A 72089-nucleotide genomic window follows, 5' to 3' on the forward strand; every position below is an offset into this window, starting at 1 on the left:
CGTTGTATGCCCAACACCCAAAGTCAAATGTTCTTCTATCACCATATATTTGACCCCCTTTACCAACTCCACCCCCTTTTTCTAATAACCACTATACTGTTGTCTGTGTCTATGAGTTTTTGTTTATTTTTCATGTTTCTTTATTTGTTGCTTCAGTTTTATGCCCCACATATGAGTGAAGTCATATGGTCGTTGACCTTTTTCTGTCTGACTTATTTTGCTTAACCTGATGTTCTCAAGAGCCATTCATGTTGTCACAAGTATTTGTATTTTATTAATGGCTGTGTAGATTATAGATGCCTACCAACTCGTCTTTATCCCAACATCTACTGAAGGGCACTTGGTTTGTTTCCATGTCTTACCCACTGTGAATAATGCTGCAATGAACATAGGGTAGCATATATCTTTGAAATTTGTCAGGTAGATACCCAGAAGAGGGGTTGCTGGGTCGTATGGAAACTCTATTCTGAATTTTTTGGGGACCCTCCATACTGTTTTCCATAGTGGCTGTATCAGTTTATATTCCCACCAGCACTGAATGCGAGTTCCTTTTTCTCCACAACATCTTTAACACTTATTACTTGTTAATAATAGCCATTCTAACAGGTGTGAGGTGGTATCTCATTGTGGTTTTTATTTGCATTTCCCTAATAGCTAGTGAAGTGAGCATCTTTTCATATATCAACAGGTGAGCACACAGGTACTTAAATATTCCCTTTGGCATATTTCTGTTCACTGCCCTTCTGCTCTCCTCCACAGCCTGCAGCCTCTCTCGCTGCTAGTCAGTGTGCTTCCTGCCTGGCACACACCATCTCTGTAGAACTGTACCAAGCAATTTAGGTTTATAGTGGCCTCTAACCCAATGTCCAATCTCACTGTGTTTTCTGACAGATTTTCTTTTATTTTCCTTTGCATAATCCTTTAGGATGTCCATTCTAGCCATGGTTACTATAGCAGCCAATAACGTCCCTGCTCCTCTAATTAATTCTGAAGCCTAGCAATGGGATTTGCCTAAGGTGGCTGATCTGGCCAATTGTGCTAAATATTCCCTCTTCTTCTGTTAAACTCTACAGCACAGTAATGAACTCACCTCAACCTAACCTACATTCACCCTCGTTGGTGGACCAGCGCTCTGGGTAAATTTAAAGGATTAGGTCAGATAACTTCTAAACTTGCTTTTTTCTCAGTAGTAAGCACTCTGATCCCCTGAGAGGCTGAAGGTAACATTACATTTAGCTGTCACAACGGAGGAAGAGCAACCTGACTGTATCCATATCTCCCTCTTTATTCCCTTCCTCTAATTCACCAGCGTGGGTATACTTTTCTTACTGAAATTTCAAAACTGATTTTGCACTGCTTTGGTAATAGGCAGATTTTTCCCAGTTCTTCATATTGCCACAGTTTGTTAGGTCATTTTCCTGTGGGTGGCTCTGTTTCTCTAGCTCAGTCCAGCACCAATGACAGCCTCTCCACTTTTGACATCCACCCACATTCCCACAGGACTTGAAAGTCTGTGTGTCTGAAGGAAGATTTTAATTTATCTGAGCACTATGTGGCAGTGACTTTGACTCTGGAAGCTCTCTTTGAAATAATGCTGGAGCTTGACATGAGCAGGGACATTTCAGTTCTCTTGTTTTCCCATCTAGTGTAAACAGTTGGTTGCCTGGCACCGTTCTAATGAATAAGTGCTGCCTTCCTCGGGCATGTCCCAAGACCAGGCCGTCTCAGAAATAGGAGATCATAAAACTTCCTCCTCATAGAGCAGTGGTTTTCAACTGGGGTTGTACCACCTCCAACTGGACATTTTTGGAATTTGGAGAAGTGGAGGGGGGCACTAGGGGTGTTTTTATCACAAGAGTTGGAGGGCACAGTTGGCAGTAAATATGGGGCGAGGAATAAGTATGCTCTTTGACCTGCAATGTTAAGAACACTCTTGCTCAATGAAAAATTGTTCTAAGTCCTGCATTATTCTTGATTGTTCCACAGAACAATTAATAGAAGTGAAAATCTGCTTATAAGTTTGAGTCTAGAGTCTAAGCCATTTTACATTTAAAGTTAAAGGTTTTTGTACAGTTTTAATATGTTGAATTTAATATGCTGAATTGTGCAGGGATATAACCACAAAGTAAAATATGGGAGAGTTACTTTCACTTGTTGGAAAGTCTAGTAAGAGTTGTTCATTATTTCATAAAATTGTGTCATCAATAACTATACTACTTCTGACATTTAGATTAACTCTATCAATCTTGCCTTGGAAGTGTCCACTCACAATGATTCCATGCATGGAGAACATCATCTGACCACTTCCCTACACTTTCTAGAGTTGTGGTGCCTATGAATTTGCATGTTAAGATGCACACTTTTCTGTAAATGTCTTTCCTGGGATTTTCCCTTTACATAACATTAGACCATATATATATTTTTATTTTTTTTTTAAGTATATGTGGGTGAGCTATAGCAACTATAGTTTTATTTCAGGAGAGTAAAGGGTAGTGTTATAAAACACTATGAAAAGAAGGCCTCGTCTGATAAGATTGGAAACCTCTTCCTAGGTGAAAGAATCTCTTCACATAGACTTTATTTTATAACAACATGCCTGAGGATAAGCCCAATCTGCTACCTACCACACACTACTTGCAGAAAAGTGCATTTGTGAGATAACTTTCTATACCGTATATAACACTAACAACAACTCTCATTAATTGAACTGTGCTATATACTGTTCATATATTACATCTAATCCTCAACTCTCCAAGAGTACTTATTATTAATTCTATTTTATAGGCAAGGAAAATGATGCAGGTCAAAGGTTAAATAATTTGACCAAGATCATACCATTTGTAAGTGATTTGATCCAAATCAATCAAATTCCAACGCCCCTGACTGCCAAAGGCAGAGATGCACAGAATTAAAAATTGGAAAGGCAAAGAAGTTGGTAAGTAGCTACATACAGCCATGCTCAGTTTGGTTAAATGAATTGTGGGAAAGTGCAAGCAGAGAAAAAACAGAGCATTCATTACTATCTATCACCATCTCCCAGTCCTTAATACTAATATTAGGACCTTCACTTGAGCCCTGCAAGTTCCCATGCTCCCTCTGAGCACAGCCCTTGAAAAATGGCTAGTCTGGATTTAGATATGCTGTATGTGTAAAGTACACATTAAATTTTAAGGACTCAATCTAAAAAAATGTAAAATATCTCAATAATTTCATGGGTATTATATTTTCCCATGATAATATTTTGAGATATGTTGAATAAAAATATATTATTTAAAATTAATTATATCTATATTTTAATATTTTCTAATGAAGCTATTAACTTTTAAAATTCTACATATGTGGCCCACATTATTTCTATTGGACAGAGCTAAGATAGATGGTTTTCTTATAATTTAGTATCCTTGTCTTACACAATAGAAATCTGCAGAACCTTGGAGGCTTGTGCAACTACTTCCTGGAATGACCATTCAGACCACTAGAAGCGAGAGGAAAAAACAATGTGGGTTCTTGTGGAGGGGAGGGTCAGTAGAAGTTCCTGCACATTTAAAAAAAAAAATACTTTCATTGATTTCAGAGGGAGGGAGAGGGAGAGAGAGATGGAAACATCAATGATGAGAGAGAACCATTGATCGGCTACCTCCTGCACACCCCACACTGGGGATCAAGCCTGCAACCCAGGCATGTGCCCTGACCGGGAATCGAACCGTGACCTCCTAGTTCATAGGTTGATGCTCAACCACTGAGCCATGCTGGCCGGGCCCTGCACATTTTTATTGTGCCATTTCAGCCACTCAGATAATGGGAGTCACATGTTCATTCACTCTTTATTACTATTATTTCTATCCCATATGCTTCACACAACTCCCAACACAAGGGAGCAGTAGGCAAACTCTGGAATAGAAACTATGTTTGTATATACAGGTTAAAAAAAAAAGTCAAAATAATGTGTTACTAAAATATGATATTGTTTATATTTTTCAAACAGGGAAGAAGAAAATAAAGGGCTCATAGTTCTACCAAAACTCAGACAAGTAGATTTAACTCATCATATTTGACAACACTAGAAATAGTTTATATATATACTAATTAAAGGAAGGGGAACAATGTCTGTGATGTGACTTCTCAAGGTCAGTCCCCCCATTATCAGACCCTCAACTTCTGTACTGAGATTCCACTAATGATAATTAAAAGCAACAATAGAAAGAAAACTGAGTTCAATAAGAATGACTACAGAAACTGATGCCAATGAACTGAATAAAATGTCAAGTTAAAAAGGGGCTTATAAACAGAGCATGTGTACCACTTCCATGTTTATTGATACACACTGTCAATTCATTATTTCTTATGCATCCTTAGTGTGAAAAAGAAGGGAGATAAGGATACTTTAATTCTAGATGTCCAAAATAATTATTGTCTGTGGTGATTTCCTCCCATCTTATTCCATAGCCCTTAGAGAAATTCAGCAAACTTGTTTAATACACAAGACCTGGCCATACCAGAAAACAAAGAAGAGCTTCTAATTATTACATGGATGACGGTGTGAAGCAACTGTTAGAACAATGTGGCTCAGGTCTCTAAGCTCATTACTGGGCATGTGCCCATGAGGACCATTTGAGAGTCTTTTCAGCTGAGCCAGCCAAGTTGCAGAGGAACTACAAAGTCCTTGCCACATCATTTCTCTGGAAGAAACTAAGCAAAATGCAGCCATAACTTGGAGATGTTTAGCTTTCAACTCAAATGTGATCTATTCTCAAAAATTGTATCTGAGCCCCAACAGAAGAGTCCATTTCTCCATTTTCTCTGCTCCTTAATAGCACTTAACTCTTTCTGCCTATCATATAATTAGGTGCCTATATGTCTGGCTTCCCCTACAAACTTAGCAGTGGCAAGGAAGAGGTCTTATTCCTCTTTGTATTTCACCTAACACCTGACACATAGTGGGCATTCAGTAAGGTTTCATAGTTGGGTTTATCTCTCTTGACTGTTCTGAAGAGACGCAGGAAAGAGGAGGCACTGACAGAAGGACATTGGACTGAACAAATGGCGGAGCTGAGCTATAATTCAGGCTCCACCACTTATTGATTTCTCCTGGGCTCAGCTCAATTCTCTGTAAAGCAGGAGAGTTTAGCTAACCTATGTTTAAGGTTCACTTCACTTTCAGCCCTTTGTGGTTCTGCTAATCTGTGATTTGAAAGTCAGAAAATGTTTACATTTTGTCTTCAAAAAAGGAGCAGATTCTTTTTTTTAAATCTCCCCCAAGGGGGGAGGGAGGGAGAGAGAGAGAAAGAGAGAAAGAGAGAGAAAGAAAGAGTGATATGAGAGAAATATCAATTGTTTGCCTCCTGTGTGCACCCTGACCTGGGATCGAACCCACAACCTAGATGTGTGCTCTAATGGGAAACCCAACCCACAATTTTTGGTGTACACAATGCTCCAACCAACTGAGCCACACAGCCAGGGCAGGAGCAGATTCTTCTAATAAGGATCTAAAATATAAAAACTGTGCAAAAAATGAAATTAAACCACTTTCTTAAATCATACACACCAAAAAACTCAAAATAGATTAAAGACTTAAATGTAAAACTCAAAACCATAAAAACCCTAGAAGAAAGCATAGGCAATAGAATCTCAGACATTTCTCATAGCAATATTTTCTGTGATATATCTCAGGCAATGGAAACAAAAGAAAAAATAAACAAGTGGGACTACATCAAACTAAAAAGTTTTTGCACAGCAAAAAAAAACCATAAACAAAAACGAAAAGACAACCTTGAATGTAAGAACATATTCACCAAAGAGGTGTTAATATTCAAAGGAGTTAATATTCAAAGTTTATAAAGAACTTATACAACTCAACACTGAAAAAAAACAAGCAATCCAATTAAAAATGGGCCCGTCAGGTGTGGTTCAGTTGTTGGAGCATCCTCCCATGCACCAAGAGGTCACCAGTTAGGCTTGCTGGTTCTATCCCCAGTAGGAGGCATTCAGGAGGCAGCCCACTGATGTTTTGTTTTGTTTTTTCTCATCCATGTTTCTCTCTCTCTCTCCCTCTCCCTTCTTCTCTAAAGAGCCATAAAAACATATTTTTTAAATGGGCAAAGAACCTGCTAGACACTTCTCCAAAGAGGACATACAGATGGGCAGTAAATATGAAAAGATGGTCAATGTCACTAAACATCAGAGAAATGCAAATTAAAACCACAATGAGATATCACCTTCCACCTGTCAAGAAAGGACATCATCAAAGAATCAATAAACAAGTGTTGGTGAGGTTGTGGAGAAGAGGGAACCCTGGTGGGAATGCAGATTGGTGCAGCCACTGTGGGAAAAACCATATATACCATAATTTGTTTATTCTAAGATAGACTGGCTTTTTTATTGTCTCCATTTGGGGGCTCTTATGAATACAGCTGCTATGAACATTCTTGTATATGTCTTTAGGTACACTTAACAAACTCGGTTATGTTAGATATATACCTAGGAGTAGAATTCTGAATTATTGGCTATGCATATGTTCAGTTGTAATACATACTGCCAAATAATTTTTCACTGTGACAGTGAATTTACACTATTAATATACAAGAGTTGCATTTGCTCTGCATTACATGCAGGATTCACGAATGCTTATCTTCATTGTAGTAGTCAGTACTTAATCTCATGCAAATTCCTTTCTTATTTCCAAAGACTGTTTATCTTTCTCAGGCATAAGTCAGGCACCTTCAATGTCCTAATGTGTAGGGACAGGAGAGGGGGTGGCATAAATATCAAACTCAATGTTCCTTTGAATATCTTCTCACCTGTGCTTGAGATGAGGGAAAAACACCCCCACTTCTTCCGTTTACTAGGATGAAACTCACAGCATAAAAATGTCTTTCTCTTTTTTTAATTATGGTAAAATATATACAACAGAAAGCCATTTTAACTATTTGTAAGTGTACAATTCAGTAGCATTAATTACATTCACTATGTTATGCAACCATCATCACAATCTATTTCCAGAACCTTTTCACCATCTCAAACCAAATCTCTGCATTCATTAAACAATAACTCCCATTATCTCCTCCTGGACCCTGGCAACCACCATTCTACTTTTGTGTCTATCAATCAACATCTGAGTTCTGTTAAACCTCCATCACTAAATCTCCCACCTATATATTAAACAAAATTCGTGCACAGGTAGGATCCCTAGTCCTGGCCAGCGATCAGGGCCTATCGGGGCCTTCCAGCTGCTGGCTGGGGCCTTCATTCATTCCGCACCACCCCCTGGTGGTCAGCACATGTCATAGCAAGCGATTGAACTCCCGGTCTCCCAGTCAAACTCTGGAGGGGACACTTTGCATATTAGCCTTTTTATATATAGATTAGCCTACCTTTTCATGTTTCATGCCCTTACTACAAGTATTATATCAAAGAGTCATGAAACACATTCTTGAATACATCTTCTGAGAAATTGCATGGTGGTGTGATCCCCCTCACTTTGGAATTTCATCCTTTGTATAAGCTGATGACTCAATCAAAATTTCTAAACCACTACAAGAGCATGAAACCTTAGGGAATTACATTTTTTCCCTTTAATCTACCAGTCCCTCTGACTGTATTTTTATACTGTCAGAATTTTTTCACAGAAGAGTTCCCATGAGTACTCCTTGCCATAATGTGGCTGATACTTGAACTTTCTGTTTGGCTTTGACAATTTAGGAAGCAGGATATTTCCTAATGTGGGAGGTGTGGATTTAATCTCTCTACTGTGGACCAAGTGAATGGGCTGAATTTAGCTGGTATTGTGGGAGCTACTCAATAACTCAGCATTTCTATACATGCATCATCCTGCCAGAGGACGTTCTTACATGATTGCATGGCACCTTTGGCCTCTCTAGTAAACTGAAGGTAATGAGAACTGGTGGCAATATTAGGAACTGTCTCTCTGTGGTGCTACATGCAGGAATTGCCCATAACTTGTGATCTATTATCTATCACAAGGCATGTTTTTTTGAAACCTTTTTATGAGCAAAACAGATTCTTCCACTCTCCAATGACACTCCAACCTGGATAAAGAGTGATTTTCCCCTCCCCATAGAATGCAGCATCTGCCTTATGTGAAGAAGTATGTGTAGATTTGTAACTAATCTTTTTTAACTGTGCTGTAATTTCACATTGCAAGAACCATTTTCCCAAATGCAGGGTTTAAATGGGAAAGGACCTCAAGAGATCTTTACCCTATTATCATTTCAGGGGAAACTGCCCAAACTCTAGCAGAGAACTTTCTACCAAGTATATAACAGATAAGACCAGTTTTCGAAGAATTCAAATGATCCCACAGAACAGCAAGTAACTTGACAAAAGAGCAAGTCATCATCACCTACAGTAGACAATTCAGCAGAGGGCTTCCCTGTCTAAAAATCTCCCGATATAAGCCCAGCAAACTTGTCCTATTAAGGGCCAGATAATAAATGGTTTAGAAATAAATGGTTTAGATTTTGTGGACTATGTAGTCTGTCAGAACTACTTAACTTTGCCACTATAGTGCAAGAGCAGTCAGAGACAATATGGAAATAAATGGGCATGGCTGTGTCACAATAAATTGTATTTACAAAAACAGACAGGGGTCTACACCTGTTAGAGTGGCCATTATCAATAAGACAAGAAATAAGTGTTGGAGAGGTAGTGGAAAAAAGGGAACCCTCATTTACTGCTGGTGGGAATGTAGTCTGGTACAACCAATATGGAAAGCAGTATGGTGATTCCTAAAAAAATTAATAGAGCTACTGTACAACCCAGCAATCCCTCTCCTGGGTATATACCAGAAAAACTTGAGCCCGGTGGCGTGACTCAGTGGTTGAGTGTCAACGTATGAACCAGGAGGTCACAGTTTGATTCCCAGTCAGGGCACATGCATGGGTTATTGGCTTGATCCCCCATGTGGGGCACGCAGGAGGCAGCCAATCAATGATTCTCTCTCATCATTGTTGTTTCTAACTCTCTTTTCCTCTCCCTTCCTCTTTGAAATCAATAAAAATATATTTCTTAAAAACTTGAAATCATGCATTCACATAGATATATGCACTCCTACGTTCATTGCAGCATTATTCACAATGGCCAAGACATGGAAACAACCAAAGTGTCCCGAGATAGAGGACTAGATAAAGAAGATGTGGTACATATACACAATGGAATACTTCGCAAGCTAAGAGATAGACCATATGCTGAGTTACAAAAATGTATTTTGCACAATCAATACAGTGGTTCCTACCACCAATAATCCTTCGATGTTATTCAATTGTCCACAATTATGTCTCTTCCTCCTTTGCACCAGAGATTACAGTTATAATTTTTTTCCTTTAGAAAATTATGATGTCTATCTCCTACCATAGCAAGATGCATCTTGTTGCTTCCTCCCTGAGCCCTGCCGTTATCCCTCAAGAGTCCATTATCAATGTAAGTAATCCAAAGGAATGTATGCACACTCTCCTGTTGGTGGGTACGTCTCCAGGACCTCTCCCCACTAATCTCATCTGCTAGGAAACCTATTCTATCTAATTTACCAGAATCATAAAAAAAAAAAAAAATCTTAATGGTTGCATGAAGAATTAGTTGTTCCATTCCATAAAATATGTTTTAAATTTTTAGAATAACTTAAGCAAAATTTTGATAGAGGCCAGGTTCCAAAACTAAAAGTCAGCATATTGGTTGTGTGTGTGTGTGTGTGTGTGTGTGTGTGTGTGTGTGTGTAATCTGATAAAGATTCACTTCTAAGACATGGACTCACTTCTAAGAGCTTAGATTTAGACAGGAAATAAATGGGCCATAAGGGGAAAACTATATTCTAGTTGGCAAATAACCATTATTGAGTTTTATGAAACTCTTGGAACTTCATAAAATAGTACAGCAAGTTGCTTAAAAGCTGAGGCCCTGTTCTGTCTCACTAGCTACATGACGGGAGGACATGACTTCATTTCTCTAAGTCCTGGTTACCCTGACAACAAAATAGAAATTGTCATAACATCATTTACCTCATACAGTTACCATGAGGATTGAATGACTAATGCATATATCACTGCTTAAGTGACAAGGACAAAATGTGTTCTCGCATGAGTTCTCTCATGCTTCCTCCTCCCAGTCCTTTAAAAGAGAAGGGGGTTGTCTTTTTTCCTTTGCTTCCCTTTGCTTTCTTTTTCTTTTCTTTTCTTCACTCACTTACCCTGGAAAGAATTCTGTCTTTGTGACCCCATTCCCAGGCTTTTGAGATACAGATTGAAAAAAACAGTGGGGGCGGGGTGGGGAGCAATAGAGGTTGAGGGAAACTGGAGAGAAATAAACAGATAGACCCTGCCCAGGCTTCAGGAGAGCAAGAGGCAGTTGTGTGAACACCAGTGCAGGTGTGGTATTAAATATTTTGGGAGAGGAAACGGGATTTTGAGATGTGTGGAGATTTGTGTTGATGTGGGTAATGGATTGAATGCCCTTTAATGATATTGACATTTCCTTTTAATTACTCTGGGTTGCTGTTCAGTGCTTTTTGACTGTGACTCTGTACAGAGACTAGACCACATAGGACTCCAAATTATATATAAATTACTACCATGGTGGCAATGACATTAATGGATATTGTATCGTCCTCTCTATATATGCAAATGTGTGTAGGAGCTGTAGTAACTAATTTTCTGTGGGGACAGGATACTGTTTTGAGGTAAGAGTACACTCGGAGAAGATAGCATGAAAAATATATTCTGGGGTCTAAATGGGAAATTGATACTATCTCTCTGAGACAGTACTAGTATAAGCAAAATTTTAAGGAGCTTTCTAAGAAATATTTGTCACAGTAACTTCTCTAAGGTCCCGAAATCAGACAACAAAAGCTAGCCAGAAGCTCCTAAAACATTTGATATGGTTACACCAGTCTGCATTCCCTCCAGCAGTGTACTTTGTAGGGTTCCCTTTTCTCCACATCCTCAACCAACACTTGACATTTGTTGATTTGTTGGTGGTAGCCATTCTAACAGGTGATACTCCATTGTTGTTTTAATTTGCATCTCTCTGATGATCAGTGACTTTGAGCATTTTTTCATATCTCTTGGCCATCTGTGTCTCCTCTTTGGAGAAGTTTCTATTTAGGTCCTTTGCCCATTTTTTAATTGGATTATCTTCCTTTTTTGAGTTGTATGAGTTCCTTATATATTTTGGATATTAATCTTTTATCAGATGTATCATTGCCAAATATGTTCTCACATACAGTGGGCCTCCTTTTCATTTTGTTGATAATTTCTTTTGCTGTGCAGGAGCTTTTTATTTTTATGTAGTCCCATTTGTTTATTTTCTCTCTAGTTTCCTTTGCCCTGCCTAGGAGATGTATCTGTAAACATATTGTTATGAGAAATGTCTGAGATTTTGCTGCCTGTGGTTTCTTCTAGGATTTTTATGGTTTCACGACTAACATTTAAGTCTTTTACCATTTTGATTTTATTCTTATATATTGTGTAAAGAAAGATCTCTTACCCTTTGAGACAGCATGGATGGACCTAGAGCAGGAGTCCTCAAACTACGGCCCGCGGGCCACATGCGGATGTTTTTGCCGTTTTGTTTTTTTTACTTCAAAATAAGATATGTGCAGTGTGCATAGGAATTTGTTCATAGTTTTTTTTAAACTATAGTCCAGCCCTCCAACAGTCTGAGGGACAGTGAACTGGCCCTCTGTTTAAAAAGTTTGAGGACCCCTGACCTAGAGAGTATTATGCTAAGCAAAATAAGCCAATCAGAGGAAGACAACTATCAAATGATCTCACTCATATGTAGAATCTAATGAACAAAATAAACTGATGAACAAAATAGATCCAGAGACATAGAAGCCTGGAACAGACTGTGGAATCTCAGAGGGAAGCAGGGGTGGGTTGTGGGAAAAGGTCAACCAATGAACTTGTATCCATATATGCATAACCCATGGACACAGAAAATAGGGTGGTGAAGGCCTAGGTTGGGGGATGGGGGTGGGCTAGAAGGAGTCAATGGGGGACAAAGGGGGACATATGTAATACTTTCAACAATAAAGATTTTTTTTTAAACCACAGCACTAAATTGCCAGAGTCCTTTACTCCAGCTTCAAAGAGACATCCTCTCATAACTTTAATCAACTGAAGATAAAATAACATTTGAAATTTTTAGAAAATAATTCTTTGGTTTAAAACCAAAGAATTTTAAATTAGCAGGTCTATTCTTTGCTACTCCTAGACTTAGACATGTTTTAAACATTGCTCTAAACTGTATTTTCTATTTAAAGTCTATACAACTGTATTTTATCCATGATTCACTCCTAATGTTTACAAAATGCAATTTTATTGAAGAATCACATTTTATGGGAAATGTTATTTTAAAGAAATTCGGTATTCAGTTCTATAATTTTTTAAAAAGAAAAAGTTTAAATATGTAGAATTAAAAAAAGAAATAAATTAATGTGCTGAAGGTAAAATCATTAGCACAATGCCTGGCATGGAGTCAATAATCATACCCATTGCATAAAGAAAGATAAAAGGTTAATCAATGAATTAGAATGGAGAAGAATCTATATAATAAAAGCCTAAGCTACCATTACGGCAGAATGACCAGAATGACCAGAATGACCAGTCGCTATGATGTGCACTGACCACCAGGGGGCAGATGCTCAATGCAGGAGCTGCCCCCTGGTGGTCAGTGTGTTCGCACAGGGGGAGCACCACTCAGCCAGAAGCCAGGCTCATTGCTGGCCAGCACAGTGGTGGTGGCGGGAGCCTCTCCCGCCTCCGCAGCAGTGCTAAGGAGCAGCGAGCCAAGCAGTAAGGAGTGAGCAGGCAGGTGGTAAGGAGCGAGGGATCCCGGATTGCGAGAGGGATGTCCATCTGAGGGGTCATAGACTGCAAGAGGGTGCAGGCCAGGCTGAGGAACCACCCTCCCCCTAGTGCACAAATTCCGTGCACCAGGCCTCGAATATAGTAATAAATAAACCAAGAGCAGAATTTCGTGCACCAGGCCTCAAGTATAGAAATAAATAAACCAAGAGCAGGATCACTGGAGTGGGTGAATAGGGTAGAGGAAAGTGAGGTAGAAGATAGTAAAATAGCCCAAACATTAGCAAATCTGATCAAGAGAAAATAAAATCACACCCAGATAAATAGCATTAGAAATAAGACACAAGAGATTCAAAATATATTTAGAATTAGTATATATTAATCTCCTTGTAAGTATTAGAACTTTGTAAAACAAAACAAAAAAGGAAAATATCACATTTAACTTAAGAAGAAAATTACATTAAGTGTAGATTTTTTGTTCAAAACAGCAAATTTTTACCAATTTGTGGAACAAATTATTTCCATCCACTGGATTTATGATGGTGTTTATTTTTCATACATCAAATTTTTTTAGTGTGGGGATAGTTTTCAAGTAATTTCTTCTGTTTAGTATATATGAAAAGCTGTGCAAACTTTTTTCTAAAAAAGATTCTAGTCCCACATTGGTTTACTTGTAAGTTCATCCAAGTTTTCAGGAAAATATCATTCTTATACTACATAAATGATTCAAAGAATATTTAAAATAATGTCATGCCAACACAAGCAACAGTAGGAAGTATCTCAGTCAAGAAAGAGTATCTAGACAAATCACTTCAGTCCATTCCTAGATCTCCTTGGACTTGCAATTTAAAAAATCATATGCATTCAACAGTGTTCTCTTAGTTCTGGCATTAAGTAAATCATTCACCTCAACCAAATAGAGTTTAATGTTCACTCAGACACTTGTGCCTGTCAGACACCACTGACACCACTTCTATCCAGCAGGGAAGGGAAGCCTGCCTGCTCTTAAGACTTGGTGGCTCTGACAGAACTCAGTTCATGATGGAAAGCTCTGTATCTATGGTCACTTACCCCAAGGCCAACCTTCCATATCTCTCCTTAAGATGGCCCAATAGCACTTATCAAGTTTACCAAATGTTGTGAAATTCCGATGCAAATATACATGGATTGCTCAAGAACTGTAGGGTTCTATCAATAATCTCCTATTTGTCACTTTCTATAAACTTCAGACAATCTCTTCTTCCCACCACAGACGCCTCGAATGCCAGGTCATATGGCCCAAGAGGCAGCACTGTTGGCATTGCAGCCGGGACCTTGTGCAGGCCCTTATTTTGCTCCAGACGCTACTTCAAGCTGGAAGCCTTCCTTGTGGCTTGGTAAATGAGTCAAAGCCACATTTCCAAGTGTGAGGTATGCTGCCTCCAAAATGGAAAAAATAAATCCTACCAGTTTTCTTAGGGGTGGGCACACAAACTACAATAATTTCTCTTTTAGTCTGGAAAGAGATTTCCTGCTACACCCCAGACCACTGAACCCCTAAAAATTTAAGTGATGCGTTAAACCCCTAAATCTTTGTTTGGTTTTCCCTCACTCTATGAAAAACAAGCCCTCCAAAGTACTTAACACATATTGTTAATCTGGTGTGATTAACATGATGTCATCAATAAGTGTGATATTTTGTAAAATGTCCAGACTGTCGGGTCTAAATCTCCACAGACGGAAGAATAGCATAGCCCTGGGGCAAAATCACCAATGTGTACTGCTATCCCTCCCATGTAAATGCGAACTGATTCTCATCCCACTTTTTTACAGAGATGGAAAAGAATGCATTTGTAGATCAATGGCCACATGGCATACACCCCAGGCAGTGTTAATCTGCTCCAGAAAAAAATATCACTTTTGAAACCCACTATCCATTCAAAATATTTGTTTTGTTGTATCGATAAATACTCTTGGCTTTCTACTTATCTTGTCTCTGAGAACATTTTATTCTATTAACTATCTTCATAGCTCTCTATATGTCAAAGCCCTTAGCTATCATTCCAAACGTTTGGATCCTTATAATTGTGCTTCTCGTCACAAAGCACTGACACTTAGCCTCTATTACTTTGGGATCTATCAAACACATTCCTATCAGAGATGTCAGGTTTTTAATATCTCCTATGTCAGCCTGGGTCTGCAGAGGAAAACCACCAACAAACTCAATAATAACATTGGTGTAATCTTACCAGCACATTTCTTATTGCTTTAGTGAATGGAATATCTTCAGATCATTCTCATGCAAAACAACTAACTCATGGATTTTTCTGGCATTATATAGTATATCCACTCTAGTGTGACTATTTCTTTGGGACTTTTTGATTCCTTCTTCTGTATTTGCCATAGCATATCTGGCTTTTCTATTTTATGTGATGTGGGCAATCGCTTGTCCCATGTCTCTAAGAGCCAACCTAGCAGGGGTCTTTGCCAGGACTGTAAATCCAGTGTTACTAGATCATGTACAACATATTAATAAAATCTCTCTTTTACAACTTATGTTCTGTTTCCCCTTAATCAAAATTCCTAAGGACCCACCCCCAAATATACTGTTCCAGCCCTTGCCAGTACGTGTTGATTACTGCAATTCTTTTGGTAGATAGTCCATTTCTGCTCCTAGCAGACCCAGCACTTCCCCAGCTGGATTATGTTGTAACTTGATCCCATCTATTGGTCTGTTGACTAAGAAGAACAGTTGGGATAGATCTTAAAAGAACATGATTTGTCTTGCAAGGCTGTGCATCATCTTTAAACAAAGTGGGAGCACTAAACTTTAATTAGGAAAAGTTCACAGAAACTTGAAGATTCCGTGTTTCTGAGTGTTCCTTGTCATTGTGACTGGAAGGGAAAGTGCAAATAAATTACAAAGGGACAATTTGTCTTTAAGCAAGTTTAATTTGTCTTGAAACTAGCCTTCAAATGGAAAAAGTGTTAGCTCTTACTTCTGCAGTCCACACGATCCAGGAAATTCTAGATACGTGGGTACATCAATCAAATGTCTAGATCCCAACTACACTGTTAATGTTCTATTCCTGCCAAATTGGGGCCATAATCTTACAAAGCTTAAAAATTCCAATTATCCTGCACCTCTACAACACTTACAATTGAAACACTCACATATACGCATACATATATATACACATATACACAAATGTATATAATTAATATATAATTAATTAAGAAAAGAAAGAAATCTAAAATTAAATTACAAGCTAATCGGATAAATTATATGATCACTTTTCTTCTACATGCATAGGATGAATAAAATTAATACATGAATAAATGATTGAGTGAATGATTATTTTTTTTATCTGTACCTGAAGAAAATTTAGCTGGTCGATCAGATATTCTGCACTGTCTCAACAAAAGGAATTTAAAAAAAAATTATCAGGGTTAATCTAGCAAATCTAAATGTAAAAGTGCTAGAATATTTTTCTTAATTTGCTTTAATTTTTCAATATCATCCATTATTCTAAACCACAATATGTAATTAGAAAACCAATTACTAGTTCATTTGGATATTTTTAAATCAATGCAAGGAGAGAAACTGCCACATAATTATACTAAAATATAGATGAAAATATACTAATCCATTCTTCTCCTCATGTGTCCTTTTACATTCTTTAGAACAGTCCCTGCCAGCGGTTCTTGCCTTTCACCCTCCTTTTTTTAACTTTCAGATAAAAAGTATGTTCTTTTTGTGAGGACCATTTGATGTTCAGAGGGCTCAGACAGCCTTGTGAAGTCACTTTGAAAACTCTTGAGATCTTTTATGCCACTTTAGGCAGTTGTTCCTATCAATAGGAATTTGAAATCTCTCCCCTGCAAATAATCATTTTCCTTAGTTCACAAGTCCAACCTACAAGTTTAAAATAGGTCAGGGATTTGAAAAATTCAAAGTCGAATTTCCTAATAGAAAGCAGCATGATCAAATAGCGAGACTCGAGATTCTAATCATTTTTGATGCCTAGATGGACCATGACCTTGAACAACTTAGTTAACTCTTTGACTACTTCATTTTATAAAGCCAAGAGAAAGAAATACTTTGATCTGTCAATTTTACAGGAGAAATGAGATTGTCAAAAGCAATGTTTGTCAGAAGTGAATGCACACCTCAAAAGACGGTCTAGAAACCCATCATTTCTAGAGTTTACTTTGCCAATCTAAGCACAGTTCCTTAGTCTTATGTGCTCTCCAGGGAACAGAGCAACATTTGTGGAGGTAACTGCTAAGATTTGAGTGGCATGCAGCTCCACGCTAATTACCAATAATTTTCATGAACGTATTTCCCCTCAGAAACCTAGCTTGGGCATGATGGAGAAGGGGGAGACATTTAGGTTGATCAAAAAACATCATTAGATCCCCATCTCAGAACTATCTGCCTACTCCTTTCCTTACCAAATTCCATCAATTAAAGTTAATTTGGGTAAAAAGCTCCTATTAGGGGCTACAAATGGTTATGAAATATAATAGGTATTTACTCTTTAATGTTAAGAAACACACTAAGTTATTTCAGGCTCAATAATTGGGAGTTTTTCATTAAAGTGAAAAGAAAGAGGAAAGCAATCATGGGAAATGAATGGCTTAGGGAGGAGGAGCCAGGCAGACTATATTAGGGTTAAGAAGCTTGCAGCACGGTAAACACTGAGTGCCTGGAGGGTGGGGTGGGGTCTGGAAATAAAAAGAGAAGAGGAGTGAAGTGCCCCTCGATTGCCAGGTACTAGTAAGTGCCCCAACATTTTCTTGTGGGTAATCTTACTGGAGGTTTATCTAATTAATGTCTTGATTACAATCATTTGAACTCGTTTGGAAAACTGCAGTGTTTTGTTTGCCATAATTCATTCCAGCCTCCCCCCTTTCAAATCTATATTATCAGCCAGTTGCCTGCTGACAAAAAAAAAAAAAAGTAGAACCAGATTCCTGCTTTCAAGACCCACACTCTTTCTCATTCTATTCCATTAAGACTTCTACTCAAGTGAGCAACTAGAAATCATTCTCCGTGAGTTAGATCTCCAAGATTCACGTAATTCAGAATAAAGCTGCTTTACCTTAGGTCTTTTTCAAATGGACAGAACTATTTAGACACAAGAAGGAGTCATTACAAAGTAGAATCTATTTTACATAGAAAGCCAGAATAGCCACTGATAGGGGATGAGAGAACATGAATGAGGTTGTAAGGTCATTGCCTGTATCAATTAGGGTCTAGTCAGGAGACATAGTAATGTGAGTGAGAAAAATTCAACATAAAGGATTATCAGCATGGAATTGGAATAATGAAGAGTTGGTTAGTGAGAGTTAAAGAGAATTCTTAAGAACAGAGGAATAGCAGATAAAAGAGGCAACCAGTATTTTTAAGGCTGAAATAGGATACCCACAGAAGGACCCTCTTCTCTAGGACTGAAATCCAATCCTCATTAGAAAGGGCAAAGCCAGGCTCTCTGGATGGTGAGGAAGTTGCTGAGGTGCCCCGTCAGTGGGACTTGCTGAAAATCTGTCCTCTTGGCACCAATGAATCTGTTGGCCTCTGGACACTACCGGAATTGAGAGCACGAGGCAGTCTTCCCTGTAGAAGCCCAGTGCAAGAAAAAGCCATGACTCTGCAGGATCCCAGAGCTAGAGAAAGCTGTTCCACTGCAAGAGCTGAGCTCTGAAGAAAGTGTATCCTGAAGGAGCCCAGCGTTAGAGCAAACCATGCTGCTGCAGGTGAGCCTGGAGAAGTACATTCTGCAGGGTCCAGCACTGGAGAAACTGCAGACTGGAGATACTGGCCGAGGCTGGCAGGTGAGTGCACAAAGGGTGCCAGGGTAAAATCCCACTCACCTGCACAGCACTTTGGGTGCGTGATGTCCATAATGTCATCAGGCCAGAGTTAGGGCTGGGACCTTCCAAAATGACTGTGTTCTCTGGGCACATAGCTAGGGTAGGGCCTAGATGCTCCCCACTCAACTCCTGTCCACACACAAACATACTGCTGCTAAATCCATGAAAAAGGCAGGAGCTGCCTCTAAACTTGGAACCCCCTTCATCCTACAATGTCCCTTCAGCTCCCTCTGCGGGCAAAGCTTATTATACTTGCCTCTAAGGAAAAATGCTCCATTATGGCAGAGAAGGTAATGAAGGGTGAATGTGCAACTCAGAGGTATAAATTGAAAATTGGCATAACACATATTAAAGGATCATAAAACTAAAATAAACATATCTACAAATAATACCACCAATACCAATAACATTGTCTTGAGCCAATGTGGAAAGTCCTAATTAATGTATAATCTAGAATAGGAAATAACTAACATTTTTTTCAGTTTTATTAATTATAAAATCTGCATTACTCACCCAATTCATCAATTTAATTTAACAAATGAAAATGGCAAAATTAACACCAATTATTGGTCACAACCTCAAAAGCTCCCTTCCTCATTTATTGTCCTCATCCTCCAAAGACCTAAGCTTTAGAATGCACATGATTCTTTTCATTCCATAGTCCTTCTGCTCCCGGCATTCAGTGAATCACCACCATAGTTGTTTATCTTAATTTCTACTACCAACTGTCCAGGAAATTATCACAGAACACCATTAGTTGTGTAATAACTTTCTGGTTATGTTTCTGTCTATTTTTATTACTCTAATTCCATATAATAAAAGCCTAATATGCTAAATGTCCAGTCATCCATTCAACCAATCAAAGCATAATATGCTAATGATATGCTAAGGCTGATCAACCACTCTCTATGACATGCACTGACCACCAGGGGGAAGACACTCCGACCAGTAGGATAGCTTGCTGCCAGGGTCTGGCAGATCAGAACTGATCAGATAGGCCGGACTTGTCCTGGAGCCCTCCTGTGGTCCCTCCCTGGCTGGCCAACCTCCCACATCTCTCCCCAGCCCCGATTGTGCACCGGTGGGGTCCCTCGGCCTGGCCTGTGCCCTCTCGCAATCTAGGACCCCTCAGGGGATGTTGGAGAGCCGGTTTTGGCCCGATCCTGCAGGCCAGGCCGAGGGAACCCTCGGGTGCATGAATTTGTGCACCGGGCCTCTAGTGTATTATATAATAATTATCCCATGCTAACTATCTAAATACTTTTGGTTATATCACATTTATTTCAAAAAGCAAATAACTAGCCCAGCAGCATGGCTCAGTGGTTGAGTGTCGACCTATGAACTAGGAAGTCACAGTTCATGTCCCCAGGGCACATGCCCAGGTTGCAGGCTTGATCCTCAATAGGGGGTGTGCAGGAGGCAGCCAATCAATGATTTTCTTTGATCATTGATGTTTCTATCTCTCTCTCCCTCTCCCTTCCTCTCTGAAATCAATAAAAATATTTTTTAAAGTAAATAACTATGTTCCATTGGATCAAATTAAACTTTCCTAGATTTAGATAAAATGTTCAACATCCATTAACCCCAATGATTTCTTCAGGCTATTTATTAAGCAGCCTTTCTGCTTGTATGAGAAAGTTGCATCTACAGGGGAGTGCTTTTCATCCTTGTACAGCGTTCCCACCCTGTTTCATAAAGCAAGAAACTGATGGCTTACTCCCCTAGAAGGGAACTGTCTCTATGAACTCTTTCATTTATCTTTTCAGTATAATTGAGAAAAGGACACTTGGTTCAATACCTTCTGGATAATATTTTTGGAAAAGTGTGCCCTTGAGATGCATAGATATTCTGCTTTTCCTGGCAGTTAGTTTATAGAAGCATAAATTTGCTGTTCCTGTGCATGCATCAATGCCCTGAGAAGGAAAGCAGTATAATGAGGTGTAAGGAAGTACACTTGGCTGTGAATCTAAACTATTTCTCCAATCCAGTTTTTATAAAATTGACATTTTAAAATTGAAATTTGGTGTTCATCTGTTTTACTCGCATATTTTACATTCATGACTGCAAATTCTGGAGGGGAAGAATAATATTGCTTATTCTTCACTCCCTAAGTCCCACCCTGGGCATTGCATGCTCCACAGGCAGTTAGAGCTCTCTCCATGGCATAGTGAAAACATTGATGCCCAGAGAGGTGAAAGCGACTTGTTCAGTTGTTGCCTAGTTAGTGAAAAAATGGTTTATGAAGTCCAAATTTATAATGCCATTGGGAATAAGCCATGGTTCCTTTCCTTTGGTAGTTATTGGAGTTCCTTTGAGAATCTAGCAAAAGCTAAGAACTCTTCTAAAAAATGCACATTATCATATAAACACAAATATTTTCAGCAATTTCAGGAGGTTCACAGACTCCCTAAAATTGACAATCAGGTGATCCATGGAATCCAGGGTAAAAGCGTCTAATTCTTATTATGTTTATTCCTTTTTAATTTATACTTATACTCTTCCTCCTATTGTAATTTCATTCTCCTTCATGAAAATCTTGCTCTACAATGTCCCCTGATTTGATTATTTTACAGTTATTAGCTAGCATGCTTCCCACATCCCTGTTTTTAGTTCTAAATGGTATTTATCTTTCAAAATAACTAATATTCCCTCTTAGACAGCATGACACATCTATTATAATATGTATTAATTTACCCATAAACATAGGCTCCTGAAACTAGATTTTGAATTAAGTTTTAAAAGTTGAAGTGATACTTTTAAATAGCACAAAAATGCACTCACATTTAATGAGTAGGTTTGAATTCACATTTGAAACTAATTGATAATGAGCCATCCAGCCAATTTTTTGTACATAATTAAACATGCAAATTAAAAATTATTCATATTATGCAATAAGAACATGATAGCATCTGTCATCCTCTTCATGTAACAGGATATTAAATGCCAGTGTCACCCAAAGACCTAAGGGGGACAACAGATACTGGCTTCCAGAGAAAGTGCTAGACCATATGTGAAATTCATAAGCAATGTCTGGAAACAGTTGATAAACCTCATCCCCCCACTCACATTACTTGTATAAAAAAATTAAATGTTGGATAGTGAATAATTTTTTTATGGGAGAGAGTTCACCCCCAAGAGTGAAGGGAATGAATGTATTTCCTTTTCACCTTAAATCATGAGAAAGGGGCTTTACGTGTCACCTAAGTTAGAAGACATGGTCACCTGGTGTCTTGTTCCTTCCTGAAAGATCTAAGGTATAAGAGATAAGCTTTGATGGCGGGTCAAAGAAAAATTGCTGGATCTTGAATGCTCTGCATTAAATGAGTTTTTCAGAGCAAAGAGTGTATGAGTGTTTGGGGTGCTCAGGGGAGACCCAGTGTCCGGTCTTGTCCATGAGGACTGACTGGCTCTGCTTTAAAATTCTGCCAAGGGCACAGAGTGATTATGCCAGGTCATGCGATAACCATCAAATGAGAACTTCCTTGACTCCCTTTCCTCAACTCTCTCCTTGCACGCAACCCTAATGGAGTAAGAACAGAAGGAGGGGGGAGAGAAAAGATAAGATGCTGACCAAGCCCCCCTACCCAACTAGAGACCTTACACATGCAATGGGTCCAGGCTGGCAGGGAGGGAGAAGACTCGCCTTTAAGTGGTGGGTGCAGTTGTGTGCTATATGTGAGATTGGACATTGAGTGAAACCATTTATATTTTCTGGGGGAAAATGAGAATAGCCAGCAAACACCATTATATTTAATCTTGAAAGAAGTAAGGGACAATGGAAGCCAAAAATAAAGCTGTATGATTAAATCCCTCAGGAAGTGTTTGTTCAACATTTATTAAATATTGTGAAACCAAAAGAGATGAAATTTAGTTTTGAAAGGGTATGGAGATTAAATTAAGATATAAAATTGGGCTCACAGTGCTCTAGAAACAAGAAAACAGAAGTAAAGATAAGTCTCTGCCAGAGAAAAGAGGAGGAAAAAAACACATGAATAGTGGAAAACAGGCTGGTCAGTTTGTACCTACATCAATGAGTTATAATTATCTCATCCTTACATGGTTTTAAAAACATCAGCATAATATGGCATGCATAAACTCAGAAGAAAATTAAATATCATTCTGATTATCACCAAGAAAAGCCTGCTAAGGCACCAGACAAAGTAGGCTGAGACACCAAACCAAACCCCATGCTTAATGTCACGATAATAAAAGGAAAAAGCAATACGCACCTAATATCTGTGGGTAGATGCTATTGCAAGATAATCATGAGGGAGGGATGAGGCAGAGTAAAGAGAAGAAACACAACAGTACAGGTTGGTTGGGTTGGGTGGGATTTGTATGTAAAAATGTCAGAGCCCAGGTTTTGGCTTGGAAATGTCTCTAATAGTGTGCCCAGTGATGTGACAGGAACTGTTTACAACTGGTTCTCCGGGAAGAAATAAAGGCCTCATTCGTTTTGTTGTTTTTTGTTTGTTTGTTTGTTTGTTTTTTCAAATTGATTTTGTATTCATTTCAGGTGTACAGTTTAAGTGGTTAGACAATCATATACTTTATATAGTATCTGCCTCAATATTCCCATACCCCAACTGGCACCATAGTTATTGCAATAGTATTGATTATATTTCCCATGCTTTACTTACTTTCCCTTCACTATTCTGTAACTACCAAATTATCCTTCCTAGTCCCTTCATCTCTTTCACCCTGTGCCCAAATGTCCTCCCCTCTGGCAACCACCAGATCACTCTCTGTATCTGAGCCTGTTTCAATCTTGTTTGTTCATTTATTTTGTTCTTCACATTCCACATATAAGTGAAATCATATGGTATCTGTCTTTCTCTGACTGACTTATTTCACTGAGCAAAAAATCATCTGGGTCCATCCATGCTGTGGCAAATGGTAAGATTTCATTCTTTTTTATGGCCTAGTAATAATCCATTGCATATATGTACCACCACTTGTTTATCCACTCATCTACTGATGGACACTTAGGCTGCTTCCAAATTTTGGCTATCCTATCTAATAAAAGAGTAATATGCAGATTGATCATCACTGCAACACACAATATAGCTTCCTCCATGTGGTCAAAGATCCTGCCCCCATGTGGACACAAGATGGCCACCACAGATGGCCAGCAGGAGAGGGCAGTTGGGAGGCACCCGGCCTTCAAGGGAGGGCAGTTGAGAAGGACCAGGCCTGTAAGGGAGGGCAGTTGAGAGAAACCAGGCCTGCAAGGGAGGGCAGTTGAGAGGGACCAGGCCTGCAAGGGAGGGCAGTTGGAGGTGATCAACCCTGCAGGAGAGGGCAGTTAGGAGTGACCAGGCCGGCAGAGGAGGGAAGTTGGGGGCAAACAGGCTGGCTGGCAGCAGAGTGGTTAGGGGGTGATCAGGCTGGCAGGCAGAAGCGGTTAGGGGCAATCAGGAAGGCAGGAAGGCAAGCAGTTGGGAGCCAGCAGTCCTGGATTGTGAGAGGGATGTTCACAATGTTTAGGCCCCAGTGGGATCGGGCCTAAATGGGCAGTCGGATATCCCTCGAGGGGTCCCAGATTGGAGAGGGTACAGGCTGGGCTGAGGGACAACCCCCCTCTGTGCACGAATTTCGTGCACCGGGCCTCTAGTTGTAAATAACACTGCAGTGAACATAGGGGTGCATAGATTCTTTCAAATCAGTAATTAGGGTTTCTTTGGATTTATTCCCAAAAGAGGAATTGTTGGGTCATAAGGCAGTTCCATTTTTTTATTTTTTGAGGAACCTCCATACTGTCCTCCATAGTGGCTGCACCAAACTGCATTCCCACCAACAATGTGCCAGGGTTCCCTTTTCTCCACATGCTCGCCCACACTTAACGTTTGAGTATTTCTTGATGATAGCCATTCTGACAGGTGTGAGGTGAAAGCTCGTTGTGCTTTTAATTTGCATTTCTCTGATGATTAGTGACATTGGACATCTTTTTATATGAAAAGACTGGTTTGTAACCTTGGTGATGTCCATGATATGACCCAGTCCAAGCTAGCTCTGGCATACCCCTGAGCTCAGATGTCCTGTTTCTCCTGATGACTCTGGGCAAAGCTAGTGAAAGTTTAAAAAATAAAATCCAAAACATTTTGGCAAAAATCCCAAGGCTTGACAACACACTGTGCAGGTTAGGCTACGGGAAAACTGATACTCTTACACATTGTCAGTGAGAGTGCAAAATGGTGTGACTTCTAGGAAGGGGGGGTTGGCAATACATAACATAATAAAATATGTATTTGCCCTTTGTCCCAGCATTATACATCGAGGCATCTTCCCTGAAAATACCCTCCACAAGAATGAAACATATGTCCAAAGTTATTCATTGAGACATTAGTTATCATAGCAATATGTTGGAAACCACCCAAATGTCCATCAGTAGGAACTGTGGTTAAATAATCTATGGGACATCCACACAGTGAAATACTATGCAGTCAGAAAAAGAAAAAAGATCACTTTGTGCTGATTAAATTGATCTCCAAGCCAGATTATTAATTTAAAAAGAGAAGATGCACAATAGTGAACAATATCACACTTTATATAAAGAGGGAAATGAGAATCCTATATAATAAAGAGATGATATGCAAATTGACCATCATGCCCTTGCACAAGATGGCCAACCCCATGTGGTCACAATATGGCTGCCACAAGATGGCCAGCAGGGGAGGCCAGTTGCGGGCGACCAGGCTGGTAGGAGAAGGTAGTTGGGGGGGACCAGGCCTACAGGGGAGGGAAGTTGAGGGTGACCAGTCCTGCAGGGGGGGTAGTTGTGGGGGACCAGGCCTGCAGGGGAGGGCAGTTGGGGGGGACCAGGCCTGCAGGGGAGGGCAGTTGGGTGCAATCAGGCTGGCAGGGGAGCAGTTAGGCATCAATCAGGCTGGCAGGGGAGTGGTTAGGGTGTGATCAGGCTGGCTGGCAGAAGCAGTTAGGGGCAATCAGGCAGGCAGGCAGGTGAACAGTTGGGAGCCAGCAGTCCCGGATTGTGAGAGGGATGTCTGAATGCCAGTTTAGGCCCAATCCCTGAGGCAGTCAGACATCCCCTGAGGGGTCCCAGATTGGAGAGGGTGCAGGCTGGGCTGAGGAACACCCCTCCAGTACATGAATTTTGTGCACCGGGCCTCTAGTATGAATATATATATATATATATATATATATATATATATATATATATATATATATATATACTTGTTTTCCAAAAAGAAACACTGAAAGGATAAATTAATTTTTTTAGGGCCCCTGCCTGTTTGGCTTAGTGGATAGAGCATCAGCCCACAGACTGAAGGGTCCTGGATTTGATTCTAGTCAAGGGCATGTGCCTTGGTTTCAGGCTTAATCCCTGATCAGGGCCATGCATGAGAGGCAACCAATCGATGTGTTGCTCTCACATCAATGTTTTTCTCTCTGTTTCTCCCCTCCCTTCCACTCTGTCTGAAAATCAATGGAAAAAATATCCTCGAGTGAAAATTAACAACAAAAAGTTATTTTTAGGGGCCTGAGGTGAAGGGGGGATAGGATGAGAAAAAAAAATGGAAATGGAACCTGTCTGAGTAAACTTTTTAAAAACATTTTCATTTTGAAACATGTAAATGTTTTGAATCATGTATATATTGAAAGTATCAATTTAAAGGTTTTTCAAAAGTAAATCCTGACATTCAAAACAAACTGAAACACATGGACCTAAGAGAGAATATTTACAGGTGATTTTGAATCCTATACTCTGACCTACATGGACTATATTCTAAAAACAAACCAAACTGCAAAAAAATCCTAACCTTTACTCAGTAATTGTGCTGTTAAAAGTCATATTAGAATTGCAGTTTCCCAATGTTTAAATGTATGTTGCAAAGTAAAGCAATTAAGAAAACCAATGAGTGCACTGAATATTAAATTTGAATTGGAAATGTCAATACCAATATAAACTTGTGGCTTTTAAAAATATATTTCCTAACTCAACATAAGAACCTAAGAGAGTAATGTCTCTGAACTATATATTTTCAAATGATTAAAATGGCAAGTTTTGTGTCATGTAGAGTTTATTACAATTTTATTTTTTTATATTTCTTTTTACTAAAGAGCTTAAGGGTGTAGAAAGGCAGGATTGATTTTTGTTCAGTATGTGGTTGAGATTAGAAGTCCCTTTGGACTCAGCAACCGTGGCCTGAAGGTCATATTGGAACAATGTCGGGGTAAATGAGCTCTAGAACTGGAGGCCACCCAGGGTACCCCACCAACCCATGCAGGGCTCTTCCCAGAAAAGGTCACCAAGTGCCACCAGCCTGTGCTCCCCTCCCCACCTCCCCGTGCTCAGACACCTGAACAATTGCTCATCTGCGGTTTCTTTCTCCAATGGTGTTTGCAAGGACTGACCTACAGAAGCCCTCTGTGTTTAAACAACCAGCATGGGTGGAGGGGAGGCTCGAAAAACACCACACTTATTCCTAACTAGAGGCGCAGTGCACGAAATTCGTGCACAGAGGGGGGATTCCCTCAACTCAGCCTGCACCCTCTCCAATTGGGGACCCCTTGCGGGATGTCTGACTGCCATTTTAGGCCTAATCCCAGGGATCAGGCCTAAACCGGCAGTCAGACATCCCTCTCACAATCTGGGACCACTGGCTCCTAACTGCTCACCTGCCTGCCAGTCTGATTGCCCCTAACTGCTTCTGCCTGCCAGCCTGATACCCCTAACTGCCCTCTCCTGCAGGCCTGATGTCGCCCCCAATTGCCCTCTTCTGATGGCCAATTTGGTTCTGATTGGTCAGTTCCTATGCCAGCGTCAAAAGCTTCACCTCCAAAGCAGCCATTGGCTCCCCACAGCACCCAGATTTGGTTCTCATTGGCCGGTTCCTATGCCAGTCAGCATCAGAAGCTCCACCTCCTAGGCAGCCATTGGTTCCCCACAGCACCCACCTTTGGTTCTGATTGGTTGGTTCCTATGCCAGTCAGCATCTCCAGGCCTATCTCTGGGCCTGATCAAAGAGGCGGGGCTTAACAGCAGCCCCCGCGGAGGCCGGGAGAGAAAGAAAAGCCTGGCTGCTGGCGAAGATCAGAAAGAAAGAGGGAGAGAAAGAGAGAGGTAAGTACACTGATCAACAGCTTCCACTGAGGCTGCAGATCAGACCCTGACTAATTTTCTGGGTCTCAGCCACCTGAGCAGTCAGTGTTGGGTCACCAGGCTGCAATTGGGCAACCCAGCGCTGAGTTCTGAATGGTCTGCATTTGGTCGCAGGCTTGGCCCCTTCCCAAGCCCCAAGCTTTAGGCTTGGGAAGCATCCCCCTGCCCCCACGCCCCACCCCTCCGATCGCAGGCTCAGCCCCTCCGATGGCCAGATGGGAGTGACCTGGGTGCCAAGGAGGTTCCCAGGACCAAGGTATGTATGCAAATTAACCACCATGTTTATTGGGTTAATTTGCATACTCACTCTGATTGGCTGTGGGCGTAGCGGAGGTACGGTCCATTTACATGTTTCTCTATTATTAGGTAATACTAGTGGCCCGGTGCACGAAATTCGTGCATGGGTGGGGCGTGTCCTTCAGCCCAGTCTGCACCCTCTCCAATCTGGGACCTCTCACAATCCAGGACTGCTGGCTCCCAACTGCTCGCCTGCCTGCCCTCCTGATTGCCCCTAACCGCTTCTGCCTGCCAGCTTGATCACCCCCTAACCACTCTGCTGCCAGCCTGTTTGCCCCCAACTTCCCTCCTCTGCCGGCCTGGTCGCCCCTAACTGCCCTCCCCTGCAGGCCTGCTCAGCCCTTACTGCCCTTCCCTGAAGGCCTGGTCTCCCCCAACTGCTCTCCCCTGCAGGCCTGGGTCCCCCCCCCCCCCAACTGCCCTTCCCTGCAGGCCCGGTCACCCCCAACTTCCCTCCTCTGCTGGCCTGGTCACCCCTAACTGCCCTCCCCTGCAGGCTTGATCGCCCCCAACTGCCCTCCCTTGCAGGCCTGGTCCCTCCCAACTGCCCTCCCCTGCTGGCCTGATCACCCACAACTGCCCTCCCTTGCAGGCCTTGTCCCTCCCAACTGCCCTCCCCTGCTGGCCATCTTGTGGTGGCCATCTTGTGTCCACATGGGGGCAGGATCTTTAACCACATGGGGGCAGCCATCTTGTGTGTTGGAGTGATGATCAATCTGCATATTACTCTTTTATTAGATAGGATAGAGGCCTGGTGAATGGGTGGGGGACAGCTGGTTTGCCCTGAAGGGTGTCCCAGATCAAGGTGAGGGGTCCCTTGGGTGTGGGGCGGCCTGGGCGAGGGACCTGTGGTGGTTTGCAGGCTGGCCACGCCCCCCAGTGACCCAAGTAGAGGCCCTAGTATCTGGGATTTATTTATCTTCTACAATTGAAACTTTGTAGCCTGGAGCGGAGCCAAGCCTTCTGCTCACTCCATGGCAGCAGCCATTTCTCTTGGGATTTATTTATCTTCCATAATTGAAACTTGGTAGCCTGGAGTGGAGGCCTAGGCCAGCCAGGGCTTCAGAAGCTTGGCTTCCTCCATTGCCGGGGGCAACCCTAGCCTCCTGCTCTCTCCAGCTCTGTGACTGCCACCATTTTTGTTGGGATTTATTTATCTTCTATCATTGAAACTTTGTAGCATTGAGTGCAGGCCTAGGCTGGCAAGGGCAGGCGGAAAGCTTGGCTTCCTCCATTGCCGGGGAAACCCAAGCCTCCCTCCTGCTCTCCGTGGCCACAGCCATCTTGGTTGGGTTTATTTGCATATTCGCTCCTGATTGGCTGTGGGCGTGGCTTGTGGGTATAGCAGAGACATGGTCAATTTGCATATTACTCTTTTATTAGATAGGATAACATTTAGAGGCTTAGGCAATCCTCTCAACAATAAGAAAGAAGTGTATGCTTTGCCTACATAACATCACTTCTGATGTTTGATTTGTCAACTGCAGCACATACAGTTAGCATCAAATCTGAATGTTTCCTTTAATCGAGTGCTTCAAGGAAGCCTACAAGAATGTGTTCTAGCAGGGCTTTAAGTAGCAGAAATGCAGGAAACATAGCAACCTGCTTGCACCATGGCCTCTTCCCAAACTCTCTCTGAGTGCCCTACAGAAACCAACAATGACTGAACATTTCCTTCTCCCCCGTCCACAGGAATTCCTAACCCTCCTCTCTGGAGTGAATATTTCTCCTAAGTTAACAGGCAAAGACCACTCCTAAATTCAGGTTTTGAATGAATAAGACTTGAATACAACTGAATACAAATTAATATTTAGGCCTTTCTTGATTTTTACTTTAAGAAGGAATAATGGTGATTTGTTTTATATAGTTCAAAGTCCTCTTGTTTTATTGAATAACTTTATGTCAGTTTATACCAATCAGTCAAGAAGTGAACTCATCTTTTCCGAATGAAATATATTTTGTTTTCAAAATGAAATTCCCTTCTCAATGACACTCAGAAATTAGAGGATGGATGTCTCCCACTTTGATGGCAAGCTTCCTAGTTCCATCCGTTTGGGCAGAACACAAGAACAAATCATTCTAACCTGGAGCTAATGGCTCCAGGCTTCACAGAACATTTAAAATGTGAGAAAACTTGTAAATCCGTGCCTAATTAAATATTTGAAAGTAATGAAATAAACTACTTTGAACTTATTCAAATTTTCTTCAGAAACCCACTAATTTTTTATTAGAATGTATATTCATAAATATAATTCAAAAGAAATACTTGCTCAGCTATACTGAGATGTGTGTGCAAGATACTTGTGCACTGGGAGACTTGTTCTCTCTGCTAGGAATGCTCTTTGTCAAGTATCCACAGGGCTTGCTCCCTCACTTTACCCAGTTCTCTGTTCAAATGTTACTTTGTCAGAGAAACCCTGTCTAAAATAGAACCATCTACTACTTTGCTTTTAATCATGGTATTCATCCCTACCTAACATTATATGATGTATTTATTGTATATTTCTATATTGTCCTCTCTACTTAAATGAAAGCTCCATGATACTGGCAATTTTATCTTTTGTTCACTCTGTACCCTCCTTTCTCAAAAGAGTGTATAATACATACTAAGTGTTGGACAAATGAATTCTTTTCATGTTTAAACTCATTATCCCTCTCAAGACCTGACGTTTTCTATACTTTCGTCTAGTCAGAAGGGATCTTAGAGAGCATCCAAATAAGAAAACTGAAGACCAAAACAATCGCATGACTTCTTCAAGCATGCATACTTCATTAGTCACCGAGCCAAGCCTAAAATCTATGTCTTGATTCCTAGCTACCATTATACCACACTGGCCTTGACTTTATGTTTATGTGGCAATATTTACACCTGAATGAACAGAGGAGATCAGTTAAAGCACAGGCTCTGCCATCAGACGTCCTGCTTTCAGATTCCAGGTCTGATGCTTACCCGCTATGAGAACTTGGATAAATCACGATGTCCTTGCGGCTGTTTCCTCATCCACACAATGAGAATTACTGTGAGCATGTACAGTGCTTAGAATAGTTCTTGGAACACAGTAACATCTCAATAAATGTTTCCTCACATATTATCCCTGTTATTCTCCCATCGCCTAGCACTGTTTTTTACAACATACAAAATTCTAAAATGAGTTTGTGTAAAACATTCTGGAAAATATTTTCTCTTCCTGCCGAAGTTCAATTCCTTTATTCTCAGAAAAAGAAAAAAAAATGTTGCCTCTAGCTCTTAACCACGTCCATCATTACAGCTATACAGTGTCAATGGCATATACCGAAAACACTGGATTTCAAGATAAATCATGATAAGCAGGAATCTTTTGGGTTGGCTTGCTTGTTTGTTTGTTTGTTTGTTTACCAATATTTCTGCCATTAACCTATTCTTTGAAATTCAAGAGAATTCAGGATCGTTTCCTGTCAGTTTCCTGCTTCCTAGAGAAAAATAAATCTATTGCTGACTTGTACCACAAAGAACTATTGTGTGTTTTTCAGCAAAGAGAACAATGAGCAGGCTCATTGTACCTTTGTAGTTTTGTCTTTAGATCCAGTGTATCTTTTCGGCTGGGTATCAGTTCTATGATGGATGGTTCCTGTTGCAAACATACAGGTGAAGATTTAACTCATTCTCAAATTTGTCTCTGTTTTACTGATAATTTCTTTATGTAAAAAAAACTTCATGGTCCTAACAATCAAGATATTAATAGGATTCCCATACTAACAATGACCAACATTCACATTCTACTGGGGACGTTGGGTGCCAGCAATACACCCATTGATTACAACTAAAACTTCTGGACAAAATAGAAAACGCTAAAACCTAAGAGTAGAGGAAACTTGAAGAAGGAGGTCAAAACTTGAAGAAGCAACCCCTATGTGGGTGAGATTATCCCTGTCTCTCCTCTCTGCTTTGAACAAAGGGCGGCCCCAGGCAGAGGCAGCAGCAAACCTTTTAGCCCATCTTCTGGTCGGAGAACAAGGAAAAGGAGATCCTATGGTCCAAAGAGTGCAAGGAAATTGCTTTTGTCTTGCCATTGTGTCAAGGATGACTCCAAGTACACTAAACTGCAAGGCAGCAGTGTGGGCAGCCCAAAAGACACATGACCAATTCACACAAGACAGTTACCTGAGGAGGCAATCCTAAATAGCCCAGATGTTAGCATGATCAGGTAAGGCGCTGAAGCAGCTATTATAACTGAAACCAGACATGAAATGGGTCCGGGCCACCTTTCACTGCTTGAGCCAAATTAAGCGGAGACAAGGTTGAATCCTATATGAGTGTTTATTCCAATAATGCTGGCAGTATGGAGAGAGCAGCAGGTCATCCTGTAAATTCTACTCTAACCTCCCCTGCTAGCTGGCTGATTACATATGAATAATGAAGAAAGGCTACGAGCAAGGGGGAAGGGAGGTGGGGTAAGTGGCTGTAGGGTCGTGTGTCTCCTTCCAGGGTCTTGAAGTCCGATAACAAGGTAGTTAATTTTCTATGAGGTTAATAGAACAGTCAGCATTCCTGCGGCAAATGCCCAGAGTGAGTCAGGGTCCAGGCATAGCAACCTAATCAAAGTGTGTCCTGTCCTTGGTTTGTTCTCAAAAATGTATTTTCTCTTCTGAGAAATGGACCTATTCGTGCTTAGCGGCATCTCTTATCATTTCACAGTCCCATTTCTCTCCTTACAATACACCCTCCAGCTTCCCAGGGTGTGTAAGAAAACTCCCATCTATAGTAAGTAAGGAGAATAGTCATTAAACAACTGTGGTCCTCTCTTGTCGCATGCCCTTCCCCCTATCATAACTATGTTCCATGAAGTAATCTACTGTAAATGAGAGATATTCCCATTGAAAAATAGAAGCTACAAATAAAGAACCCAATGGAAAATTTAAAACTGAAAAAATGCGGTACTTGAAATGAAAACTTTGTTAAATGCGCTCAATAGCAGAAAGGAGATGGCAAAAGAACCACTGAACTTAAAAAATTGATAGAAATTCTTCAGCCAGAAGAATGGAGTGGGAAATTATTCAAGAAAAAAATGAACACAACTTCACTATTATTCATACAATATCAAAATTTATAACTTTCGTGTCATTGGAGTCCCAGACAGAAAAAAAGTGATTGTTAAAGAAATAGTATTTGAAATATGTGTTATGCTTGTTCAGACTCCCAACTTATATGAGTAATGATTTATTTACTTATATAAATGCATGCAATATACATATAGATCTACAAAAAATAGTAACTGCATATTATATATGTATATGTATGTATATATATATATATATATATAGAGAGAGAGAGAGAGAGAGAGAGAGAGAGAGAGAGAGAGAGAGAGAGGTGAGTGTAGCTTTACAGTTGTTTGTATGGGAAATAATACAATAATCTTATATAATAGGGGGCAATCAGACCTGCGGGGGAGGGCAGTTGTGGGGGACCAGGCCTGCAGGGGAGGACAGCTAGGGGCAACCAGGCTGGCAAGAGGGGGCAGTTGGGGCAACCAGGCCTGCAGGAAAGGACAGTTAGGGGCGACCAGGCCTGCAGGGGAGGGCAGTTGGGGGTGACCAGGCTGGCAAGGGAGGGAAGTTAGGGTTGACTGGGCCAGCAGGGGAGGGCAGTTGGGGGTGACCAGGCTGGCAGGGGAGGGCAGTTAGGAGTGACCAAGCTGGCAAGGGAGAGCAGTTAAGGATAATCGGGCCGGCAGGGGAGCAGTTAGGCGTCGATCAGGCTGTCAGGGGAATGGTTAGGGGGTGATCAGGCTGTCAGGCAGAAGCTGTTAGGGGCAATCAGGCAGGTGAGCGGTTGGGAGCCAGCAGTCCTAGATTGTGCGAGGGATGTCCAGCTGCCCGTTTAGGCCCGATCCCACCAGGATCAAGCCTAAACGGGCAGCCGGACATCCCTCGAGGGGTCCCAGATTGGAGAGGGTGCAGGCTGGGCTGAGGGACACACCCCTCTTGTGCACGAATTTCATGCACCAGGCCTCTAGTTAATAAATAATAATACAAGAACAAACTGTGTTTTGTGTACCCACAACTGTAAACCTACTTTTGCCCACCCTGTATCTATGAAGAAATCAGGAAAAGGAAAACTGGGACCTTAATGATAAGATAAAGCTAGGAGAGAAGTCTAAATTAAACATATTTCCAGAGTTTCTGTATACTTTCTAGACATGTTCCATCAATGTGGGCTTTTCTAGTAGCCAGCAGAAAGTGCAGGGAGGGTTGGGTATGTGACTCGCAGCAGTCATGCAGTGCAAATAAACCAGCTGTCTAGAAGCAATTATTATTCTTGAAATGAACACCAAAAACATGTTTCCCCCATCAGTTCCCATAAAGAGAACGCTACACAACATCCTCTCCATCTTTCTCGGGTAAAACAGCAATGGATGTCAAAAGACTGCTCACACTCCTAACATCTCTTTGAGTGATCAGTATCATCTTTAGACATGCGCAAGGGGGCTTTGCTCAGGGGATTACTGATGACATGTCACCAGCTTGTTCTGAGGTGTACAGTTTATTATTCTTTCGGGTGATGATAAATAAGGCCCACCTTGAGCGAATCTATCTTAGGCAGGTTTAATAAACACAACTTCCCCCAAGGGTTAGAGGTGGATGAGGGTGAGCTCCTTCCCTACAGCTTTGCTACTAGGTTATAATGAAAGCCAACCTCAGAGCACACATCCCAAGGCCTACTGAACAAACATTTGTAAGCAGTAACAGGTTTTGTAAGCTCAATGGATATGGCTTTAGGTGATCCGGCCATACAGGTTCATTTGAGGCAGGAGCCACATACTCTACAGAAAACCTGTTGCTGGCATCCCCCTCAGCATCAGGCCACCTGATTCCTCCCAGCATCTGACTCAGGCCCATATAGGAGAGACACTCGGATGAAGCCTCACTATATCCTTGCATCCAGTCAATGCAAGGGGTAAGGAGTATTCATAAAAATGTAACTAAGCCACATGACCTAGGGTAGCAAGGGAAGCTTATTTCTCACATTTATTATGCTAATTAGCCCATCACTTCAATGAAGCAAATGTATTCCTAGCATTACTGTTCTATTGAGAAAAACCCCCAGAGTTGATGTAGAGTGTTCTGCTAATGCCTAACCTCACAGTGGCTGTCAGAGATTATAACCTTCTTCTGATAGAGTCAGACAGATTAAAAGTCATAGTGACAATAACATCAATGTTTCGACATTATTTCTCTGATGATTAATTTTGTGTCAATTTAGCTGAGCCGTGTCACCCAGATATTTGGTCAAACATTATTCTGGTGTATTCCACAGCATTTCCCTTTTGCACATGGTGTTCTGGCCCCCGGACCTTCCTCCTATCCCTGTGGTTTATCTTCCTTACCTCAACTCTACACATCTATATACCTCCCGACATTTTGCTTAAATTTCATTACCTCCTTCCTCCCCTCCCCATGACTGCCTCCCAACTACTTCACTGTCTGATCCTACCACCTTCTCACAGGAAGAGCTCTTGTGGAAACCCAGTCTCCCAGGCCACTAACCTCTAGAAACTCTGGAGACCTCACCAGTTGGTGGAGACTGATACTCAGTGGTGGCTCCTTCAGGCTTTTCCTGATTGTGCCTGCCATCTTGTGGACATAGATAATAACTACACCAGGGCTGGACTCACCTAAAGACGAAAGAGTTTGTTCCTTTCCTGGAACACAAGGTAACTTAAATGAAGCACAATACCTTTACTGATTGTTCCAGTCAAATAGGAGTTCTGAGTCTGTTCAAGTACTGTTCCTGGAGGAGGCACTGTGGTAGAAGTCTCATAAACATCCTACATAAAACCCTCCATCCTGAGGAGCGCTCAGCACCACGCTTTTCCATAAGCACTTAATAAATGAAATGCTCTAGAGAATTTCAAGCCTAGCTGTCCAACCATGGACCTATAATTAACTGGAAGAGACGTATCTCAATTTCAAGTTGACTACCAGAACTCTTTGCCTACCAATAGATTAGATCCCAAACGGCTATTTTTAGATTCAACACCTTAATAGTTTTAATCTTGCAATCTCTAGATATATTTCCACTAAATAAGAGCGTGAATCATCCCCTAAACTTTTTTTGAAACAAGGCACATTCTCATTTTCCATGTGAACATACGTTCCATAGGCAATGCTCTCTTGTGTCCTTCAGCTATATTTCCTGCACGTGCCCTCATCCTGGTCGTTCTCTGCTTGCCTCCCTGCCCTCCTCTCCTCCCACCCACATCACATCTCTTCCCACTCTGTGGCCAGGAGAGTCAGCTATGCAGACAGGATCCTCCAGGCTCCCTGCTCTCTCACTGCCTGTTGGGTTGTGCCCTTGAGTGGGGGACAAAGGTCTCATTGGTCGGCTAGGGCAGCTGTGACAAGGTACCACAGAGTAGGTGGCTTAGACAACAGAAACTTCATTTCTTATCATCTGGAGGCTCCAAGTCCAAGATCAGCATGTTGGTAGGGCTGGTTCCCTCAGGGCCCTCTCTCCTTGGCCTGCAGATGGCCACCTTTCCCTGTGTCCTCACATGGTCTTGCCTCTGTGTCTCTGTATCCTAACCTCCTCTTCTTATGAAGCCACCAGGCATACTGGATTAGGGTTCACCTGCACGACCTCATTTTAACGTAATTACCACTTTAAAGGTTCTGTCTCCAAACTCAGTCACATTCTGAGGTGCTGGGGTTAGGACTTCAACACATAAATTCGGTGGTGGAGGTTGGCGGCGGTGTGGGGGAGGGGGGCATTTCAGCCCATAACAAGGAGTGAAGGTGTCAGCGACATCTGCTCTCTCCCCTCCCCTGCCACCTCTTGCTCTGGCAGGGTGTGGCCCTTCTCCCCTGGTGCAGCTTGCCCAGCGCTGGCAATAGTTCCCACCCGGCCCCTTGGCCCCTTCTCGTCTAGAAGCAGTAGGGCCATTGTTAGTCTCTGGGCCTCCAGCCATGACTGACTGACTCACTTGGGTACATGATAGAAGTGCCCTAAGTACGGTTCCAGAAAAGTTTGTGACTGCCAATCATGATTTAAAATAGAAGGGGGGAGTTCATGCTTGTGATCAGAAAGATAAGGTCATTGATTTCAAATGTCCCGCACTGGATATGGCGGAGGTTACACTGGCATTTATGGAAAACGCTCATTGGTTTCATCATGGAAGGACAAAGGAGTTTCTTTATGGATTCAGTTACTTTTCCTGAATAAGAAAAAGGAGATGGGAGGAGGAGAAAAAGGAGAAGAAAGGGAAGGCTGGGTCTCTCCGATAGAAACTGTACTGCAAAGGCTGGAGATGAACTCATAGGTTGGATATTTTCAGTAAAGTAAGGAGGCAGCAGCTCTAAAAGTGCTCAGGATTTCTTATGCCTATTGCAGAAGTCTCGTCAGTTAAAAGCTGTGGTTTCAAAAGTCAGGCACACTTACTGACATCACAGGCTGTCGACTAAGGACTCACTGTACATGCGCTGTTTACCCTCAGTGGCCTTTCAAGGGATTTCAGGACCTCTGGGAAAAGGAATTCAGTACTCTTTGTTTTAAGCAGTTTTCCTAATGGCTGTTTTCATGTATCTTCTCCTGGGAGACTTAGGGAGTTAAACAAGCTTTGATTCTTTTCAGGAGAATATTTACTTCAAGCAGATATTTTCTCTTGCCATAAAGACTATTTATGAAGGGGTTGAAATGGATATTGACTTTCATAAAATTTCTTTCTGAAATAACTTCCCAAAGAGTAAGCCCAGTATGTGACAAAATCAAAAAACATATTCTCTTCCCAAGTAAAAAGACTTCTCCTTTTCACCTAATTCTGAAAATATTCTTAACTTATGTATGGTTAATCCCGTTCTCTCCTTTCTAAAGCTAAGGCTACGAGGATGGTGAGCAGGCTGTCCTCTGGCAACAAAAATTAATTCATTTTTCTCCTTCGCTTCCTCCATGGAGAAGTCCTGTTACCTCTATTAGATTCCATAAGCTAAGGAATAGTTATTCAGTGACTATTAGATTATATATTAGATTAGATATTAGACTATTAGATTAGATTATATATAGTGTATCCCAAAAAATGTATATGCATACTTAGAATAATTATAAAGAAGGTGTTTATTAAAATACATTTCATTTTCAAAATTGAGCTATCAGCTGTTAGAGTATGTATACATTTTGGGGGGGACACCTTATATATATAATATATATTTATCTATATAGATAGATAGCTGATAGAGAGACTGAATATATATATTGAATGACTATATATATATGTGCATATACACATACACATACATGCACCAGATATGTGTATATATATGTATATATGCATATGTGTGTATATGTGCATGTGTTTATACTATGTGAAAGGAACTTTGTTACCCTCCTGTGGATCAGTTCCCCTGATATAAAGTCATTTATAAGCCAATGCAGATATGAAGGTCATACAGCAATCACTTAGCTGATTCTGGCAGTATTTGTCAGAAGGTGAATGGTGAATGGTTCAATTCACCATAAGGCCATAGAGTCATGTGATCTTATTGTGTTTTATAAAACTAATCATGAGGAAGAAGGATTTGAGGAAAGCAAAGATTTTTAAAAAGCTGAAAAACCATTATAGAGACTATTGGTTTCCTATTGCTGCTATACCAAATTATTACACACTTGCGGGCTTAAAGCAACACAGAAGTATTATCCTACAGTTCTGGAGATAAGAAGTTTGGAGATCAAGATTTCAGCAGGGCTACATTCCTTCTGGAGGTTTTGCAGGAGTCATCCCTTGCATGCTCCAGCTTCTCAAATCCACCTACATTCTATATCTTTTTTTGAGAAATGTCTGCTCAAGTCCTTTGCCCATGTATTAATTAGGTCAGTGGTCGGCAAACTCGTTAGTCAACAGAGCGGAAAACCGTGGCTCGCGAGCCGCAGTTTGCCGACCACTGAATAAGTTATTTGGGCTTTTTTGTCATTGAGGTTTTAGGAGTTCTTTTATATATTCACTCCTTTTGAAACATATGGTTTGCAAATATCCTCTCCCTTTCAATGGGTTGATTTTTCGTCCTGTTGATTACTTCCTCTGAAGCACAGAAAGTTTTCCATTTGATGTAGTCCTATTAATCTATTTTTGCTTTTGTTTTCTGTGCTCTTAGTGTCACAACCAAGAACCCATTGCCAAATCCACTGTGATGAAGGTTCTCCGCTCATTTTCTTCTAGGAGTTTTACAGTTTTAGGATCTGATGTTCAGGTCTTTACATTTGTAGTCATTTTTTAAAATCTGGTAGAAGGGAAGGGTCCGACTTCATTCTTTTGCATGTGGATATAAACTTTTCCCAACCTCATTTGTTGAAGAGATTACTTCTTTCCTACCGTGTGGTCTTGAAACCCTTGTCAAAAATCACTTGACCTTATAGACAAGGTTTATTTCTAGACTCTCTATGGTGTGTCACTGGTTTATATTTTTTGTTTTGTTTTGTTGTGCTCACTATAGCTTTGTAATATGTTTTGAAATCAGGAAGTATAAGGCCTCCAGATTTATTATTTTTCAAGATTACTTTGGTTATCTCTTGAGCTTTTGTATGAATTTTACAATTACTTTTCTATTTCTGAAAAAAAACTGCTATGGGGATTTTGCATTGAATCTGTAAATAGCTCTGGGTAGTATGGACATGTTAACAATATCAGGCAATCCATAAGCATAAGATGGCGTTCCATTTACTTGTGTCTTCTTTCATTTCTTTCAGCGATGTTTTGTCATTTTTCAGTGTACAAGTCTTTTGCCTCCTTGGTTAAGTTTATTTCTATTTATTTTTGTTGTTATCATAAATGGGATTGTTTTCTCAATTTCCTTTTTAGACCGTTCATTGCCAGTGTATAAAAACACAATTGGTTTTTGCATGTTAATTTTGTACCCTGCACCTTCGCAGAACTTGTCTATTAGTTTTAACACTTTTCTAAATGTATTCTTTAGGGTTTGTTACATATAGATCATGCCATATGTAAACAGAGATAATTTTACTTCTTTCTTCCTAATTTGGATGCTTAATTGCTCGGGCTAGGGCTTTCAGTAATTGTTGAATAGAAGCAGTGAGAATGCGTATCATTACCTTGTTTCTGATTTTAGAGGAAAAGCTTTCAGTCTTTCACCAATGCCTATGATGTTAGCTGTGGGCTTTTCAGATGTGCCCTTCATTATGTTGAGGTGGTTTCCTTATATTCCTAGTTTGTTGAATGTTTTTATGATGAAAAGGTGTTAAATTTTATCAAGTACTTTTTCTGCATGCAAATGATAGAGCCCATTATTTTTAACAGCTCCATTTGGACCCCAAATACACACATCTCACATTAGAAAAATGTGGGGGTGTTATTTTTCACTAGGAAAGAAAGATGCCTGCCCTTTGGATTTATAAAGTCTCCTCAAGCTAAAAAATAAAATTAAAATTAAAAAATTTTTTAAAATCCCTGCATAGAATTGAGAAGAGAGGAGGCAAATGAGATCTCAAGTTTCCATGTCCTCCACAAACCTCTTTGATCCTGTCCTTGGCTTGACCTGACCTACAGGTTATATTTTCATGGTCCTTAGTATATCTACTTTATTATTACTTCTTCTCCTGGATTAATATAACATTGAAAGGAGTTAACGCAGAATTAGGTAGACAGGGAAAGGGGTGGAAGAAGGAGGGATCACGGAGCTAGCTGAAACCACAAAATATTTTGCAGAAAAACAGGGTGTTTCAGAACAAGGATGTTTTTCTTGCAAGTGCAAAATAAAATGTTGCAAAAAGGCCAGGAACCAATCAGGGAGCAGCACAGATAAAGAGTGGGACTTTAGCAGATATAAGGGGAAGAGCAGAATGCTTCCCGTGCAATCCATTTGGGTCCCCTCCCTGAGCGGGGAGCTCATGTTTGCTGGCAATAAACTCCTGCCTTGTTTGAACTCTTTTGGTCCGAGGCTTCATTCTTTGATTCCATGACATGATCCTGAGAAGAATTCCTGCTCACTGGTCCTGATATCAACATAGTTATTTTTTTATTCTACAACATTTGATTTCAGCTGATCATCCATTAAACCATTCTATATTTATACAGTTCTATAAATTTTCAAGGCACTCCTGAGTCCATTATCACATTTATTCTGACAACATTTAGTCCTCTGCTGGGCATGTCTCAATCATGTCTGCAAACTGCATATATTATGTAGCAGGCAAATTACATATGTCATTTCATCTTCCCAATAACCCCATGAGGTATACTCTAACAGACTTCACATTTTACATGTGAAGAAACGGAGGTTCAGCCAGGTTTGACAGTATGCCCAAAAGCTGACAGCTAGTCAACTGCAGAGCTGCCATTTAAACCCAGCGCGTCTGGTCAAGTGCCTACTTTTACCATAAATGCACCACTAACTAGGCATATACCCAGGGCCACCTTCTAGCTGCGTCACTTAAAACTTAAAGTCTGATTGTCCATCTGTAGCCTGGAGAAACTGCATGTGATTTGTTCTAATGTTGCTCCAGCTCTAAAACCCGATGATGTCACCTAGCATAGGGGGTATAGGAAGTAGAAGGCAGGAACCCTAGAGATCGATGTTTTTGCAATTTCAAAATGTGGTCGCCAGGTGACAGCATTGTACTTCATTTTGACATTGTTCCCAAGGGACCTATTTTGCCCAGGTGCCTATTATAAAAATAAATATCTCCTGGAGGCATTCTGCTTATCTCACAATTTTACAAAATGCAGACTGCATTAAGCTTGGGGCAAAGCAGTACAGCCTCCCCATCCCATTCGCAATTATTTTTAAATGATTTGATCTTTCAACTTAAAAAGAGAACACTTGAAAATAGTCGTTCTGAGGAAAAACGTCAGAACTTTGATTTCTCTACACTTATTTTACCACGTAAAATTGATTTCATCTTGATTTACATGTGTCGGGTTAAGTGTAGAAATATTCTTACTGCTTTGGAACTTTAGAGGCCTTAGTCCGGCTTTGCAGTTGGTTGGAGCATCTTTTTTGATATTCATGAATGGGCCTTTCAGGAACATACGACTTTGCTAATAAAAATGGTTGGCTTATAATTTCTAACTTTATGCAGACAAAGGCATGAAAACACTTTTTACTTGACCTAGATTCTCAAACCTCTGTCACAAAAGATCTAAGACTTTCTATCCACTATAAAACTGTTTTTGAACATAGAAGTCATTTCTTTTACTCAAATGCCAGATTTATTCTTTCTATGTTTCCAATTAATTCTATACCCTAAAACCTCTAGATCTGGGCAATTTCCAGATCATAACTAAGGATTTCAGGGACCCTCGCCCTTGTACGTCTGCCTGGAGCACTGAGCGTGCCGGTGGCTGGGCCCCCGCGGTGCCCGCCCACCTGATTCTTGTTGAAGTTCACAAGCACTGCTCACGCACAGTGACTCAGGAGGCTTTGGGCCCAAGATGAATGCGCATAAAAATTCTCACTATGAAGGTAGGCTCTGAAGTGCAGAGTTCCTGTAATTAGAAGGGAAATAAACCTTACAGACATTGTCTCTCACTGCAAAATGTCAAGTGACCACACACTGAAGAGAAGGAACATACACGTAATGATACAAGATGGATTATGAAACAGAGAAAATCTTACTCCACCTATAAGGAGCCTTGGAGCAAAGTGTCATTTCACAATCTCAAATTTCATTTCAGTGAGGGAGCCCAAGGAAGAAAGAGCATAACACACATACACACACACAGATAAAATTTATTGGGGAGCTATTTAAAGAAGAAATGGTCATTAGAAATACAAATGATAGCAGCCCATTATTTTTAACAGCTCCCATTTGGACCCCAAATATACACATCTCACGCGAGAAAAGTTTTTGTGTTTATTTTTCACTAGGAAACTGCTTTTAAAAATTCTCCCCAAGCTAAAAAAAAAAATCCCTCCACAGATTGAGAAGAGCAGAAGGCAAATGAGATGGCAGATTTCCATGTCCTCCACAGACCTCTTTGATCCTGTCCTTGGCTTGACCTGACCTACAGGTTATATTTTCATGGCCCTTAATATATCTGTGTTTACTTTATTATTACCTATTCTTCTGGATAAATATAACATGGTTGTTATATCATTGCCTCATTGTCTGGTTTTCAAAATAGATACCATCACGCTCTTCTGGTCTCCTTTTTTGGAGAAAATATCATATACCCACACTGTAACATTATAGTTATTTCAAGCCAACACATTAATTTGGTTATGGCAATCATAACCAAAGAGAGCACATTGAATCTATAGGTAATCAGGCACATTATAAAATTTTTGTAATACTTAATTGAACTTCACTACTAATTCAGAATTCCTGATAATTCAAACTACATAGTGATTTTGTTCATTGAACATCTAGTACTTATCTGGCACTCTGCTGGGGATTAAGAACAAACTTATGAGCAAACCTAAGACACACTCACATGGAGGTTAGAGGCTGCAGTTAGTATATGAATAACATCCAGGAAGCTATATGCTCCTCAGTTCACAGAAGAAAGGGGGAAAGACGTGATTGGTATTTAGGAATTCAAATTGGCAGCTCTCCGCAAATGGACATGAAGTTGAGAAGAATGTGTCAAGAACAAACTCTAAATTTCTAGTTTAAGTTTAGCTAATTAAATTAATAGTGTAAAACATAATAAAAAAAAGATGGTGACAAGTCACCATGATTTTTCAGATAATTTTTTTATTTGTTTATAAACACAGAATTATAGTAGAGGGTTTATTTGTAAAGCTAGGGAACTGACTGCTTCCAGGTTAATGATATTTCTGAAATTTAGAAACCTTAACTTGAAAGTAACACAATATTTTAAAAAAGACTTTAGACAATGGTGCAAAAAAAAGGGGTGGGATATAAAGTGTAGTAAGAAGTAAGTTTCACAAAGTCTTTTGTTTCGTACAAATCAATTGAAGAATGTACTGAGTACTTATAATAAATTCAATATCAGTTAAAAATACTTAGTCTTACCTACAAATGAACAAAAGTAATATAATATTCCAGACATTTAATAGTAAACACAATAAATATATGTAATATAAAAAGAAATCAAAATTAGCATCACATATTCATTTCCATAAAGAAAACTGTAAAATATGTAATGAAAATTGTGTTTTTCTGGGAACCTTTACTGGCCTGTGGGTAAAAGTGTGGGAAAAGTCACTCGCTGTCAGAAGTGATTCCTGAAAAGATCCATCAGTGTCCCCTGCTTATTCTAGCAACATCTTCCTCTCCAAACTGTGCTTGTCTGTGCACCTGAAATAGTTCTTGCTCTGGAGCAAATGACCTGTGTTTCATGTAATTTATGAGATTTTCATAATATCAAACTACTTCTGACAGAGTCATTTTTCATGTGTCTGTTACAAACTCCATCACACAGTCTGGATCATGTAACTTGGGCCATTGGGGCATCCCTCCACCCCATTTCCACAGCCTGGTATCTTACATTATTGTCAGGCTCTACAGCAGACTGTCCTTCCATAATTGCAACAGTGTGATTGCAAAATGAATGATCATAATAACAAAATTCTTTCAGAAGTATCCCAGGGTTTGGATGCCTCCAATGTTTAATCCTCCCAAATAAACTTCTGTAGAGCAACACATGAGCTCAGCACTGAGAAAGGGTCTCTGTCCTTGGAGAGCTCACATTTGAAAACTCAAAACTAGCCTGGCAATGTGGCAGATTGGTTGAACGTCAACCCGTGCACCAGGATGTCACCAGTTCGATTCCCAGTCGGGGCACATGCCCAGGTTGTGGGCTTGATCCCTGGTGAGGGTGGTCATACAGGAGGCAGCTGATCAATATGATGTTTCTCTCTCCTCGATGTTTCTATCTCTCCCTTTCTCTCTTAAAAAAAAAAGAGAGAGAGAGAGAGAGAGAGAGAGAGAGAGAGAGAGAGAAAGAGAGATCAATGACCATCTAAAACTAATACACATAAAGGAGTGGTAAGCATTCTAGATGTGACCCATGAAGTCTCGGGGCCTTTAAGTTATGTGGGAGTTCAAGGGAACAGCAAGACTAGGACCTGCCATGGGTGCTTCAGTAAAGGCTAGTTGTAATTTTTTTAAAGGCAGAAAAAATCATCAAAAATAAAATAGGAGGAAAAAAATTAGTCCTACTTCTCCCATCTCAGATCTAAAGAAATCCAAACCACTAAAGAATTATTTAAGAATCTATTAAGGCTATAACAAGAGATTTTTAAAAAAGAGGGCTCAGCAATTCCACTTCTGGGTATTTATCTGAAGAAACCCAAAACAATAAATCAAAAGACATATGCATCCCTATGTTTATTGAAGCATTATTTATAATAGTCAAGATATGGAAACAACCTAAGTGTCCACCAGTAGACTAATAGATAAAGAAGAGGTTGTATGTATATACAATGGAATATTGCTTAGCCATAAAAAAGAATGAAATCTTGTATTTGTGACAACATGAATGAACCAAAAAGGTATTACACTGAGTGAAATAAGTCAGACAGAAAAAGATAAATGCCGTATAATTTCACTTACATGTGAAATCCAAAAAGCAAAATAAATGAACAAACAAAAGAGAAACAAACTCATAGATACAGAGAGCATTTTGATGGTTGTCAGATGGGAGGAGAGTTGGGGATAAGTCAAAAAGGGGAAGGGGCTAAGGTGTGCAAATTGGAAGTCATGAGGATATAAAGTATAGAATAGAGAATGTAGTCAATAATCTATAATAATGAAAGTGTAATATGCAACTTGACCTTCCAGACAACCTTCTGGATGAAGCCGGGGCTGCAGCCGCGGGATCGAGGCAGCCCCCACGGCTGCAAGGGAGGGATCAAGGCAGCTGCCGTGGCTGCAAAGGCCTACTCTTGCACAAATTTTGTGCATCAGGCCTCTAGTACTGTAATAAGTATGTATGGTGTCAGATGGGTACTAGACTTATTGGGGTGACACTCAGTTATATAAATGTCTAATCCCTATGTTGTACACCTGAAACTTTCGAGGCCTGGTGCACGAAATTTGTGCATTTGGAGGGGGGGGGGTCCCTCAGCCCAGCCTGCGCCCTCTTGCAGTCCGGGAGCCTCAGGGGATGTCCGACTGATGGCTTAGGCCCACTCCCTGGCAGTCGAACATCCTTAGTGCTGCTGCAGAGGCGGGAGAGGCTCCCACCACTGCCACTGCACTTGCTAACTGTGAGCCCAGCTGCTGGCTGAGCGGCGCCCCCCCTGTGGGAGCACACTGACCACCGTGGGCAGCTCCTGTGTTGAGCATCTTCCCCCTGGTGGTGAGTGTACATCATAGCAACTGGTCGTTCTGCTGTTCAGTCAATTTGCATATTGGCCTTTATTATATAGCAGTGGTTCTCAACCTTTCTAATGCCACGACACTTTAATACAGTTCCTCATTTTGTGGTGACCCCCAACCATAAAATTATTTTCGTTGCTACTTCATAACTATAATTTTGCTACTGTTAATGAATCGTAATGTAAATATCTGTGTTTTCCGATGGTCTTAGGCTCTACAGCAGCGGTTCTCAACCTGTGGGTCACAGATATTTACATTACAATTCATAACAGTAGCAAAATTACAGTTATGAAGTAGCAATGAAAATAATTTTATGGTTGGGGGTGTCACCACAACATGAGGAACTGTATTAAAGGGTCACGGCATTAGAAAGGTTGAGAACCACTGTTATATAGGATTGTATGTCAACTGTAGTTGAAAAATAAAAAAGTATTTTAAAAAAGATATGGGGTGATTCTAATGTGTCAATGTAAGTTCATCAATTGTGACAAATGCACCACTCTGTGAGCCTATACATGTGTGGAAAAGGGGGGTACATGGGAAATCTATGTACCTTCCTCTCAAATTTTCTATGGACCTAAACGTGCTGTAAAAAATAAAGTGTGTTTGTTTATTTGTTTGTTTGTTAAGTAGGTTCCTTTAAATATTGCCTCTCTCCAGGCCCGGTCCCTCAGACAGCTTGCGGTGCTCCCGGCTGCCATGTAGCTAGCTTCTGGCTGGAGGCAGTGCCCTGGCCCATCTTCTGCTCCATTTCCCTGAACATCACGGTGGTGACTCAGTGCTCTGCTCACAGCAACTGAGCCTGCATTTCCCAGTCTTGCCCTGTGTTTTTCTCCTGGTGAACAGTGGGTAGATTTGTGAGGAAAGCATTGTCTTTCATTCACATTCTGTGCAAATGTGTTCGCAGCAAGGCCAACACAAGCAGCTTTAATTGTTCCAAGAGGGTCCACACTGTGGATGCGCAGGGTTGTCTAAGAGGACTCTGCCAGCTCAAGGGCCAGCCCACTGCTAGTCAGAACCTTGGCAGGTCTGGCAATATCACCCATGCTAATGAGCATGCATGGGGACTTGTTTGCATGCCTGGCTTCCAAAGAAGGCGGTCCTTTGGTCCAAAGGGTATGTCATGTTCTGAAAATGGAATCACATCACCAGCTGTGGCTTTTTTTTATCAATTTACCCCATTACACACTGCTTAGCATAACTGATGGAGAAGCAATTCACTTTGGCCTCTGTCCCAAAATAAATAGAACATTCAGCACCACATTTATAAACATTTGGGTTGAGTGAGAAGAAAAATGCTCTGCTAATGAAGAGACAATGTTGAAATTTTCAATCCCAATCTGAGAAAGAATTACTGGCCACAGTTTAGAAGACCAGAAGTTGTTTATGGAGATGGCCATTCAGCCCCTTCTGTTCAGGTCACAGCTGACAGGATCCCAACTCAGCAGTGAAAATGCATAAAGCATAAAGAACTATGTTGACAGAAGGAAGGACAAGAGTTAATTAATCATTCATGCAGCCCATCTGACCTTGCTTATTGTGAGGTGCTGCTTCCTACAGGTTTCCGTAGCAGTCCAGAGTCTTAGGGTCCCAGACAATGGGGGGGAGGGCTCATAGGCTTTTAGAGATCACAGAGCTTGGCAGAAACCCACAAGGCCAGCAAGTAGATCCCTAGACCCTCAATGTTTGCCACTCTACCTCCTGTATAACGGGGTGGAGAAGGAAGGTAGAATATTTCCTTGGGGAGTGTAAATCTCTTATTGATCAGAGGTCCAGAATTTATCTCTGTCTAAAGAAATGCTGAAGGGGAAATAAGAAAAAAGGACAGAGAAACAATTTTATTTCTCCCAAGAACCACCTCTCCTGGTGCTGGTCTGCCCTAAGGCAATACCCTAGTGGTCTTCTTGCACACTCTCATTAGCCAGATATAAAACCCACTTTGTCATGTCAAAGAAGTAGATTGAGGGAGGGACAGTCAGCGATAACTGTCTTCAGTTATTAAAGTGTCCTAGAAAAGTACTGGTCATTGTGGGCCCTGTGAAAATCTTGGGCATTCTTATAGTCTATAAAGAAGAAACCAGAAGAGAAGGAGAGAGAAGACAAAGAAGGAATAATTGACAGATCAAGATTCTGGAATGATACTGTGATTGGATCTCATATCCTGGTGAAGCAGTTAGTCAGAATGGAGACACCAAATCCTCCAAGACTAGAGGAAAGCAGGCACTGATTGGTGAATGTATACTTGTATATATTGAACTGGAAAAGGAAGAGAGGATCAAAGAAGGCCATGCCTGATGGTTGCCATGTTTTCTAATAAGTTGGATGGGAGCTCATGTGAGAGGGTGGGCTTGGAGTAGATAAGGGTTCTTAAGAATGATACAAGCATGGAAGGGTAGCTGCTAGAGATGAGAGAGGAAGATGACCAAAGACAACTTTGGGGGGTTGGGAGGTAAGTGGAGGTGGGCAAAGGGAGGAAATGGGGACAGAAAGAGACATTACTTGGGGTGATGGGTGCAGGTTGCAGTGTGCAGATGATGTTATATTTAGTTGTACACTTGAAACCTGTATGGTCTTACAAACCAATGTCACCCCAATAAATTCAATTTGAAAAATAATAAAAATTAAAAGGTACTGAAGTTCCCTGCTGCATTTGAGGGCATGAATACATAGCTGAACCAATCTGCATGGTCGCAGACTTCTCTTCGATAGTGCTCAGCTGTCTGGATGCAGGGTGTAAAAAAGAAGGTAAATTCGGAGTTTAAATTGTATTAGGAAGGTTGGGGGGGCGGGTGATATTTAAAGGATTAGAGTATTGGTGAAACTGTTTAGATGATTAATTGTAGGGTCCGGGCTGGGTAAGGACAAAGGGAAGACAATAGAGACATGGAGAAAGAGGTGCTGAAATGAGGAAGTGATTCAATACCTAATAAGTGAGGCAAGTGCAAGAAAAGCAAATGTGGTAAATAAAAACGTTCACCAGCAACTTAGCAATAACCACGTGGGTTTAGAGAAGAGAACTATGCGCACGAATTCTCTGGGAACGCTTCCTAGCGGGGTCAGGTTTTCTAAGCAGATTTGGGAAAGAGGAGAGGGAGTGGGATAGTCTGGTGGTCACGCAGGGCTCAGGCGAAAGGGTGGCAAAAGAGAAAGTAGGAGACGTAAAATGAGGCTCAGTTTCCCAGGTTTTCAGAGAAATTCATTAAGAAATTTAGACTTTATACCACAGGCCATGACAAGTCACTGACGTTTTTGAGCAGAGAAATGGCAAAAGAGTGCTTTGGCCTACAGATTTCTGGCTTGCTGGCTTCCACAATCACATGAGCCAATTCATCAAAAATAAATATCTCCCTCGCTCTCCCGTTTCTGCTTCCTCTCTCTTTCTCCCTCCTCTCTCCCTCCTCCTATTGACTCTCTCTCTCTCTCTCTCTAGAGGACCCTGACCAACACAGGGATTAATTCAATAAAAAGGAATATGACTAGAAGGAGGTTAAAAGTATATAATTTCATAAAACTAAGACATTAAGAAAAAAAGCCTTCCATAGAACTGACCTGGCCGGGAAGAATTAGGAGTATCAGTAGAGGACTTTCCTAACAGAACATAAGAGAGCAGTTCATTCACTGATTGGTTGGGCTCTAAGAATGTAGTTTTGGTATGAGCCTGGGGGATATTCCTGTGGCCCAAAATGACAGAAATGAGGATTGAGGTCTAGGATTCAGCACTGGGGAGCTCATTTAAAACCTGGTATCTATACAAATAGATCCCACATTTCAGTCCTTGGCAAGCTAGATTCAGGATGAAGCTGGATACTACAAAAAAGTCACTGAAATAGATGGCAGCCATGATGCCCAGTAGAAGCAGTAATGCCTGGTGCCAACAGTGCGTCACCGGGGGTCAGTCTCCCTGTGGTAGCTGACCAGCCCTGTGGGTGAAGACTAGGACATCATCTGGGGACTCTCAGAAATCCCCAAAGTGACTCTGCAGGAAGTGTGGAGTCCTGCATGAGCTTTCCTGTGTTGTGTGTTGTGTGTTGTAAACCAATAAAACACAGCTTTCATATATTTTTGTTACTAAACCAAAATCAATTGAAACATTTGGAGGGAGATAGCTGCTGCAGTAGATTAGAAGCTTAAGCACTGTGTTTTACACATCAGATAATTCCCAAGTGCTTACTATTCAAAGCATCAATATCTACAGCAGCTACACCTGGGCTAGTAGCACGCTGACCAGGCTGTAATGAGGTTTGCTGTCTTGCAGGGTATTAATAAAGAAAGACTCAAGTAAAAATTATCTTTCCTATTTGCATCCAGAAATCCAACTCCTGAGAATTGGTTTCTTGCTTTAAAACCTAACTCTAAAATCTTCTTGGGCTTAAGCACAAACAACCATTCAGGGCTCAAAAAGAAGAGTCTTTTTTCTAAGTGAAGACTCAGCCAGTCTTCTGCGATTAATTGAGCGCAGTTTCACAAACCAGAGCATACTTATGCTTTGAAGTCTGCGCTAAAGAATGACGATTTTTATTTGCAAACCATTTTACCTATCAAAGCAATAACAGCTTCAGTAAAGAGTATATTTTGGAGTCATTATTACTTTAAGTCTTCTCCAACCCCCACCCAAATTAGGTCATTAAAACTCAGATAAAAATTCTAGAAATGTTTCAAAATATCATTCATCCACATTGCTACTGACATATATACACAAGCTAAAACCTACATTTACAATGTGCAAGATTCCTCTCATTTTTTATTTCCCCCTTTTCTTCCATCCTCCAATTTTTCCCTGATCTCCCCATGCCCTCACCATACATCTTTCTTACCTCAACACTTAAAACCCCTCCTGCCCTTGAACATCACCAAAGTAGAAACCCGTATCAGCAGATGGTCCATTACTAAGTCCAGAGCAAAAATATCACCCAGACTACCTACCTACTAAAATAGGTGGAATGCCAATGGTTGGGAAGGGGGAGCAGGTGACTTCCACATCCTATTTCTGGAACATTGCTTCCCCTGTGTAGGATTTACAGAGGAATGCCCAAGATTTCATGCCACAGGAAGTTTGTGCCCTTGCTGAAAACAGCATGAACATCTGTGGGCCATAAATCTTTGAGGAACAGATGACATTTTGGATCCTCCTGTGGCAGGTATCCAGAAAGAATTACATAAATTCATTCAGTTCTTTAAACTGCACCAATAACATGCCAGTCATTCTGTCTAAGGCGAGGTAAACACAATAATGAAAAAGATATAGAGATCCCTGAATAAACTTACGGCCTAATCATGGCAAAAAGTTCTAGACACATCTAAGAAATGTGGATCAGTTTAACCTAAATATTTTTCTTTATTTGCTCATGTCCTAGATGCCTATTAAATGATAAACATAACATAAAGTGTCACAATATGAGGTGAAAGCTAAAGGAATCAGATTGATGCTTCCCAATCATTATGTCTGGATTCAGTTACCTTATGTGTTTTTAGGCTTAAAGTTCTTGCAACAATGCAGAACTTTTTGTTTTTCTTCCCTAAAATTAGACCCTTGGTCTTTCAGAGACAAGGAAGATTAATGTTAGGGAGCTGGAGACTAGGGCATGTTTACTGGTGACACTATCCCTGTTTGCCAATAAGTGTGCCCGGGACCTGTTGTCAAAGACAGCCAGCTACCACCAGCTCCCATTTGCATATGCCATCCAGTGAAATAGTGTGTTCCTGTGTTCAGACACCCATCCTTCTGCAAGCTCCTTTCCTCACCACATTTGGAACTTATCTGAAGAAACCAATATTTCTAGACTTCTTTTCCTTCCTCATTGGGCTTCAAAATTGTAGAATCTTACCAGGAAAGGTTTCCCAAGCTGCTCTTGAACCTGAAAAAAACTTTGGGTCTACTAAAAGATTCCCTGAGCCCAGCCAGTGTGGCTCTGGTTGGGTGTCGACCTATGAAGGTCACGGTTCGATTCCCGGCCAGGGCACAAGCCCAGGTTGCAGATTCCATCTCCAGTAGGGGGTATGCTGGAGGCAGCTGATCAATGATTTTCTCATCATTGATGTTTTCTATCTCTCACTCCCTCTCCCTTCTTCTCTGAAATCAATAAAAACATTTTGTAACAAAATAAAATGCTCCCTGAGCTCCTGAACTAGTAAATTTCTAAAAATTAGCTTTGGAGTTGATTTCCCTTTAGGACCAAGGGCAGTTCTCAGTCCAGGTGATAACACCAAGGTGAGTGAATTCACTCAGGATAGAACAAACTAAGCTGTGATGAACAGCACCCTCTAAATCTCAGAGATTTGACTAAGAAAGGTATATTTCTCACACAGGTAAAATATTCAGCTGGCAAAGACTACACCACTTTTGTGATTTTGTTCTCTCTATAGAAGGACTTTGTTTTCTCCACTCAAGAGGAGAGATTGCAGGATTGTGTAGGGATTTCTACTTTCTTAGACCAGATGTGATCTCTACAACTTCCACCCTATTTCAATGGCCAAAACATGTCATGTGGCTCCACCTAACCACAAAATAGCCAGGAGATGCAACTACTACATGCCGGGACTGAAAATGACAATGTGTGTCAAGGGTCTAAAATGAATGAGGGTGGGAAGGATAGGGTGAATGGCTAGAACCTATTTATGTGATCAATACATTTCACCTTGTATTCACATTAGTTTGGATGGGTTTCTGCCATCTAATAACAAAACATTTCTGACTACTGCATCTTTTTTGTACTTTTTTCACTTACCAAATTTTATTAAAAATATGTAGTCTTTTATTAATTAGATATTAATAGCTTATTTTAAGATAATTATATAGTCAAGTCTAAAATTCTGGTTAGATTTTATTGACTGTTAAAGTATTCTAACTAGTCTACTGCATATTTTTCTTTCTTCTACTATATAGCATTCTGTTAGTATATCTTTTACAATTGGCTCATATACATCAAAGGAATAAACCAAATTTTCCCAATCAGACAGGGGACAGTCATATAATATTGACTACAAGTGAGAGAGCCCCAGTATATAATTCACAGAGTGTAATGCATCGTAGTTCCCAGTTCTTTAAAAAGGTAGGATGTATCAAGTATCACAGATGTCAACCCCAGAGCTTATCCAGAAGGATTATCAGAGAGCCAAAAACAATGTCTAAATCTCAACATCTACAAATCAAATAAGGAAAGAAAACAGACTAAATTAATTTAAAGATCTGTCCTCTTACTAATATTTCTAGTCTGCTTTCTAACTCATGGGAGACAAGGCTGGAAAAAAAAGTTGCAAAAAAAAAAAGAAAAGTCTACAAGAATGTTTGGAAAATATGACATAACCATGAAGTCAGCAGGTCCATATCACACAAATCCCAAGGTAATAAGGGAACCAGGAAGTTGATCTACTAAAGCCTTGTAATTTATTGCACACAATCACATCTATATATATAAAAGGCTAAGCAACTGGCTGACCGGCTGGTAGGTCTGGCACACACTGATCACCAGGGGGCAAACGCTCAACGCAGGGGCTTCCAAGCTGTGGTGACTTGGCAGTGGTGGTTCTCTGGTGACACACCCTGGAACCACAGAGGAGGGAGCCCAATTCCTTGCAGGACCACATGATTCCACCTTCGGCCATGGGTTACATTGTTGCTGGGGCACTGTCAGCCCCGAATCTGGTTTACTGCCAAGCTGCGGTGACTGCAGATGCCCTTCGAGCCCTGGCACCACCCCAAGTGTGGCCAGCCAGGGAGGGACCACGGGAGGTTGGCTCCAGGGCATGTTGTGCCCGTGTGGCCCAGTCCCATCCCACCAGCCACCTTCTAGTTAATTTTCTTTCAATGTGCATGAATCCATGCACTGGGCCACTAATTGAATATAATAAGGTAAGTTGCAAAAAAAGAAATCTCATTTTCTCTGAAAGAAAGATGATCCCATAAATCTGCAATGAAAGAGGAAAATACTTCAAACATCTCTAAAATGGTCATGTCTTGAGTAAACTATAATTAAATTAAAAAGCTATCATGGGAGAACAAATTTACAGCTCATCTCCATTATGATTCAGTTGATCTGTTTCAAAATCAATTTGGTAATATGTGTTAAGATCTTTAAAACTGTGCATAATTTTTGACCTGGTAATTCCATTCATAGGACTTTATCCTCAGGAAATAAGTTGAAGTAGAATAGAATAAAACTTAAGCACAAAGACACTCACTTCCCTGAGCAATTGGATTTAATCTGGCAGTCCCAACAAGAGAGGCAAGCAAGATGGTTGGGAAATTAATACACCCATCAATGTCACTTAACCTAACCAATATAGGTCAGCTCCCAATGATCTGGCCACATACTAATCCTGACAAGCTCAAGGGAGGCCTGCATAGTGGGCCTTACAAACTCAGAAACTGAAAATAACCCCACAGGATGATCAGAACATAAAAATTCCTAACTAATCATGGTGGTAATCACCCTGAGGCCTGTAGCTTCCTTGACAAAGGTCAATCTTTACCTTAAGTAAGCCACCTATTGTCTTCTTGAATCTACAATAATAGACCCTTGAAATGTCAGAGTAATCCCCTTTTTCTAGACACCTCAGGGGACAACCTATCACACCAGAACAGAGACCACAGAACCCCTCATTGTTATCTTGTTTTCCAGACCCCTCAAAGGCACAAACACTGACACTAGAGCACAGGACCATAAAACCCCGCATTATTACCTTGTTCCCCAAATACCATCTCTATGTGCTATGTTACTTGCTAACTGTCCTATACCCACCAATGTAAAAGAAGTATGTGTTTCTTCATTTTACTTTTATCCAATCTCAGAGATTTTCCAAGTTTTGCTTTCTCCCACCTCCTTAATCTGCCACCAATGAATTTCATGTAATCCTCCTTGCATCTTCTTTGATTTCAATGTATGAAATAAGCTGTCAGATTGCTCTTCTCCAGGGCATTTTCTCAATCCATTGAGATTTTGCTTTCTGGCAATAGTTGTCAGTTTGGTTCAAATAAACTCATACAAATTCCCCACAGATTTGGACGTTTCTTACATTTTATATCGACAGCCCTTTTGTAAAGGAGACTCAACACCATCATTCTAATCATCTGATAGCCCAAGAAATCAATCACTTGTAGCAATCAGCAGGGGGTTAATGTAGCATGTGCCTTCTTATTGTGTCCCTGAAGAAAGCTCTCTTCTCCATAGATACAAACACACACCGTGACAGGGAGGGCAGTACTTAACAAATAAAGACAAAGCAATTGAACTTGGATTCAACCCTGCCCCACAAATCATCAAAATAATTCATAAGCATGATTTTTGGAATTTCATGTTCATTATTTAATAGGAAACTAAAAGAACGTTTTATTTATTTATGCTGGGTGTTACAACTGAATAGAGACTTCTCAAACTAAAGATACTATAGTACTTTCAGTTCAGGTTTTTTGGTTCCTTTGGTTGGTTAATTGGTTAGTTTTCATTTGTTTATTTTGGGGTTTTGGGTTTTGTAGGGAGTTTTTTCTTTGTTTCTTAGTTTTAAATAATAAGGCAAGAGGGAACAAAAATTAATATTTCAGAGGTTTTCTTTTTCTTTTTTTTTTAATTTCTTTATTGATTAAGGTATCACATATTTGTCCTCATCCCCCATTCCCATCCCACACCCCTCCCCACACATGTCCCCACCCCCCTGTTGTCCGTAACCACTGGTTAGGCTTATATGCATGCATACAAGTCCTTTGGTTGATCTCTTCCCCTTATCCCCACCCTCCCCTACCTTCCCTCTGAGGTTTGACAGTCTGATCGATGCTTCCCTGTCTCCGGGTCTGTTTTTGTTCATCAGTTTATGTTGTTCATTATTTCCCCTAGATGAGTGAGATCATGTGATACTAGAAATACACTTATAAGAACCGAAAATGAGACAAGCAATAATGGTTAGCTGAGAGGCAAATGAATCAGTCTGTAGTGAGTTTCTTTCTGGGCCAACAGTTCTTTTGAGTCCCAATTTCAGAGGGTCGGACCTGCATTACCACTATTTGTCCACCATCCAGAACTGATGTTTTCTTTTTAAAGAAATGGTAAGCAAAACAGGACAGAAAGGTACTTATCTGGTGAAACCAGCCGAGTGGTGCTGTTACAGTGCAGTCATAGAGGAGAAAAAAAAGTAGAAAGAATATAAGTAATCATCACTGAAGAGATTAGGCAGAAATTAAGCCTAAATGTCTATGCTGAAGAATTTCCGTTTCTGAAGATGGCCTAATACTGCTTTCCAACAGCTAAAGTGACACCTAGTGTTGAGCAGGAGAAGTGAGTCAGTTCTCAAGTTTTAGTCATCGGACATTTCTTCACTTGCTTCACATCCTCTGTCAAAGGTTTGTTAGAATGGACCCTCTTTGGCTCCTTTAATCTTAGAAACATTAACAGGAAGTTGTAGGTAGAGCTGTTCAAGTCACCAGCATTAATGACAACATAAAATTGGGTAAGAAAAAATACAGACAAATACCAAATGTATAAAATGTCACATTATTTCCTACTCATATATTTATTCATCATCTCATTGCAACTGGATCTATTTTAACATTTCCCTTCTCTCCTCTTTCCTCTGGCTCTAAGTTGCCAACTCACATCTTAGGGGTTAGGAGCATATTGAAAATGGGTGAATCATATCACAGTAGGAAGATGTGGGCTCTGAGAAAGGCATGCTCATAAGAAGGCATGAAAATCAAGTGCTTTAACATCCCCCCATTCCTGTCCATACGCATTGAAGGTAGGTGCCTCCGGCGTTAGACTGAGACCTCCCTAAAGTAAGTATTATGTTTAACTCATTATAGCCCTAGTGCTCAGCACCATGCCTTACAGTGCAGAACACAGTGGCAGAGTGCGTATTTTGTCAAATGTTTCCACTGCTGTACTCCTTCTGCTTAGATATGCTGGGCAGCCACGGTCAACTGCTCACCTGGCCACTTTTATGTGTTGACAGTACAGCCAGCACCTGGCTAAGGTTCTGGAATCTGGAGGCAACAGACTCAGACCTAGATGCCAGCCCTGACACTTTCTAGGGTCTTCAACAAATTTCTTAACTTGTTAAGCCTTAGCTTTCAACACTGTACAATGAGGATAATGATAATATTTAACTTGGTGGTGCTGGATTAGCAGAAGCTTGGGAAATAAATGTTATTCACTGTTATGTGGCTATACCTAGAGCTGATGCTGTGCCTTGGGTCATGTCTCCTACTAAGAAGGTCACAAACGATTCCTGGTTGAAACTTGGGTCTATATCCCACACCTCTGACCTCCCCATTTGTCCACCTGCTCCTTTCTCAGGTGTACCAGTCTCCTTCACTTCCATGCGTCATCATTTCACACAGAACAGAACCCTCCAGGATAACAAGCTTCTAAATTTCCTGAAAGGAAAGTTTTCTTGATGGGTGATCATCAATCAATAATTAGCACAGTGACAGTTCCACTACTCAGGGGCAACATTCTTGGACTTGTTATACATCATGAATCTACCCTAAGCTGCTGGCTTTGAACTGTATTCCCTCCAGGCTTCAGGCTCTAAGGCTTCTCACTAATAAATGTCACTGAAGGCTGGCCCCTCTGTGGATGCTCTCAGCTCTGGTGTCTTTAGAGAAGCTCTGTGTTAAGAATTCACAGGTATCCCAGGTATGAACCTACCACCATTTATACAAGGGATATTTTCTGTTTTTAACCCAGGTAATATTCAGCATCTTATTAATTCTCCTTTTTATTTGGGAGTGAGGACACTGGCGTGTTAAAAGAATCAGAAATTAATCTAAATGTATAAACTAATTTTTCAGAATAAAGTCTAGAAATGCTACAGGGTTAAATTCAAATTATGGCCTATCATGAGCAAAAATATTTAATTATTCAATTTGTATCTAAAGCATCAAAAACCAATATGTAAGTATTATATATTAGATTAAATTTGACACCATAATGCTGTTTTACAGAATTGGTAATAAGCAGAAATAAATCTAACATGCAATTTTTTCTTTAAGAAGGAAAAGTATTAGAAAAGGCAAAACAAAGGTTAAAAGGGAAGGAAAGTTCAAGAAACCAAGATATAAAAGGTAATTGTACCAGAATAGCTCTTGCTTTCAAAGACTTTAAGTATCTAAACCAGAAGACTTGTATCATGAGACTTGAATATATGTTTACAGAACCATGGTATCAACAATCTTTAAGAAACCAAAACAAATGAAAAAGCTATCAGGATTAAAATTGGCAAATGTTTCAAGTTTCAAAAAGTAGTCATTACAGATTGATGAACTTGATATCAATAACCAGCAATATTTTAGAACAGTTTATTAAAGAGATAGCTTGTAAACACTTTTTAAAAAGCAATCACTAATTAGCAAGCATGTGTTTCCTAAAAATAGGCCATAACAACCACATTTTCTTTTCTTTTTGGTAAGAATATCAGCTAGCTGTAATTGATTGGGAATCAAAATCCTTGAGTTTGTTTGGCTGTGGATAAGTCACTCGATCTGGGACTAAATCATCCAAAGTATGTTTCCTACAAGTCACTAATAGCTGTTTGGCTGGAAAGGGTCCATGGTGAAACACACTACAGAAACAGTTAAACAAAGGTCAATAGGTTTCCTTGTAGAGCTTCTCAGTCTTTAATAAGTCTGTGTGCGTTGTCAGTTTCTGAGCATGAGCTATAGTGTGCAGTGTTTCTCAACTTGATTGCACAGAGGTTGGGGGCGGGGGTAGTTGGTTTCGTTTCTTTGGTTCTCAGAGTATCTTACAGACTAGGCTTCTGCAGAACTCTGAGAAATACTATTTTGAAAGTTTCCTTCAGTTTCAGTATTTTTTGACCATACCATGGTTAATTACAAACTATTAAAGTCAATATAGTCACTATTGTTACAAGTAAATCTCTTAGTTTAAAAATGTGCAAAATATTTACCAAATAACACAAAAACAATTAAAAGCAAAATACATCATAGTTTTGAACTCTGGTACTTATGTATTAAGTTAAAGTGATTCAAAGCCCAATTTCAGACTAAACTTTAAGGCCAATTGAGATTCAGTTAAGCTTATTTTCCTCTTAGTTTTTGTTCCAGGAACTATTAAAGTATATCTCCTGATGGGCTATAATTCATTCCAATTAAATTGCATGCTAATTCGATTATAAAAGAAGCAGAAGGATAAGGGGTAGGGGGTGGAGAGAAATCAGCTCCTTATAATTCAGTTAGGTAATCCTGCATCCTTAATTAGATGAGAGAAACCTTTTAACTTTATCCCACATTTGAAAGGAACCCTGAGATATGTTCCAGATACAGCACAAAAGGAATAAGCTTTAACAGACAGGATCATTCTGCACCTTAAAACATCCTCTAATCACATTTAAAATTGCTAATATGCATTTTAAGTATTATTAACAAAACACTTTAATAGTATTGATCAAGGCCTTCTAAGGCAAATTAACATTTATAATCTATACAAGTTCAGTATTCAGTTCTGCATATACCAATTTCTCTACTTAAAAAACAAAGGATTCTCTTCTTCCCACACCCTACTCCTGGGCCCTTGACTCTGACCAAGACTTCCAGGGATATGCGCAGCCCTCGGGTTCCTCAGCTCAGTCAGCTCTGAGAGAAGGAGTTTACCCTGAGTAAACTGCCAACACCCCCTTCTTCGTTTACCTGGCATTTCAAAATTACATTCTTTGCCAGGTATTTCATAATCACATTGGCCTAAATCTAATCCTGACAGTAATCTGGCAAAAAAGACAGGAAGGGGTTGTCACCCTCCACATTTACAAGTGAGGACAGCGGAGGGAAGATTTAGGACCCTGTTTTCTGACTACCCTGTGGTGCTCCCCGCTCCACCACGAGGCTCCACAATAGGCTGTGGTCACAACTGGCAAACAGCAAGGCGCTTTTCTTTAGATCCTGATCTCACCATTTATTTAGGATGGCTTTGGAAAGTTATGTTACCTCCCTACATCTCAACTTCCCACACTGAAAAATGGGCATATTATGACACATGCTTTGCAGAAGGATAAGGATTTAATGGTTTCATGCATGGCAGAAATCAACCATGGATTTCAGTATATAATAAATACTAATTCATCAATTTACTAAAGGTTCTATTAATTAATTTGTTTATTCATCCACAAAATATATATTGAGTACCCACTCTGTGCCAGACAAAGGAGTCATGGTCACTGCTCTGGTGGATTCTGTAGCTATTTTATTATAATTATTACTAGAGGCCCGGTACACGAAATTCGTGCACGGAGGGGGGTTGTCCCTCAGCCCGGCCTGTACCCTCTCCAATATGGGACCCCTCGAGGGATGTCCGACTGCCCGTTAAGGCCCGATCCCACTGGGATCGGGCCTAAACGGGCAGTCGGACATCACTCTCACAATCCAGGACTGCTGGCTCCCAACTGCTTGCCTGCCTGCCTTCCTGATTGCCCCTAACTGCTTCTGCCTGCCAGCCTGATCACCCCCTAACCACTCCGCTGCCAGCCCGTTTGCCCCCAACTTCCCTCCTCTGCCAGCCTGGTCACTCCTAACTGCCCTCTCCTGCAGGGTTGATCACCTCCAACTGCCCTCCCTTGCAGGCCTGGTCCCTCTCAACTGCCCTCCCTTGCAGGCCTGGTCCTTCTCAACTGCCCTCCCTTGCAGGCCAGGTGCCTCCCAACTGCCCTCTCCTGCTGGCCATCTGTGGTGGCCATCTTGTGTCCACATGGGGGCAGGATCTTTGACCACATGGGGGCAGCTATATTGTGTGTTGCAGTGATGATCAATCTGCATATTACTCTTTTATTAGATAGGATAGAGGCCTGGTACAGGGGTGGGGGCCAGCTGGTTTGCCCTGAAGGGTGTCCCGGATCAGGTGGGGGTTCCCTTGGGGTGTGGGGCGGCCTGAGCGAGGGGCCTGTGGTGATTTGCAGGCTGGCCATGCCCCCTGGCAACCCAAGCAGAGGCCCTGGTATCTGGAATTTATTTTCCTTCTACAATTGAAACTTTGTAGCCTGGAGAGGAGCCAAGCCTGGGGCTCCGTCCGAGGCCGGCAGCCATTTGTGTTGGGGTTATAATTGAAACTTTGTTGCCTTAAGCGGGTGAGCCCGGCCAGGGTGTGCGGAAAGCTTTGCTTCCCCTGTTGCCAGCGGCAACCCTGGCTTGCTCTCTCAAGCTCCATTCTGCCGCCATTTGTTTGAATTTGTTTACCTTCTATAATTGAAACTTTGTAGCTTGAGTGGAGGCTTACACCTGCAATGGCTATGGAAAGCTTGGCTTCCTCTGTTACCTAGGAAACCTTGCTCTCTCTGGCTGTAGCCATCTTGGTTTGGGTTAATTTGCATACTCGCTCTGATTGGATGGTGGGTGTGCCTTGTGGGCGTGGCTTGTGGGTGTGTCGGAGGTATGGTCAATTTGCATATTTGTCTATTATTAGATAGGCTAAGTCACATGAGCAATTAGATTAAAAGACCAAAAAGCTGAAGACTAAGGGGTAAATTAGAAGAGAAGAACCCCATGATGGGGAGATGGAATATATCTAGGTGAGCCTAAGTAGTTTAAAATAATAATAAGACATCAGAAAAAATTAAGCTTATTAATATTTTTCTAATAGCATTCATACCTCTGTTTTCCAAAACCTCCATTCATCTCTTCAGACTGATTTCTTGGTAGCAGAATTTTCATCATGCCACTTCGGTTTAAAGAATAACTAATTTAAACCACTGTCTTAAGTTCTCAATTAGATAGAGAAAAAAATTCAAGGGATATCCAAAAGCTTGGGAAAATATTCTATGGAAATCATAAGTAGTTTTTAGTTCTTGGATATGCAGATATCGTTTTTCTGAAGGATCCAACATACTCGTTTTAATTCAGCTGTTGTTTGGTTTCTGTTCTGAGGGGGTCTAATTATACATCACAATTGAGACTCTCTCTCCTGAGCAATTTCGCTTTCTGTTCAGAGGCCATATTCTCCTCTTTGGTTTGGTAATGTTTTCAGTACACTGAGGGGCGATATTTATGATAGTGGAATAGATGGGTATAGGTATGAGCAGTACAAAAAAGGCTGACATTATGGAAATTATACAAAAAATTAAAATAACTGTCAGAGCTGAGGATCTCCTTAACCCTCTCTATGTGGCTAAAGAACTGGAGTCAAGTCACTCTCAACCGAAATACATAAAAGTGGTTCTTTTCTTTACCACAGACATAAACATTGGCATTTTGACTGAGAGTTCTCCAATTCATTGAATACTCCTTTGACATAAGTAATTTCTGTCACAAGATAATGTAAAATCTTAGTCCTCATATACCTCTGAGTAGCTTCCAAAGAACGTTATAATTAGAGGCAATCATATCCCCTCACTTATTACATCACATGTGCAAAATTAACAAAGGCCAGACACCAGGATCTCCCTGCACCTGTGCCCCATCCCTAAAATACAGCACAGCTCAGAAGACACACCAGAAAGTCGAAAAGTACAACTCGGCTCCACATTTACTGAGAACAAACCCTATTCCAGGCCCTGTGCTACATCATGGGAATATAAGTATGATGATGTGCCCCCTCTCCTAGAAGGCTTTTATTAACTAGCAGGGGCCATGTCAGTGACAGCTGCAAAAATACGTGGTAGATACTAAGACAGCCAGGGAGCTGTGGGCGCAAGGAAGAATGTGTTTAGAGCAATCTCATTGGTTGAAGGAATGAAAGAGCAGAGGTATAAGAAAAAGTTTTAGGAAAATAAGATGTTTGAGCTGATTCTTAAGAGTAAACAAAAGATTCCAAGATAAAACAAGAGGAAGTGTTCTAGGCAAAGAGAATGCATGATCACAGACACAGAAGTGTGAAATCAGAGAAACTACAAGTATTTTAGGACATCTAGAGCATAAAGTGTTAGGTAGAAAGTGGCGGAAGGTGAAGCTGAACAGGCAAAGGAAGGCTATAATTTACAAAGTGTTTTTGGTATATGAAAAATGTATTTTTGACAATGGGGGGGAAAAGGAGATATATGTACTAATATATATAATACTTTAAACAATAAAAAATATTTAAAAATAAAAGAAAATAAAAGAAAAATGTATTTTTGAAATTAAAAAAAATATATAGTAATTTACAAAGCTTATTTAAACAATAAATTTTCTTACCTTTTCTCCCATGCCTCTGGTTCATGAAGATTTCCACTGAAATATTATTTCATCCATGGAATCATTCCTGCCTTCCTTCGTTGTTTTATACCTATCTTCATAAATCTGTTGGCTTCTACTTTATATTATATGCATTTGCATAAATAATATTTTACCTCCCTTCCTTTTCCTACACTTTAAAACCATCTTGCCTATTAGGATTTTCACACAGTGCCTAGCATCATAGTTTCTCTACTAAATGAATCTGTAATACTTTGGGCTTTTCTAACTAAGCATCTTCATTCACACATGTTCTGAACTCATCCTCTGAAGTAAGTTAATAGCACACTTTTCCCTCTAGAGGGAGCGCGAGGCATTTCCTTTCACTCCAGCTCCCAAGAATTCTTGTGGGTCAAGGACAAAAGGAAACCTCCTAGATATATAACTCAATCATTAACCTTGGGATATAGTTTTTAAGAGACTGGGTGTAGCATTTATGGATAGTATAATTAGATTTGTATTGGAGAAATATTTTATTTACTTGGAATTCTTTTCTGCATGGACCAACCCTTTGATGGTTCTCACCTTTCCATGTACACGATATGAAAAGACCTTGCCAAGGTTTACCCCTATCCATGAAAGCCAAGAAAGAATGAAGGAGGGCTTAAGACAAAAAAAAGGCAGGTGTACAGCAGGATATTTAGGCCTCCTACTGGTCTAGGTAAAAATGTTTATCCGGCCTGTTTCACCAGGTTAGTGGTCTTGGCACTGATGTCTAGCAAGTATTAAGGATGTACTTGCTTCAAGAGCTTTCCATTCATTTTGTTCTTGGGACCACACAGGACTGAATTTAATGTCACCAACACTTGGACACCAATCATATACCAACATGACTAATAACAAGTGGAACTGGTATAATAAACGTCTTTCTCAGGAATAATGAAAACAAGCATCAGAAAAATAAACTCATTTGCTTAAGGCCACAAATCTAATTAGTTTTGAACAAATAGTAGCAGTGGTTTATAACAGTTCAATAAGTATATTATTTCAACATTAACCCTAATTTTCAATAAACTTTTAATTTAATAAAAATAAGTTGAGACAAATTAGGATATTAGGCTATCCCATAAGGAAAACAATTTTACAAACAGAATGGAAAATATATTTGTTGTGTGGGGTTTTTGTTATGTTTTGTTTTGTTTTTCTAAAATAATAGTAGAACTCTGAGTTTACCTCTCAATTCAAATGAAATAAATTCTCTTTGGAAGTTTGGCAAGTTTTCAGGAAATCAGGAGGTCCTATGTCTTAGGACCAAATTTAATTGTCCTGATGCCACAGAGCTCAATGTCTGAAAAAGAGTGAAAGTACAAGTACCTACTTTTATGCAAATCATTTCTGTTTAATATTTATGTGAATTGTTGTTACAAAATAGAACCAAGACAAAAAATAACTAATTTCATTTTGAATGTACATGTTTGGACTTAGGATACTAATACATCCTAACATATACAAACATACATGTGTGTTCAGGTGGACATGCACATACATGCATATTTGCACACTGAGCATAAAACTTACTCCTTTCCTGACTCATTTTAGCCTTCTGTCTTTTTCCTTCTCTTTCTCACCTCTTCTCCTTTCAAAGTCAGATTCAAAATTGTTAAGAAATGGTAATGAGGCAGAAGCTTGGAGGAGGTAGAGAGGAGAATTTTATCGAGAAATGCAGGGCGATTTGCAGAAAGTTGGACAAAAATAACGAGATGAAAAGAGTTGTCAGCTAATAGCACAGGATTCCTTTATTATGTACCTTAAGCATGATTTTAAGTAACTATAATCCTATCAAAATTTCCTCACTGCAAACCACTTCGTATCAGAAAGCACATCAGCTAAGTAAGTAGCTACTCAAGTTTTGTTCTTATATTTTATACCAATATCATAAATGTGATCTATAATTGGTATGATCACCAGTACCAACATCTCTGGTTTAATAATTTATAGAATCAGAGGATTTCTACGTCTCAGAAGGATATAACCCAAATTCTCCCAGTGCAGCAACTAGAAAAAAGACTGGAAACAACCCAATTTTAAAAAAAGAAAGGAAAAGAATCCAATTAAAAAAGGGCAGAGGACCTGAACAGACATTTCTCCAAAGAAGACATACAGATTTCCAACAAACATACGAAAAGATGCTCAACATCACTAGTCATCAAGGAAATACAAATCAAAACCACAATGAGATATCACATCACACCTGCCAGAATAGCTATTATCAAAATGTCAAAAAGTAACAAGTATTGGTGAGGATATAGAGAAAAGGGAACCCTCATGCACTCATTGTTGGTTGGATTGTAAACTGGTGCAGACACTATGGAAAACAGTAGGGAGGACCCTCAAAATTAAAAATAGAACTACCATACAACCCATCAATTCCACTTCTGCATATTTATCCAAAGAACACAAAAACACGAATTCACAAAGATATATGCATATGCACACACCCATGTCCATTGCAGCATTATTTACAATAGCCAAGATGTGGAAGTGACCTAGGTTTCATTGATAGATGAACGGGTAAAGAAGATATGGTTTTATGTATGTATGTGTGTATATACAATGGAATATTATTCAGCAATAAAAAAGGAATAAAATCTTGTCATTTACAACAACATGAATGGATCTAAGTAAAATAAGACAAATACTATATGATTTCACTTATATGTGGAATTTAAAAATAAAACAGAAACAAACTCATAGATACAGAGAACAAACTGATGGTTACCAGAGGGACAGGAATGGGTAAAAAAGATGAATGGGAATAAAAGAGCAACCCTCCAGTTATATATTTTTTTAAAGTCACAGGAATGTACAGCAAAGGGAACTTGGTCAATATTAGCATAATAACTTTGTATGGTAACAAATGGTCACTAAACTTTTTGTGGTAATCACACCATAAGGAATATAAATACCAAATCACTATGTTGTACACCTGAAACTAATATAATATTGTATATCATTATACTTTAATAAAAAATAAATTTAAAACACACACAAAAAAAAGAGGAGATAAGTTACAAAAAAACATACTTTACATACAGCAAAGTGACATGGTTGCAACGGGAACTAAGTTAACTGGAATTCCAGATTAGGGGAAGTCTGTCCAGGGTGAGCTGCCTATCATCAACTGTTTTCTTATAAGAGAGAGGAGAGGGGGTCTTGGCTAATTTGGGGTGAGGACTGAAGGAAACTGAAATCAGCAAGGATTCTTGCAGCTACATAGAATAACCCAAAATTAAGACAGGTTTCCCCCACAAGGACTCTTGCTGAATTCTGGTACTACACGTACAAGGTGGGAGAACCAAGGAATTTGAAAGACAGAGTGAAACTTCCCATAATTTCTCACTGCTTAGGAAATAACATCCCTTTAAAAGGCTAGGGTCTGCCTCAAACATACAACACCACTGGAATCCTCATATATTACTAGTAGAAGGATAAGTCAGAACGACCACATTGGAAACCACCTTGGCAGAATCCAGTAATTTAAAATATGTATATACTGTGACCCAGCAATTCCACTCCTGGGTATTTACCCAAGGGAAATGGCTTATACCTACCTAAAAGCAAGAATAGGTATAACAGCTTTATTTGTATTAGCCAAATTGAGGGGAAACTCTAGCCCAAATGATAAGTAAGTATTGACATATTTATACAATATAATACATAGCAAATAAACGAACAAGTTCTCACTATTTGCACCAACATGAGTAAATCTCACAGACAAGCTGAGGGCAAAAAGACCAAAAAAGACTGCACTGCATGTTTCCAACTATATGTAGTTAAAAAATAAGCAAAACAAATATATGATTATAAAGGTCAGAATAGTGATTAGTTTGGGGGAGGTATCTACTGGCAGGGGCGTAAGGAAATATACTATATCGGTCTGGTGGCGCTTACTTGGCTACATACATACATAAAAATTCATCAAGCTGTACACTTCTGTGAAACCTCAATAAAAATACAGAGCACACAGAATCATCTAATTTTAGAATCAGAAAGAAGCTTAGTGACCACCTTGGCCAACTTCTGTTTTACAGATGAGGAACCAAGGCTCAGAAAAACAAGGACGCTTGTTCATGTCATGCAGGTAATTTGTTCGTTTGTTCAACAAGTAATGACTGGGCGCTTGCACTTTGCTGAGAACCTACTAGTTTACAGGTCAAACAAGACAGACACATGACCTGCTTTCATAAGCTTGCAGTTTAGCTGTAGAAACAGATGTTAAACAAATAACCCAAAAATGAAACAAAGCATTCCATTTTGTGACAAACGTGAAGGACCTGCACCGGGAGGTTTTCTCAATCACACCTGGAGCTGGAACTTAGCTCACCTGGCTGACAAAGTAGTGCTCTTTTGACTCCAAAACACTGCCTTTCCCATAAACTCGGAACTTTTTAGAAACGAGAAGCAAATCATAGCCCTTCATGAATTTATTTCCCCAGTTTTCAAATGGGCGACCTTCAGTTGTGACGTATAAGCAAAACTATAAATAAATTTTAAATGACTTCCCAAGACTTGCCAGAAACATTTAATTTCAGCAAGAAAAGTACTGCTAAAATTATTTGGCTTAAAACTTGTTTCCTGTTTGCTAAATAGCAATTATTTAGATTCATAAATTGTCTGACCCGGCAGTCGTTTCTCAACCACTTTCTGATAACGGAGCAGCCGCTGGTGCCTGCTCATTTGATAATCGTGTGCATCCAGTCGTTATAAATCAGCCAACTTAGACAACGGAACTGAGATAAATCAATCTCAAACCAACCAACATATCCGTAATAAAATTAAAACACACAACACATCTGAATTTTAAGCAACTCACGGTCTGTTGCTCTGGGGATTTTTAAAAGACGCGGCTACTGCTCAGGGTCTGGCCGGGGCCGACTGCCTGCAGAAAGGCCGGTCCAGTTTTCCGGTAACAAAGCGCGTTAGTAACCTTGGGATGCTGTAAGAAACAACCGCAATACTACTGTCTTCAGTTTGGTTGGCTGAGAAGTAGATCCTGGGACAAACATTTGAGTCAAAATAGTTCATTTGGGAGCTCCCCTTAGGGAAGCACAGGTGGGGAGATGGCGAAGTGAGAGGCAGGAAGGGGTGTGCACACCTGGGACTCATCAGGCTGGGCCTAAGCCCAATGATCAAAGGAATCACTTTCTCAATGGGCGATCACCAGGGGACTTGGTGTGGTGCCAGCTTTATCAGAAGAATAAGTGAGTAGTGGTCCTTTATGGCATATGGGATTATACATAAAAATTTTATAGAGATTATATATATATATATATATATATATATATATATATATATATATATATATATATGCCACTTAATTTATTTTGAATTTAACACAAGAAAAAACTGAATCTAAGTAACAAAATAAACTGATGAACAGAGCAGATCCAGAGACATGGACGTATGGAACAGAGTGCGGAACCTTGGAGGGAAGGCTGGGGAGGAGGTAATCAACCAAAGACTTTGTATGCATATATGCAGAACCCATGGACACAGACAATTAGGGGTGAAGGCCTGGGGCGGGGGTGGGGGCAGGCTGGAGGGTGTCAATGGGGGGAAAAAGGGAGTATATGTAATACTTTCAACAATAAAGAATTATTTTTTAAAAAGAAAGAAGCTTTTTAAAAGAAAGCTCCCGAAGATGGCAGCATAGGCAAATGCCTGTACTCGCCATCTCCCACAACCACATCAAAATTACAACTAAAATACAGAACAACCATCATCCAGAACCGCCTGAAAGCTGGCTGAATGGAAGTCCTACAAATAGGAAAGTAAAGAAGAAAGCACACTGAGACTGGTAGGAGGTGCAGAGGCCTGGAAAGGGCCAGTCGGGTACCCACATGGGCCGCTTTTTTTAATCTGGAGGGAGATGGTTTCTGTAGAGGCCGCCCGGAGGAGCAAGGGGCCCCAGCCCCTCACCAGCCCCCCAACCCAGGGTCCTGAGCTGGGAAAAGAAGTCCCTATGGGCAGTAAGAACTATGGGCTGTGAAAATCAGTGCGGATTGGGGTTCAATGACACAGAGGCTGCTGGAGACCCAGCTGTTCCTCTTAAAAGGCCGGCACCACGAACTGAATTTACAAGCTCCCGCTTCCTCTGAGCTCCAGTGCCCGGCAAAGCTCTGGGGGACACAGACACATATGAGGAGAAACTGGATTGTCTGGCATCGGGGCAGGAATTTGGGGACAGCTTTCTCCCAGACAGAGATCTTTGTTCCTGTGCTGGGACCTCCCAGTCGCAGGGCTGACTGGCAGCCATTTCTGTTTGCTCCACCCTGGTGATTCCCTAAGACCCCGCCTCATCCAATTTACAACCCCACTCAAGCTGTGTGCAGCAGTGTTTGCATATGAATGGCTTGTCCTTGCTCAGGCTAAAATTTCAACAAGCTGCAGCTGGGTCAGGGGGTCCCAAACCTATCAATACCGGCACCAGCCTGCCTTGCTTTATAGCAGGGCCTCATCTAGGCACCTCCAAACTTCATACAAGGAGGATGAATCTGCAGATCTCTCTGTAGCTCCTGCTCGGTGGCCCCAGGCAGTGGCTGACTTTGCACCTCCCTGGACACCCAAGAGCCAGTGTGCCCAGTGGTCAGTGTCAGACCATACCAGATTACAACTCTACATATACATAAGCAACACACTCAAGGGGCAGACTCAGTGAGCACCAAAGCCCCACTGAAGCAAGTCCTGCACCATAGGGGTGTCTCCTGCACAGAAGCTCTCCCACTATAGTCACAGCTGGTCCTCACAGTCAATTGGCCTAGAGGTCAATTCCTCCCAGTGACACCAACAGCAATCAAGTCTCAACTACACCAAGACTGGAATCACAGCCCACAAAGGGGTGCACCTAGACTGCCGAGCTCAGGTGACTGGGGAGGCTGAGTCACTGGACCTGTAGAACACCTACTATACAAGGCCATTCTATCAACTCAAGGAGACATAGCAGCTCTACCCAATATATAGAAACAAACACAGGGAAGCGGCCAAAATGCAGAGACAAAGAAACATGTCACAAATGAAAGACATGGAAGCAAGCAAACTATTGGATATAGAGTTCAAAACCACAGTTATAAGGTTACTCAAGAATCTTCTAGAAACCTCCAAAAAAAAAATGGAAAAGGACCAGTCAGAAATTAAGCATACACTGACTGAAATAAAGAATAATATATAGGGATTCAACAATAGAATAGAGGATTCTGAGAATTTGAACTATCTGTAACATGAGGAAGCAAAAACACCCAATCAGAAGAGCAAAAAGAATCCAAAAATATGAAGATACTGTTAGGAGTCTCTGGGACAACTTCAAGCATACCAACATTCTCTTTCCTCTAACAGATGAAATCATTTGCATGTTACTTCCTTTACCCCACCTCCTGATTTTTGTTAGTTGTGTTTTCATATTGTCAAAATATAACCATTTACATTTTTTACTTTAGCCTAGTTTTCACACTTATGTAATATTCACTTTATATTTAAGTGAAGGCACTGTTCCTCACCAGTCATTTTATTGGAGCTCCCACATTCATACATTCTTTATTTTGATTTATGTTTAAGTGGTCAAGCAGTGTTTTCAAGGAAGTCTGTTAAGTATTACTAACCCTTAAGGAATATTTTTTAATGCTTGCCTTTATTCTTGAGTGACATCTTGGCTGGAAATAATACCCTTACTTCACACTTTCCTTCCTTCAGAGCTACTTTGCAGCCTTTTCTTTCCTATGTTACAGTGTTGAATGTTGCCATGAAGTAGTCTGATGTCGGCCTGAAGTTTCACCTTTGTAAATGACTCACTCTCAGCCTAGAAGTTTTAAAATTTTTTCTTTCATTTTGGAAATATTGCTGTTGAGCATTTGGTATCCATTTTCCTTGAATATGATGAGGGGATTTTTTTTTTTTAATATGCACTTTCTTTCCTTTCACTCTCTTGATTTTCTTTTCTTATTTCTGTAAGATGAGCCTATTACTTCTGAGAGAAATTTCTTTCCTATTTCACCTATTTCTTCCCAAAAGCCATTTCCATTACACTGTAGCCAGAAGACAAATGATAAAGTCACCCTCTCATTCATCTCTCTCGACAACTTTATCAGGATTCTGTGGACTTACCTCCGTGGCTTCTGAGGAGAAGAAAGAGAAGTGGCTGCCTGCTCTGTGGTGACCTCCCATTTCATTTCCTCTGGAGTTTCCTGTTTTTCCTTTGCACTCACTTTTTTTAGGAAATGGGTTGAGACTTTTCTATTGATAATTATGGGGGGGGGGGGCTCTTCAATGCTTTTGTTACCTCTCTTACACACAAAGATATTCTGTAAGGCATTTTTATTCTTCCATCTAAATATAGATATTCCTATAGTTTATAATCTTAAACTCCCCTGATAATTCATATACTCACAAACTTCAAGATCAGTGATTCATGGCTTCTTGTGTCCAACAGTACTCACTTCTCACCACCTAGGACCTACAGGGTGGGACAACAGTTGGTTTACAGTTGTGAGTATATGAAACAGTTTATTCTTGTATTATTATTCATTAATTATGACATTATTTTTCATACGAACTGTAAACCTCCTTTTGTCACGCCCTATACTTATTCTCTCT

The sequence above is a fragment of the Cnephaeus nilssonii genome, assembly GCF_951640355.1.
Source record: "Cnephaeus nilssonii genome assembly, chromosome: 11".
Lineage (NCBI taxonomy): Eukaryota > Metazoa > Chordata > Mammalia > Chiroptera > Vespertilionidae > Cnephaeus > Cnephaeus nilssonii.